This window comes from Staurois parvus, unplaced genomic scaffold (genome assembly GCF_062004578.1).
Source record: "Staurois parvus isolate SC_StPar_1 unplaced genomic scaffold, SC_StPar_1.0 ptg001181l, whole genome shotgun sequence".
NCBI lineage: Eukaryota > Metazoa > Chordata > Amphibia > Anura > Ranidae > Staurois > Staurois parvus.
This window is the reverse complement of record NW_028318977.1, coordinates 2,454,657-2,516,517: the sequence shown is the minus strand read 5'-3', so window position 1 is coordinate 2,516,517 and position 61,861 is coordinate 2,454,657. Positions and strand designations below refer to the sequence as shown.

Genomic DNA, 61,861 nt, shown 5'->3' with positions numbered 1-61,861 from the left:
ATGTCCCAACAACACAGAGAGTGATATATCTATGATACAACACCTGCTTTAGGTTGGTTTATACGTACCCTGTCTAGAGGAATTGGCTCTTTCTCAACCTCAACAACAACTAAATGAAGAAAAAGGGAGATATTACACACCCATTTCCTGTAAAATGGCATTTCCTTTATTACAAACAAGCACAGGATAAATGCTAAAACTTTTTAAGTGGACACAGTAAATAATCTTTCCTTTTCTTCTCATTTGGATGTTGGTATAATACCCTGCTATAATGCAAGTTGTAAAGAGAAACACAGGATGGCAATGTCCTGCAATTCAGTGACACTCACACTCTGTAGAACAGCGTCATGGACCTTGTATGCTGAACCGCAGGACTTTGCTGGGGATTAATGTACCAGAGGACTACATTTCCCAGAGGAACTGGCATGTGGGTGGGAGCATATATAGACAGAGGCCCAGGAGACTGGAAAGGAAGTGAGAGGGGAGACAGCTGGAAAGCAGAATTGGAGAGACAGAGTTGTGTTGACTGCCGGAGTACCTGGTCAGGCTGCAGAGCTAAAAAGGGGAGAGGCAAGGAGGAGCCGCTGACCACTAGCCTTGTACCCTGTCAGGTGGGTGACCCGGTGTGTGGTACTCAGGCAGAATGCTGCAAGAGGGACTGGAGAACCTGTTGGGGCCCTCATCTACAAAGAGTGAGAGACTGCCGGGACCACAGTGATGCCACAGATCAGGTGAGAGAGTCCCATACACCAACCAAACAAGTGAACACTGACATTCTTCTCATATCTGCCACTTTTCTGCAGACAGTCACAGACATTGCATATACAGTAGTTAACACATGTTGCTGCCTAGTTCCCCAGCTGCTACTATTGAACACTAGTGATGGGCCAAACACCCCCCGGTTCGGTTTGAGGTAGAACATTCGAACAGACCTAAAGTTTTCAGCGAACATCGAACCTAATGTAAGTCTATGGGACTCAAACTTGCAAATTCAAAGTGGCTATTTTGATGGCTTATATGCAAGGTATTGGCCTCGGGTACTACCCTTGCCCCTAGGTAATCCTGCACCATATGATGCAGATGTTACCAATGAGTGCTTAAGCCTAACAGCCCTGGGTGCTGAGGACTAAAAACTGTTTAAAGGCATCTGTCAGCTGACCGCCTTGTCCACCGCTCTTCCTTTGACAGAACGAAGCCTCAGAAGGCTTGGCATGGCAGCTCATCATATGTCTCGTCAAGCATGTGGTGCCCAAGCAGCTGGTGTTTTGGCCATGCTTAATCTGCTTCAGACAAAGACTGCAAACAGCAATGCTGCAGTCTGTTGCACGTGTTAAAAAAAGCCCACAGCAAAGAACTTTTGGAAGTCCTCAGGGAGTCAGCAGTGCCTTGCATCTGTGAAGCTCTGTTGTGTGGTGCCATCAGTTGGCTGCCCTTATGCCTGCCCCTGGAGGACATCCTGACTTGTTGGAGTTCTGTCTCTTCCTCACTTTCCTACTCTGTTCTCTCAAACACCCAAGTACAGTCAGTGAACTCATCATCCCCTTCCTCCTCATCACTGGAGTCAACTTGGCAGTGTTCTGCAGCTGAGGTAACATGACTGTCAATTTCTTTTCCCTCACTGGCACCACCTCTCTCTAGGCTCACATCACTCCTTTCCTCATCCTGGGAACCAACATCGGAGCATTCAAATTGCTGCGCATCCTCCAGCAGCATGTAACTGACACTGTGATCAAATAATTCTGGTGACTCTTAAGGGCTATGGAAGGAGCAGCTGTGGTGGACCAGGAGCCTGTGGAATAGGCCGGTTTAGCAGCTACGGTGGAAGGCAATAGTATGAGCCTGGGTGACAGAGGATGAGGAGGATGAAGAAGGTTGACTTATCCACTCCACCACCTCTTCTGCATGTTATGGCTCAATAATACGTCCAGCACTGGGAAAAAAAGGACAAGCATGCCCTGCCTGCACTATGTCCACCACTTTTCACTGAGGCTGCTTGCCCTCTCTTAGCTGTCTGTGAGCATCTGTCTCTCCTTCTTGGCCTTTTGAACATGATGGAGATTTTTTTTTAGGGGATTTATATCACTTTATTTTCTGTGTGGGATGGGATTTTGGTGCTTGGGTACAATATGTTTGTGCTTGGTGCACTATAAACTGTTTTGTTTTTATTTGTTTTGTGCTCCTATAACACTGCAGAAGACTGCTCCTATAACAGTGCACAAGGCTGCTGCTATAAAACTGCACAAAGCTGCTCCTATAACAGTGCACAAAGCTGCTCCTATAACAGTGCACAAAGCTGCTCCTATAACAGTGCACAAAGCTGCTCCTATAACACACTACACAAGGCTGCTGTATAAGCAGCCTTATATAGTGTTAGTCATGGACTTAGCCCCTGAGCCATGTTTGGCCAAAGTCACCAAGACTCTGGCCAATCATGGCTCTTCCTGTAAACTCAAGCTGTGAATGGCCAAAGCATTGAATCTGACCTGTGGTCAGGTGCAATGCTCTGTCCAATCACAATGCACTGCCAGAACGCATTCCATTGTGGGGCAAACATCCCACTGAATGCCCCATATGTTCGTGTGTTCTGCAAACACACGAACAGCCAATGTTTGAGTCAAACTTATCTTCGACTCAAACATTCAGCCCTTCCCTATTGAATAAATTTGCAGCATAGTCCAATCATCAGAGCTGACTGCAGTGCAAGCTTAGTTCGGGCCAGACCACATAATTTTCCATCTACCATTGGCCTTCACTCTTAAAGGAACATTACTGCAGTACAAAGAGGAGTTGCCCTTTGCCAGCAAGTGCTATTGCCAACTTCTGACACTTTTTGCCTAGAATTTTCAACCTGATTAGTGTATTAAAGGGACGCTACCCAAGTCAGGTGCCAAGTAAAGCGATAGTACTTGTCCTTCCTTCTTCTTGTTCTTGTATTAATCATTTGAGGGACATATCTTCCCATTTAAAAGGTCTGGATCATTGTAGTGCACCAACTGGGCCCCAAAGAGCGTGCAGAAGATCCCTCACTGCATTTAAAGAGATGTTTACCACCCTCATTAAAGAGCTCTTTCCTATCTCAGATTTAAACCTGGCCATCAGATCCGGAGGGCCCAAGGTGAGTAAGTTTAACATTTGATAGTTTCCTTGCTCACTGGGGACTAGAAACACCTCAGGTGTGAGGTTTTGGGTTAACTTCTGAATAGCAGGCCTGCTAACACTGATTGTGATTTTTCTGTATGTTTTGTTTTCTTTGCTAAGAGTTTCTAAGAGTGATAATTGCCATTACACACATATATCACTTTATGCTGTTTGACCGAGCTTACAGTCAAGTTTAATAAAAATATCATATTGGTTCACTCTAATCTGTGTGTGAGTCTATTTTCTGGTGATAATTTACTCTGGTCAGAAGAGTACTGTGGTGTCAGCAGGGATTGGGCTTTCAGAGAGGGGTCCAAAGTGACAGGGAATCCAAAAATAACTCAGCGGCTCCTAAGAGGGTAATGTGACATTGGCATGTCTGACAATACATGAAGTGTGATATTTTCAGTTGGTGTAACCTGACACACATACACATTTAATGAAAGAAGAATGGCAAAGCACAATCACAGTACTGTACAACTAAGTAGGAGGCAAATTCTGCATATGTAATATCAGAGGTAGACTAAAGAATGGGAGCACCAATAACAAATACGTGTACTATTAATATCCCTGATGATGGGGGGAGTTCTGGGCCCCAAAACATGTTGACAGTACTTGAAGACCTTGTTGAAAATATTTAATGGAATAAACATTTCTTACACTCTTGGTGTGGTGCCCCTGTTCTTTGTTTTCCCTTTTAGTTCACTGTGATGTGGCTTTGGAAGCCCTTCGGCACATGATAGCTTCCTGCCCAACTTTAAAAAGATGCACTTTACCAACTCCACATCACCTATGGAGAATCTCTCTTGGCCTCCAGCACCATCAGTCCATCTCTCTAATAATGAAGCCTACATGTACATATACAAATGTGGAGATCCCTCTGAGGAGTCTATGGATTGTTTGGGTCCATCTGCCCTGCACCAGCGATGACCCAGTCTGCACTTGACCCAAATAACACTGACACACTGAAAAATGTTTTAATGGGCTTTATTAAACAGGAAATCGCTGCAAAAAAGAAGTTGGGTTAAAGAGGATCTTCAGTCAGATGTGACAACATAAAAAGTCAGCAGCTAAAAAAAAAACTATTGCTGTTGATGTGTAATAAACAGAAGCCCACTTGTCCAAGGACCCAGCGCTGTCCTCACCTGGACCAATTCTTCATTGGTCTTCTGGTCCCTGACACCGGCATCTTAACTGTGACAGCTTGCGGCTTAACAGCAGGCTGCCCACTGCACATGCGCAAGCCACTCTGTGCTTTATGGATGGTCCTGCAGCCTTCAGGGACCTGTGATGTGTCCCATAAGGCTGCAGGCGGGGGGAAGGGGGGAGAATGTCCTCTCGAATTGCTTAGATGATTCGAGTGGAAGTGGGAGTGGGTACCTGTCAAGACTAGGTACCAGATCCTCCCCCTAAAAAATGTAAATGTGGCAGAAAAAGGGGAAAGAGTGAAGGAGTGGAACTTCCCCTTTTGGGTGACATTCCACTTTAAGCAAAGTAGAAAAATTAGTATATATAGAATGGACATAAGCAATTTAAAAAAATGGTACCATATACAGAAGAATGTCCTAAGACTCTCAATCCCTGTCACTGGACAGTGAAATATACCGCTAAAGTCCTGCTGTCGTTGGGACCCTTGTTTCATGATGGATCACTCATTCCCAACTCCCAACAGTATTTGTAATCCCTGGATGACCAAGTAATCAAGTTCTCTATGGCAGATCCCCTCAACAGACAACAGCAAAAATAACCACAGTCAAATAAACGCATTAATTTAGCCCACAGGCCTCACCACTCCAGTAGCTCTGGTGAGGCCCTCTCAAACACAATCCATTCCTTGATGACCACTCCTACACTCAGAATGGTTATTCATAGGTACAAAGCTGCAGTTCCTGAGTGGAGTCAGGCAAACGATAGCCCATCTGACCTTGGGTTTACCTCTCCAGTCTGCATCTCTGTAGAGATCTATCTCCTGGTCTCACATGGCAGTATGACACTGGAACAACAGAATACTATAACAGCAAGACCCAGCAGCAGCAACCTTATGGTCTTCCAGCTCAGCAGCTTACCTCCCTGCAGTTCAAAGCCATAGCAACACTGCAAACACATGGCCCTAGGCTCTTGGCACTTTGGTTCAGGCACAACAATGGCAGCTCTCTTTTGAACCCTGTTCTTGGCGGAGATACAGCAGAGATACAGTCACAGACGTAGCTTGGCGAACCCTCATATCTCAGGCTCCAGAATGCTCATTCCACAGGGTGATGGGTAGGGCTAACTCATGGGCCATGTGTTGGCCATTCAGATTCCTCCTAAATCCCATTACTGGGAGCAGGATCAGTCCTAGACTGCCAATCTCAGTCCATCTTCAGCTCCCCTTTCCCTGTGCCATCCATCACCAAGAGGGAGCAATGAGCTTTGTGGATGGAGGAAGAACACTCTGCCAGGAGGCTTAAAGGGGCTATCAGCAGACGCTACACAAACTCCTGTATAGTATAATGATCACTTAACATTTAACACGGCATTGATGAAAACAGTAGATATTGCAAGAGAGCACACATATTACAATAATTTAAAAAACTAGTACTTAAAGTTGATTAGCAGAACATAGCAATGACAAGAAATCAGGAGAAAGGACCACATGAGCCAACAATCTAAAGGAACAAATCAGATGTAACGAGGGAATGTGAGCATTGTCGGATGAAGATGCTTTCATGAAGCAGTGACTGAAGACAAAAGCAGAGTTCAGATGATATGGTTATCTAAAAAAATAGCTTTTGGAGTTCTTTAGAAGGGTTGGAGAGTGCTGAATGGTGCCTGGATAGGAATTGTGGAGAAGGAAAAAAGAAGTGTAAGAAGTCCTGGAAGAGGAAATGTGTTGAGGTAAATCGAGGAGAGGAAAAGCTCCCGTAGTAAAGCTTGGGACACTATCTTGACATTAGCAATGAAATTGTGTGGAGAGGGCACGCTATTCCCAGCTATGTGAATTGAAGACATGGAATAGTATCAGCATTCAATATTACTTTATAGCATTCAATAATACTTTTATCAGGTAACATGTTGTAATAATATTTATAATTTTTATTTTGTTAGATATATGAAATTATCATTAAAAAAGCATAGCAAGAAAGCACTTTTTGTAACTCTTTATTATTTCTTTTATTGCTCTAGGATATTTTAGTTATTCAGGAACAATTTTTAGACATTTTTGCATGTTGGTTATGCCAGGGTTGTTTGTTATAGAAAGATGTTGGTGAGTGGAGCTACAGGGGTTGATTTAGCAAAACGTTTGAGTGAAAAATCTGGTGTAGCTGTGCCTGGTAGCCAATCAGCTTCTAACCTCATCAAAAGTGGAAGCTCCTCTTATCTGCCCCCCCCCCCTCCCTCCGCTGCCACATTTGGCACCTTTTGGGGGGAGCGGGTACCGGGTTTTGACCAGGGGCGGACTGACCATTTGGAAACTCAGGCACTGCCCGAGGGCCCAAGGTCAGTAGGGGGCCCCATGAGATGCCCCTGGTACCTTTTTCATAGGCTTTTTTGAGTTTGGGCAAGGACACAGGGGCCCCATGATCTCCTATTACCCGAGGGCCCCATGAGTTGTCAGTCCGCCCCTGCAATGATCCCCTATTGCCCGAGGGCCCCATGAGTTGTCAGTCCGCCCCTGGTTTTGACAGGTACCTGCTCCCACTTCTGGCTCAGTTCGCCACAGCGAACTGAGCCAGAAGTTCGCCCCCCCCTCCTTCTCCTTGCAGCCCTTTGAGACATTTCACAGGTCCCAGAGTACTGCAGCCCATTCACAAAGTGCAGCCCGATTCATGCATGCGCAGTAGGAAACCAGATGTGAAGCCACAAGGCTTCACTGCCGGTTTCCCTTAGTGAAGATTGCAGCCCCAGCAACCGACAGTCTATTGAAGAATCGGCTTGGGATGAGGACACCGCTGGATCCCTGAACAGGTAAATGCCCTAATATTAAAAGTCAACAGCTACAGGATTTTTAGCTGCTGACTTTTAATTTTTGAGAGCGCGGGCCAGAACTCCTCTTTAAATTAAGCATTGACAATGAAACCTGAAAGCTAATTGGTTTCTATGCAGAGCTGCACCAGATTTTTCACTCTCCAGTTTTATTAAATCAAACCCCAGGGTCCATAGCTGGGGGGGGAAATGATGGTGTAGGGAGCACCACTGTTTCAGGGTCAGTGAAAATATACATATTGAGAATAGGCATCAGGGAGGAGGGTGGAATGGTTGATTTTGGCACAGAAGCAAAGGAAAGGAGGGGAGATAACAGCAGGTAATGATCATATAGTTGTAAGAGAGAGTTAGAAAATATCAGTGAGGAATCCTGAAGATCAGGTCCAGGGTGTGACCATTATGGATGACCTTGTGCTTGGTCTGAAACTTGAATTTAGCTATCTTCTCTGGGTGAGAGATTCCCTGCCCCTCAGCTGCATGTATACAAAGGGATGGGGATGCTCTGGACATCATTGACCTAAGATGGCCACATGGCCATCGTGGCTCAATAATGATGACCTAATATGGCCACATGGCCATAGTAGGTCAATGACATTCACCTAATATGGCTATGGTATGTCAATGACATTGATATATTTTGGTCATGTGTCCATTTTAGGTCCATGATGTCTCGTGTATGTCTCAGCTGCAGGATGGCGAATCTTCAGCTTCCAGCTTATATTGGCCCAGCCATGGGCAAAAGTCAAGACAAAATCCAAGTTTGTCACAAGGATGTGAGAGGTAGCAGAGGACCATTGTGATAACACAAATTTGAGGATAGTCTGGTAGCAGCAGTTGTTGGTTTCAGTGGTACTATGGGAGTTTTTTAACCTCTTGCCACCTGCCTGTAGGCAGGTGGCCTACTGTATTGAATGTTAGTTACTTGGATGCCAAGGTTGGGGGAAGGAGTTAATATATTTGGAGCCTTTGCTGCAAATGTTCATGGGCTTTTCTCAGGGGTCCAGCTTCCCTCCCATGCATTATAAAGGGAAGAGGTTCATGTCCCACTAGAAAAAAAGGGGGGAAGAGAGCGAGAAAGGGGTGAAGGGCTGAGTCCCGTTGCCATCTGTTGAGAACCTATGGAGTGCCGCATTATCAGAACACCTATAGACAAGGGCATCTCCATTCGAGTTTCTCCATTTACAAGTTCTTCCCCTAAGGATTACTCCTGTACAGGTACTCTGGGGGCAGCTACAGATAGGTGTAGTTAGGGAGAGGATGTTTGTTCAGGTTGTGCAAAATTTCCACTAAAAGTCATTTTAACCGCTTTGAGCCGGGTCTGAAATTATTCAAGGGGTGTATGTTGATTCTTGGCGTATTCCCAAAGAAGCTGGGTCTGTAGCAGCTCTATGGGGTACATGTAACACCACTACAGAAGGTTATACCACAAGGCTAAAAAGACGAAGTAGTTGCCATGGGTAACCGCAAAGAAGAACAGCTACAACAAGCGTGGTACCTGGCTATGTGATAGGTCGGCTCCCTGATTCCATCATTAGTCATGTCTCTCCTCCAGTCACCAGGAGCAGACTAACATTATGGAGATCTAAGGTCTAATCACTAGGTATGGAGAAGGGAAGAGTTAATGCAGGACATGTCTGGGACCCGTGTTATGGTCTGTTGGGGTTTCATTCCGTTTCTGGGAGTGAGGTAGCAGAGGTACGCTGGACTGATGGAGTGGGCAGTTGTTCTGCATGTCCCTTCAAATGCAATACACACATCAGTGCAATTGTGTAGGTATTAAGGATGACACATCTCATGGAGGAACTCTGTACATTGATACCACACACAAGTGGCTCATCTCTGAGTCGGAGGCTGTCCTAATAATTGACTCTTCACATGACCACATGATCTTTGCTTGGTCCAGGGTATTGTTGAGCATGTCTTCTGGCAAGATGTTACCCCACAAGTACAACCACAGCTAGACCCTGCCCACACACCCACAATACATCTGCTATAGGTGGGCAAGTGGCATAGCCAGGCTAGGAGACATACTCGCAGGTCACGGCCCTTCTTCAGGGTTTGGGTATCCCCCCTGATGTGTGCTGTGTTTGTACACAGCACGCATTTTTCAGCAAGGTTCAGCCAATGGGTTTGACCCTCTGGAATCTCTAGAGGTTTCAAATGACTGGAAACAAAATTATCACAGAGAGAGTGACTTTTCTGAAATATTTTTTCAGGACATTCATTAACAAACTTGGCAATATTTTCATCCTCAGTTAAAAAAATGCCAGTTCCGAGACAAAATTTGGTGAAATTGATCCTGGTGTGCACTAAATATAGTAATAACTTTGGTGGTATTAGTATTTGTTTTAGATTTTACCAAGAAGATAAGTTCCTCCCCTTTTATTAGCTTTGACTCTTTGATAGGACTTTTTAAGAAATTTCTTACTATAACCTCTAGCCAATAGTCTTGTATGGAGTGCTTTCACCTCCATTTCAAAATCACTGTCTACGTAGTCTGAGATATTGACTGTAAAGTATGCTTCTTATCAAAGGAGTAAAATGAGAGCTAGAAGCATGTAAAATTGTATTGCCAGCTGTATCTTGACCCTTGATCCAAGCAGAGACCTGGCAGGAATTGACGGGGGGGACTATTGAGTGCCCCCCTCCCTGGGCCATACCAAGCCATGTGCCCTTGGCATTGGGATTGTGCCCCCATGCCGATGAGGACAAGGGCCTCTTCCCCACAACCCTGGGCTGTGGTTGTGGGGGTCTGCGGGTGGGGGGCTTAGAGTAATCTGGAAGCCCCCTTTAACAATGGGAACCCAAGATCCCGCTGCCCCCACCTCTATGTGAATGAGTATGTGGTATTGACAGCTGTATCTTGACCCTTGATTCGAGCTCAGGCCTGGCAGGCCTGGGCATGGGGGGACCGAATGAGCACCCCCCTCCCTGGACCTTACCAAGCCATATGTCCTCAGCATTGGGATGGTGTCCCCATGCCGATGAAAAAGAGGGCCTCTTCCCCACAATCCTGGGCTGTGGTTGTGAGGGTCTGCGGGTGGGGGGCTTATTGGAATCTGGAAGCCCCCTTTAACACAAGGGCCCCCAGATCCTGCTGCCCCCCACCCCTATGTGAATGAGTATGTGGTATTGCCAGCTGTATCTTGACCCTTGATCCGAGCACAGGCCTGGCAGGCCTTGACAGGGGAGGACAAATGAGTGCCCCCCTCCCTGGTCCTTACCAAGCCATGTGCCCTTGGCATTGGGATGGTGTCCCCATGCCGATGAGGACAAGGGTCTCTTCCTCACAACCCTGGGCTGTTGTTGTGGGGGTCTACAAGTGGGGGGCTTATTTTAATCTGGAAGCCCCCTTTAACAATGGGGCACCCAGATCCCGCAGACCCCCACCTCTATGTGAATGAGCATATGGTATTGCCAGTTGTATCTTGACCCTTGATCCAAGCACAGGTCTGGCAAGCCTGGACGGGGGGAATGAATGAGCGCCCCCCTCCCTGGGCCTTACCAAGCCATGTGCCCTTGGAATTGGGATGGTGTCCCCATGCCAATGAGGACAAGGGCCTCTTCCCCACGACCCTGGGCTGTGGTTGTGGGGGTCTGTGAGTGGGGGGATTATTTTAATCTTGAAGCCCCTTTTAACAAGGGGGTCCCAAGATCTCAAAACCCCCCCTTGTGAATGTGTATGGGGTACATGGTACTGCTACCCATTCTCAATAAAAAAAAGTGTAGTGTAAAAAAACCAGGAGACAGTCTTTGACAAGTCCTTTATTGAAGAAAAAAAAGTCCCACAAAGTAGATCCAATGTCAATCACGATGCCTGACCCAATAAAAAAAAAAAAAGCTGCTCCGGTCTCGAGACAGAGGATGACAGTTCTTAAACAGGGTGATGACATCGCAAGGGGGCAGAATCACCCCTGCCCCCTTGTGACAGCATCATGCCTTGTGATTGGTCAAAGCATAGCACCTGACCTGTACAGTGTTGCATGACCGCACAATTGTCATTCAAAGTGTGATACCGCCGAAAGCTAAAAATTGGCCTGGACTGGAAGGGGAGTGAAAGTGTCCGGACTTGAAGTCGTTAAATATGAATATTGTAATCCTAATTATGGTGAATAAAGGTCTGTAGAAAGCTACAACACATAGCTTCAGGTATCCAAAATTCGGGACGAGGCTGGCAATTTGTAGAATCCTCTGACGTGCTGAAACAACGACAATTGCGTGATATAATTTGTGAGCGAACGACATCAGCAGCTGACATTTCCACGACCGCCCTCGGGAAATCAGTTCAAGGCAAAGGTCTGTCATTAACATCCCTCAAGAGTCTTCTCCTGGCCTTCCCCTATAATTAACGAGACAAACCTGTTACATTCAGCCAGCAATTTTCCAATTTTGAACTCTTCGGATTCAGTCACAATTCTCAGAATCTTACAATTCCTATTATCATCGCAATTTCTCATTGCACAACAAACATTTAATTTGGCCGAAGGTGCACAACCTCCCCCCATGGAGGATCTCCAGAGAGGAACCAGAACCAGTAATTATGTCAGCAGAATGCATGTTCCTCACCTGCTCTTCACCTGCTCCCCACCGCCGGCTCCCATATCTATCTGTAGACCTTTTCTATTTATAGGAGGGAGTGCTGACAACAGGGGAACGCGCCGTACAGATTGCTAGCTCTATACATTATTTTTGCATTTTAAGGGCTGGAACGGAATTTTTTTTTTAAAATAATAATGATACAAATAATTAATCTGTTGCTATAACACAATGGATTTGGGGTCATGCTATGAGCACATGGTCTAAAATATTTCTTTTTTAAAAAAAGTTATTTAAAAAAATAAAATATTTGGAATTGTTAACCCATAGCCCTATACTTCTGATGACATCCTTCCTCCATCTATTATTTTCCTGCAACAAAATCATATTTTATCGGTAAGTACACCTAAAATAAGTTGCAGCTCCGGACTAATTGATTTTGTGAGTTTTTTCATCATTGTTTTTTCTAACAGTTATTTAATTCGCTTCGTAACTATAATTGCTAGAGAAAAAAAATTGGAGAGAGATTGACACGATGATTTCATGTAAATAAAAATATCCCCATTTTACCTTTTTAACTCTTTTAATTTTTTTTCTGGCTTTGGATATTAAAAACTGAACAAATGGACAAGACAGACAGTAGGTAATTTAAAAAAATCCCCATTTTACATTTTTAACTCTTTTTATTTTTATTTTTTTCGCTTTGGATATTAAAAAACTGAACAAATGGACAAGACAGACAGCAGGGAATTTAAAAATATCCCCAGTTTACCTTTTTAACTCTTTTTTTGGCTTTGGATGTTTAAAAACTGAACAAATGGACAAGACAGACAGTAGGAAATTTAAAAATATCCCCATTTTACCTTTTTAACTCTTTTTGTTTTTGGCTTTGGAAGTTTAAAAACTAAACAAATGGACAAGACAGACAGTAGGGAATTAGAAAATATCCCCAGTTTACCTTTTTAACTCTTTCTATTTTTTTTCTGGCTTTGGATATTAAAAACTGAACAAATGGACAAGACAGACAGTAGGGAATTGGAAAATATCCCCAGTTTACCTTTTTAACTCTTTTTTGGGGGGGGATTTGTTTTTTTAAAAAATAAACAAATGGACAAGACAGATGGTAAGAAATTTAAAAATATCCCCATTTTACCTTTTTAACTCTTTTTGTTTTTGGCTTTGGATCTTTAAAAACTGAACAAATGGACAAGACAGACAGTAAGAAATTTTAAAATATCCCCAGTTTACCTTTTTAACTCTTTTTGTTTTTGGCTTTGGATGTTTAAAAACTGAACAAATGGACAAGACAGACAGTTGGGAATTAGAAAATATCCCCAGTTTACCTTTTTAACTCTTTTTGTTTTTGGCTTTGGATGTTTAAAAACTGAACAAATGGACAAGACAGACAGTAGGGAATTAGAAAATATCCCGTTTACCTTTTTAACTCTTTTTTTTGGCTTTGGATTTTTAAAAACTGAACAAATGGACAAGAAAGACAGTAGGGAATTTAAAAATATCTCCAATTTACCTTTTTAACAATTTTTTTTGGTTTTGGCTGTTTAAAAACTGGACAAATGGACAAGACAGACAGTAGGGAATTAAAAAATATCCCCATTTTACATTTTTAACTCTTTTTGTTTTTGGCTTTGGATGTTTAAAAACTGAACAAATGCACAAGAAAGACAGTAAGGAATTTAAAAATATCCCCAGTTTACCTTCTTACTTCTTTGTTTTTTGGCTCTGGATTTTTAAACATTGAATAAATGGACAAGAAAGACAGTAGGGAATTTAAAAATAATCCCAGTTTACCTACTTACTTCTTTGTTTTTTGGCTCTGGATTTTTAAACATTGAATAAATGGACAAGAAAGACAGTAAGGAATTTAAAAATATTCCCAGTTTACTTTCTTACTTCTTTGTTTTTTGGCTCTGGATTTTTAAACATTGAATAAATGGACAAGAAAGACAGTAGGTAATTTAAAAATATGTCCAGTTTACCTTTTTAACTCTTTTTTTTACTTAGGCTTTTTTAAAAACTGAACAAATGGACAAAACAGATAGTAGGGAATTTAAAAATATCCCCAGTTTACCTTTTACCTTCTTTTTTTTTTGGCTTTGGATTATTATAAACTGAACAAATGGACCATATTTTTCATATTTTTTTTCTAATACTAATTTAATTCACTCCATAACTATTACTCCTAAAAGAGTAAAACTGGAGTTAGGGTGGGGTGCTGCGGGTGACCCATGACCCCTCCTGGGTAGGGAGTAGCTGAGATGTGGACCATACAGGAGGCTCCAGGGCCTGGTACTATCACGGTGTTCTGATCTTCCATCAATAGATCTCATCAGACAGATTCAGAGCAGCTGAACCATTATAGGGGAATTTCTGCCTGTGGGGGTTGGTGGTGAGGTGGTCTAGCTGCTTGATGCATGTTGGGCATCACCTGGGATCCCAAAGGGGGTTCAGACATCATGGAGCTTGGTCTGGGCATCTAACCACTACTTTGTCGATGGTCAGAAGACATTCCTGGTTGTGGTGGATGGGCAGGTGGCATCTAGTGGTGAGCACCATAGGGAGGCATCTGCTGTTGCTGTGGGTGACCCATGACCCTCCCTGGGTAGGGAGTAGCTGAGATGTGGACCATACCAGGGGCTCCAGAGCCTGGTACTATCACAGTGCATACTGGCAGCTCTACTACTACCTTTCCTTGATTAAAACATACTTTATGTGAAGATCAACAACACATTTTGTCACAGTTGACACTACCAACTGCTACAGAGAGCGCTAACTGGAGGGACCCCTCAAAATTTTGCTATAGGTCCTCACGATTCTTAGTTGCACCCCTAATCTGATTCCACATTTCCAATGACAAAAGCAGCAGAATGTTCTGATCTTCCATCAATAGATCCCATCAGACAGATTCAGTGCAGCTGAACTGGTGACTATCTAATTACTCTGTGTTCGAGGATAGTCTCCCTTTACAATGAAAAACTGGAAAAGTTCTTATTCTTTGTCACATACAATAGTGGTGGGCATCATATCATCATTAAACTACCAATGATAAAGTAGTAAAGCAGAATATCGTCTGACATTATAATAAAGTAGTTCAGTAGACTTTACAAGACCCACCGGAGACTAGATAGAGTCAGCAATGGTGGACATCCCTGAATACGATGATCCATGGCTAAAAAAGTTACTTGACTTTCTACTATATGTTGTTTCTGCATTGTTGGTTTTAATGAAAAAAAAAATCCTGTTGTTTGTACAGCTAAGTTGCAGAAGCTCAGATTTCAGAGGATACCCTGCTCTACATAGCTCAGTAAAGACTTTTAACTAGAGAAGGTCAGTCTGGAAGCAATAGCTATTGCTGTGCACCCTCTGTAGAGCACCCATACTTTGTGACAAGAGCGTCATGGGTGCTCTCAATGTTCATTTGTAGAATTATCCATATATACAATTACATTTTATAGAGATAGAAAAAACATAATAAACAATAAAAAAGAGGCTCCTCCAAGGTGTTCCATGGGTATGTTCCAAGCCTGTTTTGGGTTTTCTTGGCCCATGCAGCAGCCAACCATCAGTTGTTAGAGTTGCAGAAATGTCCTCTGTATAAAAGAGCAGCATATCATTGTTTCTTTTCTCTCTACCTCAATTTTTAATTTTGTGACGTTGTGCCTCATTTTCTCTTGCCAGTTCTTCTCTTGTCTTGAGCCAACTATACACTCAACAGCTACTTTATTAAGTACACCTTACTAGTGCCGGGTTGGACCCCGCTTTGCCTTCAGAACTGCCTAAGGATCCCGGTCACTTCGATCCAACATTGAAATCATGCGACTTCCAGCGAAGTTGCACGATTCCAAAGTCAGATGTCATTCCGAGTCACACCTGAAGCAGCGCATTCACTACTTTAGAAATTGGTGCGGCTCCAACCAAGTCGGAATCTTCATTCCGACTTGCGGTCCGTCTATCCAAGTCACACCCAAAACAGCGCATTCACTACTTTAGAAATAAATGCGGCTCCAAGTAAGTTGGAATCGCACCGATATGAACTCTTTAATTGCGGACAATAGGTTGCAATTTGCAACTCAGATGGAATGGTAAATCGCATGGCAAGATGCACCTGGTATTGACCAAGGTGTAATTCTTCATGACATAGATTCAACAAGGTGTTGGAAACATTCCTTAGAGATTTTGGTCCATATTGATACAAGTTACTGTTGCTTTTTTATCATCTCAAACCAGTCTGCCCATTCTCCTCTGACCACTGACGTCAACAAGGCATTTTCATGCACACAACTGCCGCTCACTGGATATTTTCTCATTTTGGACCACTCTCTGTAAACCCTAGAGATGGTTGTGTGTGAAAATTCCAGTAGATCAGCAGTTTTTAAAATACTCAGACCAGCCCGACTGGCACAACAATGCTACATTCAAAGTCACTTAAATCCCCGTTTTCCCCATTCTAATGTTCGGTTTGAACTTCAGCAAGTCGTCTTCACCAATTCTAGATGCCTAAATGCATTGAGTTGCTGCCATGTGATTGACTGATTAGCAATTTGTGTTTCTCAAGCAATTGAACAGGTGGACCTAATAAAGTGGCCGGTGAGTGTTTCTTCGACTGTTTTTCCGATTCGGCCTTTTTTATTCTCTGTGACGTATACTTTTATTAGAATAATAAAAATATTGAACAAGAAAAAAGAGCTGCATATCATGGCAGCTGTGATTTCATAGCTCTAAAAGCAGTAGGAAGACTGCGTCACTCCTTGATTTACTGTGAAAGCTCCGTAGATTGGTGAATAAAATTACAAGTTAATCGGTCAAGGCCAGATTTTCTCACATTTACTCTACACTGATAGATTGCTATTCTTCTAATAAAATCAGTGGGACAAAAGCAAACTCAGAACACATTATACCCATGGGTCCTCAACCTGTGGCCCTCAGGCTGTTGAAAAACTACAAGTCCCATCATGCCTTGGCCTTTGGGAGTCATGCTTGTAACTGTCAGCCTTGCAATGCCTCATGGAAGTTGTAGTCCTGCAACATCTAGAGGGCCACAGGTTGAGCACCCATGCTTTAACCACTGAGTCTGTTATATAATATGCTAACCTCGTACTCTGTTATCTTCCAGTAGGACTGGTTGGCTACACTCCATCTGGAAGGGTCCATCTCTAGATCACTAGGATCACCTTAGCGGTCATCATGAGTAAACTTCTGCAAGTCCTCCTCCTCCTGTCGTGGTTGGGTGAAGGTCAGTCTAGCCCTGCCTGCAGTCTCCAAGGTTGCTCAATGGATACCTTCTCACAACCCGGTGATATTCTTCTCGGTGGAGTTTTTGTGGTTCATTCTGGAATCATTTTCCAACAACCAACCTTTCGGGAGAGGCCAAAGCTGGTTTCTTGTACGGGGTAAGTTCTGGAGACAGTGTAAGTGACATTCATGAGGTCGTTTTCTGTTTGTGGTCAGCTTCTGATGTATACAGTCTTGGACAGGTTACCATGTGTTCTGCTTGTTGCTCTGGACACTACAATATACAGTAAATACTTTACTCCAAGATGTAATTACTGAACCTTTTGGTAGCTCAAAAAAAGTGCTGGATACGTCTTTCTTGTTCAGGAAGGTCATTGTAAATTTTTTAGTCAGAATTGAAAAAGGCCCTTATTCAAAGTCTCAATTACACTTCTTCTATCCACCCCCTACCCACCTCTGAGCACAGTCCCACTACCGCTCCTTATGGAGAATACACAGCAAAGTATAATTTTGTGGTTCTAAGTAATTTGTTAATAATAACAAAAAAGCAGTAAAATAGATACCCTGCACCTAGCAGCAATAGACCCCACAAGTAACAAAATACCAACCCAGCAACAACAGACCCTCAGGAGCAACAACAGATTTCCCAGCAGCCAGCATCAATACACTCTCCAGCAGCCAGCATCCATACACTCTCCAACAATAGACCCTTTTTGAAAACTAGATCTCTTCCAGCAACAATAGATCCCCCACCAGCCACAATAAACCTCCCCAGCAACAATAGTCCACCATGCAAAAAAAGATCGCCTCCAGTGACAATAGATCCCCCTTCAAACAATTGTAAAAACACACACAGGAGGGTGCAAACGCCTAGTGAATTACCACCATACAACTTTAGTAAATGCTAAAAATACAAATGGATACTCACAAACATAAACGACAACAGGCTTTTTATATATATATACTCCAGCCATAGATGATGCTAACAATACGGTAGAAAATCTGGCACGTTTCGGGACATACCACCATCAGATACTACATATGGAGTATATACACTCACTGGCCACTTTATTAGATACTCCTGTTCAATTGCTCGGTAACACAAATTGCCAATCAGCCAATCACATGGCAGCAACTCAATGCATTCAAGCATCTAGGCGTAGTGAAGATAACTTGCTGAAGTTAAACCTGAGCATCATAATGGGGAAGAAAGGGGATTAAAGCGACTTTGAACATGGCATAGTTGTTGGTGTCAGACGGGCTGGTCTGAGTATTTCAAAAACTGGTGTGATGAAGATCAGAAATATTATTTTATTTTTGTGTTGTTTTGTTGAAATCATCAAGTGTGTCCAACAGTCAGCTTGTCTGCTTAATTAAATCATGTAATTCCTCTGCCCTGCAGGGGTTGGGAGATGAGGTTGATCTCAGCAGGAGGCACAGACAGCACTGTGTCCTGTGGCTGTGAAAAGCCAGACATGCTGGCACCAGGGGCTTGAGGCTTGGTCAAATTGAAAGGACCATATAATGTCCCTATGGTGGGAGAAAACTCTCAGAATGTGCAGAGCTTGAGTCAGGATGGACAGAGCAGGCCTCACTAGGAGATGCATTGAACTGTACTTTGCTGGGACTTCTGGTTCTACATTGTCTGTGTTGCTTTCTGGACACTGGGACTTTGTTCTACTTTCTGCTCTTCCATCAACTGTTCCCTGTGTGGTCTTAAAGCTGCGGCCAGGACACACAGCCCTCCGAAGACCCGTGAAGAGTTGGTGCCTATCTGCCTAGACTTCCTCTGCTGAGGCCACTGCTGGCTGGTGAGTCCCTGAATTGCTACCCTGTGCCAAGGGCTTTGCCCTGTGTGTTGGACTTAACCCTATTCTGATCAGAACCCTTTGCCTTGTGTGCTGGACTTAATCCTGCTATGTCCTGTTTGCCCTGTTGACTACCTGCCCTCTGCTCCCCCATTTTGCCACTCTGAGGATCATTATTCATTGCTGTGTCTTGTGTTGTTCTGTGGACTAGCTGTCCTATTGTCTGCACCCCAATAAACTCCCCAATAAATGCCCGCACGTTGGGTTTCATGTGATCTGTCTCCATGTGTTCTCTCTCTGTGCTCCTAGTTCATCACACTAGGGTTTACAGAGAATGGTCCAAAAAAGAGAAAATATCCAGTGATCGGCAGCTGTATGGACGAAAATTCCTTGTTGATGTCAGAGGAGAATGGGCAAACTGGTTTGAGATGATGGAAAGGCAACAGAAACTCAAATAACCACTCGTTACAACCAAGGTATGCAGAATACCATCTCTGAACTCACAACTCCAACCTTGAAGCAGATGGGCTACAGCAGCAGAAGACCACACCGGCTGCCACTCCTGTCAGCTAAGAACAGGAAACAGAGGCTACAATTCGCACAGGCTCACCAGAATTGGACAATAGTAGATAGGAAAAAATGTTGCCTGGGTTTGATGAGTCTCCATTTCAGCTGCGACATTCAGATGGTAGGGTCAGAATTTGGAGTAAACAACATTAAAGCATGGATCCATCCTGCTTTGTACCAATGGTTCATGGATGTGCAGCCAACAAATCTGCAGCAACTGTGTGATGCTGTCATGTCAATATGGACCAAAATCTCTGAGGAATGTTTCCAACACCTTGTTGAATCTACGCCACGAAGAATGTAGGCAGGTCTGAAGGCAAAAGGGGTCCAACCTGGTACTAGCAAGGAGGACTTAATAAAGTGGCCAGTGAGTGTATATGCAAAGCCTGTTGTCGTTTATGTTTTTGAGTATCTATTTGTGTTTTTAGTATTTATTAAAGTTGTATGGCGCTAATGCACAAGGAGTTTGCACCCTCCTGCGTGAGTTTTTAAAGGCCCTTAATACATAATAATTACAGAGAGGAAACATTTCACAAGAATTGAACTCTGGGTATGACAACAGAAACTGCAAAGCCTACAGGAGTTGTTATCAATATTTTGGAGCAGGGTGGTGCTGTGGACATGGCATATCTTGATTTCAGCAAGGCATTTGATACAGTACCACATTATGATTTAATACAAAAGTTGTACAAGCTAGGACTTTGCCTTTGGGTGGCTCAGTGGATATGCAGCTGGCTAAAGGATAGATACCAGAGTGTGGTTGTAAATGGCGTCCACTCTGAACAGAGACCAGTCACTAGTGGTGTACCACAAGGCTCTGTACTGGGTCCTGTTCTATTTAATCTATATGTAAGTGATAGAACTAAAGGGTGGTTGGCTAAGGTATGTCTTTTTGCTGATGACTTGGGATGGGCTTCATGTTCGAGTCAAACCTAAGTTTGACTCAAACATGGGCCGTTCGTGTGTTAGCTGAACACAGTACAGGCGTTCGGCGAGCTATTCGCCCACCACGCCCCACAATGCACTACACCCGACAGTGCATTGTGAATGGTCAAAGCAATGCACCAGACCACAGGTCAGGTGCAATGCTTTGGCCAATCACAGTGTGATGATGATGTCATAAGGGGGGCGGCTGAAGCCCGCCCCCTTGTGATGTGGTCACAATATATAAGAACTGTCATTGCGGCACAGCTGTCAGATGGCATCGTGAGCGTCTTTTTACTTTTTTTTTTTTTCGGGTAATGGCAGGCATCGCAATTGATGTTGGATCTACTTCGGGGGGCATTTTTTTAATTTTTATTTTTAATAAAGAACTTGTCAAAGACTGTCTCCTGTCTTTTTTTACACTACACTTTTTTTCGTGAATGGGTAGCGGTACGGATATTCATTCACATACAGTAGGGGGGGGTGGGACCCTGGGGCTTTCAGATTCCACCCCCCCCCCCCCCCCGGGGCTTTCAGATTCCAATAAGCCCTCCACCTGCAGACCCCCACAACCACAGCCCAGGGTTGTGGGGAAGAGGCCCTTGTCCCCATCAACATGGGGACAATGTACTTTGGAGGGGTTAGCCCCCGTGCCCAAAAGCACCCCCCCATGTTGAAGGCATGTGGCCTGGTATGGTTCAGGATGGGGGCGCTCGCTTGTCCCCCCACCCTTTCTTGACCTGCTGGGCTGCATGCTCAGAAAAGGGTCTGGTATGGATTTTGGGGGGGACCCGCATGCCATTTGTTTTTAAATTTTAGCGTGTGGCTTCCCCTCAAAATCAATACCAGACCCAAAGGGCTTGGTATGGATGGGAAGGGGGAGTTTTTTTCCTTTTAACTTGCTTAATTGCCAGGCAATGTCGGCAATTCTTTTTGCATTCAGCTGTCAGTGGGGAACCTCACTGACAGCTGAAACATGAATGAATGTCTCACTACTAAAATACCTATTGCTATTCTGTCTCTCAGTGTTACAATATACCTACCATTCGATTTTTAGACTGATCATTTCTTTGTGAGCGGACAAACATTCAAAATCAGCAGGGGATCAAATACTTATTTCCTTCACTGTATATTGAACATTTACATCAGTCCCTAACCCTGATTCCTCTATATAGATCTTTATATCACTAGAGGGGTCGCTGACAGGAGGGAGGAGGTCCCGATTCCTCTATATAGATCTTTATATTACTAGAGGGGTCACCAGCAGGAGGAAGGAGGTCCTGATTCCTCTATATAGATCTTTATATCACTAGAGGGGTCACTAGAAGGAGGAAGGAGGTCCAGATTCCTCTATATAGATCTTTATATCACTAGAGGGGTCACCAGTGGGAGGAAGGAGGTCCTGATTCTTCTATGTAGATCTTTATATCACTAGAGGGGTCACCAGCAGGAAAAGGAGGTCCTGATTCCTCTAAATAGATCTTTATATCACTAGACGGGTCACCAGGAGGAGGAAGGAGGTCCTGATTCCTCTATATAGATCTTTATATCACTAGAGGGGTCACCAGCAGGAAAAGGAGGTCCTGATTCCTCTAAATAGATCTTTATATCACTAGAGGTGTCACCAGCAGGAGGAAGGAGGTCCTGATTCCTCTATGTCGATCTTTATATCACTAGAAGGGTCACCAGCAGGAGGAAGGAGGTCCTGATTCCTCTATATAGATATTTATATCACTAGAGGGGTCACCAGCAGGAGGAAGGAGGTCCCGATTCCTCTTTATAGATATTTATATCACTAGAGGGGTCACCAGCAGGAGGAAGGAGGTCTTGATTCCTCTATATAGATCTTTATATCACTAGAGGGGTCACCAGCAGGAGGAAGGAGGTCCTGATTCTTCTATATTTTATTTATACATTATTTATTTGTTACAGGTACTTATATAGCACCGTCAATTTACGCAGCACTTTACATATACAGTATATTGTACATTCACATCAGTCCCTAACCTTCAAGGGGCATACAATCTAAGGTAGATCTTCATATCACTAGAGGGATCACCAGCAGGAGGTAGGAGGTCCTGATTCCTCTATATAGATCTTTAGATCACTAGAGGGGTCACCAGCAGGAGGAAGGAGGTCCTGACTCCTCTATATAGATCTTTAGATCACTAGAGGGGTCACCAGCAGGAGGAAGGAGGTCCTGATTCCTCTATATAGATCTTTATATTACTAGAGGGGTCACCAGCAGGAGGAAGGAGGTTCTAATTCCTCTATATAGATCTTTATATCACTAGAGGGGTCATCAGCAGGAGGAAGGAGGTTCTAATTCCTCTATATAGATCTTCATATCACTAGAGGGGTCACCAGCAGGAGGAAGGAGGGCCTGATTCCTCTATATAGATCTTCAGATCACTACAGGGGTCACCGGCAGGAGGAAGGAGGTACTGATTCCTCTATATAGATCATTATATCACTAGAGGGATCACCGGCTGGAGGAAGGAGGTCCTGATTCCTCTATATAGATCTTTATATCACTAGAGGGGTCACCAGCAGGAGGAAGGAGGTCCTGATTCCTCTATATAGATCTTTATATCACTAGAGGGGTCACCAGCAGGAGGAAGGAGGTCCTGATTCCTCTATATAGATCTTTATATCACTAGAGGGATCACCAGCAGGAGGAAGGAGGTCCTGATTCCTCTATATAGATATTTAGTTAGACCTCATTTAGAATACTGTGTCCAGTTCTGGAGATCTCACTTACAAAAAAATATTGATAAGATAGAATGAGTCCAGAGACGGGGAACAAAAATGGTGAAAGTTCTTGGGAGATAAAACATATCAGTGGAGACTTCTGGAACTTAACATGTCCAGTATGGAGGAAAGAAGGGAAAGGGGAGACATGACTGAAACCTTTAAATACATCAATATACTTTTTACTGGACCTCTTTATCCTTGCCTTGTAATTCTACAACAAAATAATGAAAGATAATTCTGTTTGAGACAGAAGATGATGGACTCGGTATTGACTGTAGTCTTTAAATCACCATCAGATACTCTTATGGTCATTCTCATTTCTATGGCTCTACCCACTTCCATTTCATAGCCCGCTCTTTACTCATTTTTTAACCCCCTGCTAATGGTGGTGTTGGTTGTTCACACATTGGTATCCTAATAGTTAAATAGTTAATAGCATGTAGCACTGCCTTCAAAGGGACTGACGGCTGAATGGGGCCACTTGGCCAAGTCACAAGTAGATTTTCTAAATTTTGTTAAAAGTCCGAGAATCAACACTGCTGAATCAGTACTATATCAGTGGTGTCACTGAAAAGAAAAAATGCTCCTGTGTTGGTGGTGTCACTGAAAGTAAAAAATGTCCCTGTGTTCATGGTTTCACTTGAAGGAAAATACTGTATCTGTGATGTTACTAGAAGGAAAAATGTCATTACTTTCCTGGTGTCACTTGAAGGAAAAACTATCCCTGTGTTTGTGGTGCCATTGGCAAGCCATTGGTCAAGCATTGGCAGCCTCAATCTCTGCCTGACATCTTTCATGGGTTCTGGTGCCTCCATCAGCTGCTTGTTCCAGTCTGTTCCTCTGGGGCTTCTTCACCTGGTTCTTCAGTGGTCTCCTCAGCAGTCTACAAAAGCACCTCCCTGGCTCATTACCAACCTAGAGTAGTCACCTATGGACTGGACTCTCAGGCTCCCATGCCACTTTGTGCCCTTTCACTCCTCATCACCATTTTGAGGGGTGTTTGGACAACAGCTGTAAGGGAAGCCCTCTAATCACTTCTACCTCTAACCAGAAACATGACACTAGCATACTCCATTATATTCCTTGATCTCACATGTTCTCTCATCTTGTGTAGGTTCCATATTCGATATTATCGAGATATTCTGGGCCTCATGTTTGCAATAGATGAAATTAACAATTCTCCAGACATCCTGCCTAATATTACCCTTGGCTTCAGTGTGCTGGATTCCTGTATGTCGGAGGTCCGGGCTGTGGCTGGAATTTTGTCCCTGCTGTCAGGACTTGGAAACCCCTTTCCTGGATATGGTTGTCGAACACATTCAGCCATGGTCGGGATTGTAGGTGACAATTATTCCTTTTTATCTATTCCAATTGCCCAGATAACTGGCGTCTTCCAGTTCCCACAGGTATATAAAAATTATAGATGTTGTATATGGGTGTATTTATGTGAACACGCTGTGCCTTAAGCTGAATTCCAGACAAACAGCTAAATATGGAGGTAAGATATATAGTGGACTTTTTTACCTGACAAAGTGATTGTAATTCTATTCAGCCAGAGTTTTGAACCAGCCACCCTTCCTAGACAGCATTGCCATGTCAGTGACTTCCTATCTCTCTGCTGATGTTAATAAATACAGCTTGGTCACCAACCTCCCCACTGAATGCTGATTGGGTTCAGGAGCACCCCCTCTCTCTGATGAGGTCATAACTCTTTTCCTAGTAGCAAGTTACCAGCATTAAAATGACATCACTGCACAATAGGGATTGGCTGTATGTTCGAGTCGAATGTTAGTTCAACTCGAACATCACTCATTTGTGTATTCACCCGCCACGCCCCACAATGCACTGCGCACTGCCAGTGCATTGGGATTGGCCAAAGCAATGCACCCGGCCTTATCAGGTGCAATGCTTTGGCCAATCACAGTGCATGATGACATCACCCCGCCCCTTTGTGATGTCATCACACTATTTAAGAACTGTCATCGTGGCCCAGCTGTCAGACGGCCGGGAGCCAACATCAAGAGCAGAGTGGGGTTTTTTTTCCTCTTTTTGGATTGGCAGTGGCGGTGGGCATCATGATTGATGTCGGATCTACTTTGGGGGACATTTTTTAAATTTTTGTTTTTAATAAAGGACTTGCCAAACGCTTTCTCCTGTCATTTTTGCACTACACTTTTTTTTTGTGAATGAGTTGCAGTACCGCATACTCATTCACATAGGGGGGGCTTGGATCTGGGGGACCCCTTATTAAACAGGGCTTCCAGATTCCAATGAGCACCCTGAATGCAGACCTCGACAACCATGGCTGGAGGTTGTGGGGAAGAGGCCCTTGTCCACATCAACATCTGGACAAGGTGCTTTGGGGGGGTGTCCCCTGTCCCAAATCACTCCCCTGTGTTCAGGGCATGTGGCCTGGTATTGCTCAGAAGGGGCGCTCACTCATCCCTCCCCTTTCCTCCTTTCCTAACCTGCTGGGCTGCATACTCAGATAAGGGTCTGGTATTGGGTGGGACCCCACTCTATTCTTTTTTTAATGTGGTGTAGGGGTTCCCCTTATAATCCATACCAGACCCGAAGGTCTTGGTATGGATGGGGGGACCTCACGTGTTTTTATTTTTTAATTTTTTTAATTGCTGCAACTCTTTATACATTCAATCTCATTAAGAATGTGGTTAGTAGCTGTGCGGTATCTTACTGCATACTCAGATGTGAATTAGTGAATTGTACCCTCTGTTGGAAGTTCACGGTTCAACTTTTGTTATGTTCGAATGTTCAACTACAAACTGAACAGGGGGGTGTTCGGCCCATCACTACTGCACAATGCCCATAGCAAATCCCCCCTTTCTCCCCGTCTCAATCCTAGGTTGCAAAGGAGACTGATATAAAGACAGGTCTGGACACTTGTGCTTGATGTATTGATTAGTTAATTATATTAGTTTTAGGGAATACATGCCTGGATTGAGTGGTGGTCTTTTCTATATGGCTGGAGCTCAGCTTTAAGCACTTGAGCTCCTGAGGATTTACCCCCCTTAATGACCAGGCCTCTTTTTGCTACTCGGCGCTGCACTAATTCAACTGATAATTGCGCGGTCATGCAATGCTACACCCAAACAAAATTTATGTCCTTTTTTTCACACAAATAGAGCTTTCTTTCGGTGGTATTTGATCATCTGTGCGCTTTTTATTTTTCACGCTATAAACAAAAAAAGACCAAAAATTTTGAAGAAAAACAATATTTTTTACTTTTCAGCTATAAAAAATATATAGTAAACTCAAAGTTGGTTATAAATTTAGGACAAATGTATTCTGCTCCATGTTTTTGGTAAAAAAAATCCCAATGAGTGTATATTGATTGCTTTGTGTGGAAGTTATAGCGTCTACAAACTATGGTATAGATACTGCAATTTACGCCATTTTTCTGCTATACAGCACTGCGCTAGTTTAACTGACAATTGCGCGGTCATGCAATACGGTACATAAATGAAATTTACATCCTTTTTTCCCCACAAATTGAGCTTTCTTTCGGTGGTATTTGATCGCCTGTGCGGTTTTTATTTTTTGCGCTATAAAAAAAAAGGCTGACAATTTTGAGGAAAAAAAAACAATATTTTGGACTTTTTGCTATAAAACATGTCCAGTAAAAAAAAATGCAAAAATCAAATTTAGTCATAAATTTCTGCCAAAATACATTCTGTGACATGTCTTTGGTAAAAAAAAATCCCAATACGTGTAAATTAATTGGTTTACGTGAAAGTTATAGCGTTTACAAATGACGGGAAAGATACTGGGATTTTTAATTTTTTTTATACTAATAATGGCGCCGATCAGCGACTTATGGTGGCGATCAGGGACTTATGGCGGGACTGCGGGACAGCGGCGGACATTTTGACACTGGGGGGGAACTGACTTGGGGTCACTGACATCCCCAGTGACACCAATACAGTGATCAGTGAAAAAAACCCCACTGATACTGTACTAATGGCAATGGGGAGGAAGGGGTTAACATTAGTGTTCACTGTGTAAGGGGAGTGTTTTACTAGGGGGCGGGGGTGTGTGCTGGATGGGGGAGGGAGGGGGGAGCTGATCGAGGGAAAGAAATTCTTTTCTCTCTCTTCAGCTTGTTGGGGAACTATCACAGAGCAGGCTGTGTGTAAACAATGCAGCTCTGCTCTGTGTCAGTGATAACAGCTCATCGCGGGAAAACGGCCGGTAAAAACCGTCCGTGACCCGGCGGCTGACACCTGCTGCGGACACCCGCGGGACAGGCAGGGTGGGCGCGCGCCTCACGCGCGCCCCCTACCTGTTTTGCGGAGGTCCGTTTTAAAACGTTGTTTTCCCTACGAGCACCGCCCTGCCGCCGTTTATAGGCAGTGGCTGGGCGGCATGTGGTTAAAGCAATTTAACCCCTTCAATATTTAACGCTTTCGCCCCCCTTCTTGCCCAGGCCACTTTTCAGCTTTCAGCGCTGTAGCAATTTGAATTACAATTGCTCAGTCATGCAACACTGTACCCAGATGAAAATTTTCATCCTTTTTGAGACAGATAGAGATTTCTTTTGGTGGTATTTATTCATCACTGGGTTTTTTATTTTTTGCTATATAAAATATATATATATTTTTTAATTTCTGTTTAAAATTTTGCAAATAATTGATCTTTCTTCATAAATTTAGGCCAAAATGTATTCTGCTAATTTTGGGGTAAAAAAAACCCAAATCAGTCTTTATTATTTAGTCTTTGTGAAAGTTACAGAGACTACAAACTATAGTATATACCGTATTTTTCGCTCTATAAGACGCACCTGACCATAAGATGCACCTAGGTTTTAGAGGAGAAAAACAAGAAAAAAAATATTCTGAACCAATGGATTGCAGAAATAGTACAGGAAATGACCAGAGACTGTGGACACAGTACAGGAGATGACCAGAGACTGCGGATGTACTACAGGAGATGACCAGAGACTGCGGATGTACTACAGAAGATGACCAGAGACTGCGGATGTACTACAGGAGATGACCAGAGACTGCGGATGTACTACAGGAGATGACCAGAGACTGCGGATGTACTACAGGAGATGACCAGAGACTGCGGACACGGTACAGGGGATGACCAGAGACTGCGGACACGGTACAGGAGATGACCAGAGACAGCGGACATGGTACAGGAGATGACCAGAGATTGCGGACATGGTACAGGAGATGACCAGAGACTGCGGACACGGTACAGGAGATGACCAGAGACTGCGGACACGGTACAGGAGATGACCAGAGACTGCGGACACAGTACAGGGGATGACCAGAGACTGCGGACAGTACAGGAGATGACCAGAGACTGCGGACACGGAACAGGAGATGACCAGAGACTGCAGACACGGTACAGGAGATGACCAGAGACTGCGGACACGGTACAGCAGATGACCAGAGACTGCGGACACAGTACAGGGGATGACCAGAGACTGCGGACACAGTACAGGAGATGACCAGAGACTGTGGACACAGTACAGGAGATGACCAGAGACTGTGGACACAGTACAGGAGATGACCAGAGACTGCAGACACAGTACAGGGGATGACCAGAGACTGCAGACACAGTACAGGAGATGACCAGAGACTGCAGACACAGTACAAGAGATGACCAGAGACTACATACATAGTACAGGGAATGACCAGAGACGGCAGACAGTACAAGAGATGACCAGAGACTGCAGACATAGTACAGGAGATGACCAGAGACTGCAGACAGTACAGGGGATGACCAGAGACTAAAGACAGTACAGGAGATGACCAGAGACTGCGGACACAGTACAGGGGATGACCAGAGACTGCGGACACAGTACAGTAAATGACCAGAGACTGCAGACAGTACAGGGGATGACCAGAGACTAAAGACAGTACAGGAGATGACCAGAGACTGCGGACACAGTACAGGGAATGACCAGAGACTGCGGACACAGTACAGTAAATGACCAGAGACTGCAGACAGTACAGGGGATGACCAGAGACTGCAGACAGTACAGGGGATGACCAGAGACTGCGGACACAGTACAGGAGATGACCAGAGACTGCGGACACAGTACAGGAGATGACCAGAGACTGCGGACACAGTACAGGAGATGACCAGAGACTGCGGACACAGTACAAGAGATGACCAGAGACTGCGGACACAGTACAGGAGATGACCAGAGACTGAAGACAGTACAGGAGATTACCAGAGACTACAGACAGTACAGGGGATGACCAAGAGACTGAAGACAGTACAGGGGATGACCAGAGACTGAAGACAGTACAGGAGATGACCAGAGACTGCAGACAGTACAGGGGATGACCAGAGACTGCAGACAGTACAGGGAATGACCAGAGACTGCGGACACAGTACAGGAGATGACCAGAGACTGCAGACAGTACAGGGGATGACCAGAGACTGCAGACAGTACAGGGGATGACCAGAGACTGCGGACACAGTACAGGAGATGACCAGAGACTCAAGACAGTACAGGAGATTACCAGAGACTACAGACAGTACAGGGGATGACCAAGAGACTGAAGACAGTACAGGGGATGACCAGAGACTGAAGACAGTACAGGAGATGACCAGAGACTGCAGACAGTACAGGGGATGACCAGAGACTGCAGACAGTACAGGGGATGACCAGAGACTGCAGACAGTACAGGGGATGACCAGAGACTGCAGACAGTACAGGGGATGACCAGAGACTGCAGACAGTACAGGGGATGACCAGAGACTGCAGACAGTACAGGGGATGACCAGAGACTGCAGACAGTACAGGGGATGACCAGAGACTGAAGACAGTACAGGGGATGACCAGAGACTGAAGACAGTACAGGGGATGACCAGAGACTGCAGACAGTACAGGGGATGACCAGAGACTGAAGACAGTACAGGAGATGACCAGAGACTGCAGACAGTACAGGGGATGACCAGAGACTGCAGACAGTACAGGGGATGACCAGAGACTGAAGACAGTACAGGGGATGACCAGAGACTGAAGACAGTACAGGGGATGACCAGAGACTGCAGACAGTACAAGGGATGACCAGAGACTCAAGACAGTACAGGGGATGACCAGAGACTGAAGACAGTACAGGGGATGACCAGAGACTGCAGACAGTACAAGGGATGACCAGAGACTGAAGACAGTACAGGGGATGACCAGAGACTGAAGACAGTACAGGGGATGACCAGAGACTGAAGACAGTACAGGAGATGACCAGACACTGCGGACCTTTAGGGAAGGAAGGGGAGCGGGTACCTGAATATGACAGGGAGCTTCTCCCACTTCCAAGGAGTTGTCCTCGCTTTACTGTGGGCACCCGACTGTGACATCCGGGTGCCCACTGCGCATGCGCGAGAAGCGCTGCACTTTGTGAATGGCCTGGCATCTCCTGGGACCTGTCATGTGTCCCAGAAGATGCTGGACCATTCACAAAGTGCAGCACTTCTCGCGCATGTGCAGTGGGCACCCGGCTGTCACAGATGCCGGCGCGGGAAGACTGCGCAGCGCTGGACCGAGGTAAGGTCCTGCATCAGAGAACAGCCGAGCGGCCAGCCCGGTATTCTGACATGGTGGCAGCGGAATACCGGACCGGCCACTTTATATTCGCTCCATAAGACGCACTGACATTTCCCCCCTTTTTTTGGGGGAAAAAAGTGCGTCTGATGGAGCGAAAAATACGGTATATTTGAAAATCAATCAGCTCTGTTCCTTTAATACATGAAATAATCATTTTGTATTTACTTGGGTTATGTTTGTGTAATATTAAAGATTGTTTGATGATCTTAATTATTTAATTATTTAAATGTGACAAATATGCAAAAAAAAAATCAGGAAGGAGGACATCATATGAAGTTGAAGGAATAACTTCACTCCCGCTTGGCCTTCATGTGTCTATAGGCCAGGCGGGAGGATTAATGTCTTATATAAAGTCCTATTTTTAATTTCTGATAAAAACACCCAATAAAGATTTATTATAGACAGAGTCTATAATGATATTTTGGTGACTGACATGGGGCACCCATTTCTGCTAGCACAGTGATTGTGCTTTTTCTACTCTTTTCAAAGAAGTGATAATTTACAGAGAGAGTTGGTCTGTAGTCTTCCTGTGGGAACATCTCATTCTTTATGTGGCTCAACCTATAATTGATTGCTGTGCCATCTAGCAAGGACATTGACTGTCCCTTGGCCTACAGATAACATCCATCTGTAAAACTAAAAATATGGCACAATGTTTCTGTCTTTGACTTCATTGGGGAGATCTTCCTTAATTTCCAGTCCCCGTGACACCAGGATAATACATGAGGAGGTATGGTTGTAACCAGGAAAGGAAGGCATGAACATCAATAAAAAAATGTCACAAATTCTAATTCTTCCCCTCTCCGCTTAATAATGTCATACTCTTTACAGATAAGTTATGGGTCTACCTTTTCAACTCTCAGCAATAAAATACTGTTCCCGACATTTTTTCGCACGGTACCCAGCATATTTCAGCAAATAGCTCTTGCTGACCTCGCCAGGAAGTTTGGTTGGACGTGGGTCGGTATTTTGGTGGCAGACGACGATATTGGGTATCAGGGTGGACAGATTATAGAAGCTAGGATAAAAAGCAATGGAGGCTGTGTTGCCTTTCTGGAGAAGATCCATGTCAGTTATTCAGACAAACAGATCAAGAGAGTGGTAGACGTAATTAAAAAAAGCTCTGTCAATGTGATTCTTATGCACTGCCCAGATGTCCATATTAAAGCCCTGCTAGAAGCTTTATTTGATGAGGGGGCTATTGGGAAAATTTTACTTGCTTCAGATTACTTTGGACTTTCACCTGGAGATTTCTCCAAGAAAACCTGGAAGGTTCTAAATGGGACAATTGGACTGATTCCCCGTACTGGCACCATGCCAGGGTTTGAGGAATTCCTTCTGAACCTTTACCCAACCGGCAACTCAAGTTACCCATTTATTAGGTCATTCTGGGAGAAAGCTTTCAGCTGCCACTGGACTAATGGAGATAGTGAGAATTCAAATACTGATACAAAGACAGATGTGACCTGCACCGGGGAAGAAGAACTGGGCAGTAAGGTTTCCCAGTTATTTGAAATCAATGATCTCAGCTACACTTTTCATGCCTACCTGGCTGTTTATGCCTATGTACATGCTCTGCATTCACTCCTTGGCTGCCCTACTGGATTAAATGGATTTTTTAATGGGACGTGTGGAAATGTTAAAGACGCTCAACACTGGAAGGTGAGTTGTTGACTGGCTGGTTCAGAATATTATTAATATTATTATTATTACTACGAGTTTATATAGCGCCAAAGGGTTTGCTCAGCGCTGTACAATAGGGGGGACAATACATGGCACAGTACAACAACAACAAACAATGTACGAGGGGTAAGAGGGCCCTACTCTTACGAGCTTACAATCTAGGAGGGAGGGGGTAAAAGGTACAGTAGGAAGTGGCTGAGGGGGATGAAGTGGTGGGAGGAATGAGGGAGGATGGCCGTTAGGTGAGGGTGGGGTAGGCTTCCCTGAAGAGATGGGTTTTGAGGGAGCGCCTGAATGTGAATAGGGAAGGCGACAGTCTGATGGATTGGGGCAGTGAGTTCCAGAGGATGGGGGAGGACCTGGAGAAGTCCTGCAGTTGTGCATGGGAGGAGGAGACCAGGGAGCAGGATAGAAGGAGGTCCTGTGAGGAGCGAAGGGTACGGGTAGGGTGGTACTTGGTGATAAGGTTGGTGAGGTAGTCAGGGGCAGTGTTGTGAACGGCTTTGTAGGTCAGGGTTAGGAGTTTAAATTTGATGCGTTGGGCAATCGGGATTATTAATCATTTGAATTCTAAAAAAGCACTGAAAATAAAATAACAGGTTGAAAACACTAACATAACCCATACAGTGCACATAAATAAGTAACTGTGCCAGTTCTGTGTATACATTAACAAATGTGGACCTGCAGCAGGTCCTTAAACTGCCAATTTTGATCAAAGTTTTTAGAAGCCAGCCATCTCAAAGAAGATGATATGTAAGAGTATCTTTCGAAAGAGACCCTCCAGTTGTAGCTTGTTGAGTTAGTATGGATAAGATATTAGACTTTACTGTCTAAGCTATCAAGAAAATAATTCTTCACCACAGCTGACTGGTAACCTGAAGAATCTTGAATTTGTCAAAACATTATTCCATATGTAGTGCAGACCCCGAAGCTGGTCCTGCTGTTTTTGTCCTGGGTTCTATTCCTTATTGGGTGCCCAACATCCAGGCACACAGTGGTTTTCCAGTCTCTCAACACAATAACCAGACAGCAAGTATCTTTTTTTTAAGTTTTATGCTAGTTAAACTTGGTTGGGATGTAGGGTGAGCCTTGGGATATCCAAATGTAGTGCAAGCTGTAACAGAGGACACTCTCTAGTAGTAGCTAACTCCTCAGGATGGATCTCTTTTGATAAGAGATAGCAGACATACAAGTTCCCGCTTTGGCAGCAGCCCAGAGTCTGAAACTCTGGAACAGTCTCTCCCGGGGTTAAGCAACAATAGTCACTAAGATTTCTCTCTCTCTCTAACCTTTACTCACTGTGTATATGGTTGCCTCCTTCTGGTACCAGCCAGACCCTGTACCACGAACTTCCAGGACAGATCCTCTGCAGACTTTCTCCAAACAGTTCTCCTCAGCTCTAGAAACAGGACCCCCCAGCTCGCCCTGAGCTGGTACCTCAATGAAATTCCTGTAGTCTTCAGCTAATCTTCCCAGAAGGGCAGCAGCTCTTCAGGCTGGGTCTTCTCCTCCTGGACAAGGCCCTGCTGTTTCAGGCCCTAGACTATTTATACACATCTCAGCCCCCTGCTGGTCACCCCCTTGACTAGGGATTGGCTAAGGCTGTATGAATATTCAGCCCAGGGTCTGTAAATAGGGGGAAGTAGTTGAGGCTGCAACCAGCAGGGCTTACTATTGTTTGATAATAGCTTGGTTATAAACCCTACAGAAGATCAGATTGGATAACAGGATCCTCCCCCAGCTTTTAAATCGAACCGTGGCCTGTTTAATCTCTATTAATATCCACTAGGAATAAATACTGTATATCAATGTTAAGTTTAGATGGTGATTAAATGGTTTAATTTATCAAGTTTACCTTTACATTATCTAATTACCTCCATGGTTTACTTAATTACCTCCTCCATGGTCCCATGGTAGCCAGGGGTTTGTTCTACTCCAGTGCAGGAATGTTGGTGCACACTTTGTTGTCATTACCTACAATGCTGGACCATAAGTGGTCACAGGTATTGAACTCTACATGATAACACTGGTGGGGGAAGTCATAGACCAGCAAGAAGAAATGCTTTGGTTGACTGGTTTTGTTAGAGCTGGAAACAGTGTAGAGCCTTCAGGACCATAGATCAAAGTAAGTTTTACTCTATGTTAGATCATGCCCTCAACAAAATGAAAATTAGAACTCTCAACAGCTATGGAAAGAAGGGACATTATTTAGGAGTTGGGCTTTCAATATGGCTGCAAATAAACTTCCAATATATTTTTGATATTCAAAAAATGACACAGGTGTTCCGTTACCTCAAGAAAACAAGTTTCCACTCAAAGTCTGGGGAGATAATGAAGTTTAATGCCAAGGGGGACCTTCCAGCTTCCTCTGATGTCTTGAATATGCAGATCCTCAAAGACAACTTCAACTTGGTGAAAGTAGGAATGATTGACCCTGAAGCTAAACTGGGAGAGAAGATCAGTGTGAACATCAGTGCTATACTCTGGAATGATCACTTTTCACAGGTAATTGATGCTGACCCTGTGCCACTGGTTCTGTCATTTTGTTAGATTATGGTGGCTTCAAATAAGGTTTTTTAATGTTTCATGGATGAAGAAATCTGAGCCTGCATCTGTACATTGTGATTAAATGGGAAATCCACTACGGGAACAGTATGGGGAAGTCTCTTTTCTATTCCAGCTTGATTGTGCCCCTGTGCACAAAACTCATTTCATAAAGAAATGGTTGGGTCAGTTTTGTGTGGAGAAACTTTTATTGAAGGTCCCAAAACAAAACCAACATAATGACCACTTATGTATCTTAACTATTTCTTGAGATGATAGGTGGGAAGTGACTTGCAATTGTAATAGACAAGCTGTCCATGATATTAATATTGACCAAAGTTGACCATATATAGGTGACAGTCTCCTGGCCTTTTTGGCCAGATTGGGTAACAATCCCATATTTGGTGTGGAGGAACGTTTACTGAGGATCCCAAAACATAAACAGCACAATGACCACTTTATGGCCAGATTGGGTAACAATCCTATATTTCCGGGCACAGCATGACAGCCCAAATGAGAATTCACAGGAAAAAATCAATCAAGTAGAAGCTTACTCAACTGCTGTTGCCTTCTCTGCCACAAATACACTTCCATTCTCTGTTGCCCTCATGAATGTGACTAGAATAATCCTGTTTTGGGGAGACACTGGCCTAAAGGGGTCATACCATAAGGGTGGAATGGATATGAGTGAACTCTTGTCCCTTTTCATTTTAATGAAAAGAAGAATGGAACTGAAAATCTAATTCCAGTCTTCTGCTTTCTTCATGCTCCGTCATGATAGTTTTGTCTCCTTGGCAGGTCCCGATCTCTGTCTGCAGTAACAGCTGTCGACCTGGGTACAGGAAAGCCCCTCTGGAAGGAAGACCCAACTGCTGCTATGATTGTGTCCCCTGCTCTGAAGGAGAGATGTCAAATTACACAGGTGTCTGATAGAGAAATGGCTGAACATTTGATATTAGTGTTGGCTGGTTAACTGGTTTTAGTATCTCATCTAGACACTGTTTCAGGCCTGTCCATCTGGGAGAAAGCCCTAGGAAGAACTGAAAGGATTATGGGTTTGTTTATAAAGGTTAACATAGTAATCAGTCTTTGTTATCAGTGATGTAGAGCAGGGGTCTCCAAACTTTATAAACAAAGGGTCAGTTTCCTGTCCATTGAAATTTAGGGGGGCCAGACTCTGGCCAGTAGGTTAAGCAAATGTCCTGGTGCCAATGGGAGTAAACAATGCTCCATCATTTTTTTTGGGGGGGGGGACATATAGTGCCCCATCATTAGTGTCAGTGGGAGGAATAGTGACCCATCATTGTTTTTTTGGGACAAACAGTGCCCTATCATTAGTGTCAGTGGGAGGAATAGTGCCCCATCAGTGGTTTTAGTGGGATAAATAGTGCCCCATCATTGGTGTCAGTAGGAGGAATAGTGCCCCATCAATGGTGTCAGTGGGGGGAATAGTGTCTCATCATTGGTATCAGTGGGAGTAACAATGCCTCATAATTGGTAACAGTGGGAGTAATAGTCCTCATTAATATCAATGTGAGGAATAGTGTTCCATCACTGCTGTCAGTAATAGTGCCCCATCATTGGTGTCAGTAGGAGGAATAGTGCCCCATCAATGGTGTCAGTGGGGGGAATAGTGTCTCATCATTGGTATCAGTGGGAGGAATAGTGTCCCATCATTGGTGTCAGTAGGAGGAATAGTGCCCCATCAATGGTGTCAGTGGGGGGAATAGTGTCTCATCATTGGTATCAGTGGGAGTAACAATGCCTCATAATTGGTAACAGTGGGAGTAATAGTCCTCATTAATATCAATGTGAGGAATAGTGTTCCATCACTGCTGTCAGTAATAGTGCCCCATCATTGGTATCAGTAGGAGAAATAGTGCCCATCATTGGAGTAAGTGGGAGCAATAATGCCCATCATTGGTATCAGTGGGAAATATAGTGCCCCATCATTGGTGTCAGTGGGAGGAATGGTGTCCCATCACTAGTTTCAGTACTAGTGCCTCATCATTGGTATCAGTGGAGGAATAGTGCCCTATCATTGGTGTAAGTGGGAGGAATAGTGCCCCATCATTGGTATCAGTGGAGGAATAGTGCCCCATCATTGGTGTCAGTGGGAGGAATAGTGTCCCATCATTGGTATCAGTGGGAGGAATAGTGCCCCATCATTGGTGTCAGTGGGAGGAATAGTGCCCCATCATTGGTGTCATTGGGAAGAATAGTGCTCCATTGTCGATGTTATTGGCAGGAAATATGCCCCACTGTTGCTGATGGTGGTTAAGGGCCAGACAAAAGCAAGGGCCACATCCAGCCCCTGGGCCTCAGTTTGGAGACTACTGACATAGACTGATAAAAATGGTAAACAAATTTAAAATAAAAATCTTACCACCACCTTAATAAATGTTTTTTATACTTAAAATCCACTGCAACATTGTCCTTCACCTGTAGTCACCTTTTACATATGTTTTTTATGCATGATCCAATTGGAAGCCACCAAAAACTTATAAATTCTGAGCAGATTGTGCCACAAAATTACACTCACTGGTCACTTTATTAGGTACACTTTGCTAGTACCAGGTTGGATCCCCGTTTGTCTTCAGAACTGCTTTAATTTTTCATGGCGTAGATTCAACAAGGTGTTGAAAACATTCCTCAGAGATTTTGGTCCATACTGACATGAGTTATTGTTACCTTTCTATCATCTGGAACCAGTCTGCCCATTCTCCTCTGACCTCTGACATCAACAAGGCATTTTCCACCACATAACTGCCGCTCACTACATATTTTCTCTTTTTCTGACCATTCTTTGAAAAACCCTAGAGATGGTTGTGCACGAAAATCCCAGTAGATCAGTTTTTTAAATACTCAGACCAGTTCGTCTGGCACCAACAACCATGCCATGTTCAAAGTCCCTTAAATGCCCTTTCTTCCCCATTCTGATTCTTGGTTTGAACTTCAGCAAGTTGGCTTCACCACATATACATGCCATTGAGTTGCTGCCATGTGATTTGCTGATAAGCAATTTGTGTTACCAAGCAATTGAAAGGTGTACCTGATAAAGTGGCCGGTGAGTGTATTTTTTTGATTGCATGATTGCATTTAGTGTGCAAGGATGCTGATAGGTGGTACAGGCAGTGATTTCATTAGCAGGAGGGTACTGGTCCAGCAGGAACTGCCTGTGCCCAAGTGGCGTTCCTAGGGAGAGGTGTTCCTCACCAAGTGCCCTGATGACGAATTGCAGAGTGTTCCAGGTGCTAGAATGCAGAGAGTGAAAAGAAAGAAGCCATAACAGTCAGATGGAGTGATCTCCATCCTATGGTAGAAGTACTCTGTAGTCCAAGTCAACAGGGAGAGAGGCGCTGGTGTAGTGTGTGCTGACGTAAGTAAATACACTGAACACCAACGCCGGGTTTTTTTCTATTATGGTCTAAGCCTGCTATTGAAGAAATGCTAGTGTGACAGAAGAACTAGGGCACAATGGTGTCACAGGAATATATTGGATACAAAGTGGTCACAAAGGGACACTGGATACTATAGAGAAACAGAAAGTATGAGATGGATGTCCTATGCTGCCTGCATGTATAGTGAAGGTGTCCTAGGAGTCCTAGAAAGGACCAAGGAACAAGGGATGATGGCCTTTGCTTCAGAATAGCTGTCAGATTGCAGCCTTCAGATGTACCCATGCAGGTGGCAGCAGAACTGAATAAACCGAATACTCTGGTATCACAGGTGACACCAGATACACAGGGGGTCACTGGAGACACAGCATGTATTGGGGTCACTGGAGACACAATATGCACATGGGTCACTGGAGATACAAGTTGCGTGGGGGTTACTGGAGACTTAGGATGCACTAGTGTCCCTGGAGACACAGGATGCGCTTGACTCACTGGACACACAGGATTCACAGCAATCACTGGAGATTCAGGCTGCAAAGGGGGCATATGAGTGCACAGGGGGCACAGTGTATGGAGCACATGAGCACTGGAGACACAGGAGAGTATAGAGGAGCAAGGAACACTGAAGACACTGAGGGTGGACAAAGGTGCAGCAAGGCAGAAGACATTGGGATCACAGGATTGCTAAGGATGCTTGGATCCATAGGTGGTTTGGCAGCTAACAACAACATGCTGCTCGATAGTCATGCAATGCATTTTCCAGCATGTACTACACAGTTCTTTAAGGAAGTTGCCAGGATCCGATCAGCTGGGGAATCACCGAGATCCAAATTCTGTTGCAGTGGGAAGCAGATGAGTTTGACACCATCTACAGAATATCATGACCAAGAACCCACCACCCCTTTCTATTCATGAATGAGTACCTTTGGATTAACTGGAACACAGGTCTTCTCAATAGCTGACCTCACAAACGCAAACAATAGTTTAATTGTAACTTTTATGCTATTAAAATGGGTATAGAGCATTCGCACCTACTGATAAGATTATTATTTCCAATGCCTTTATAAAATACTGCAACCAAAGACATGATTTATTCTGGTCACTAATATAACATTTCCATATTCTTGTTTAGATGCGGATGGGTGTATCATGTGTCCTTCAAATCAGTGGTCCAATGAGGAGAGGGACAGGTGTGTCCCGAAGGTTTTAGAGTTCCTATCATATGATGAACCCTTGGGAATCATGCTGGTGACAACAGCTGCCATGTTGTCAACCCTCACACTCTGCATCCTAGTTATCTTCATTCAATATAAGGAAACGCCCATTATCAAAGCCACCAATAGGGAGCTGAGCTACATCCTGTTGGTGTCTCTCGTTTTCTGCTTCCTCTGTAGCCTAGTTTTCATTGGGCAACCTTCCACTTTTAGCTGTCTCCTGAGACAAACCTTCTTCAGTGTGGTCTTCTCCATCTGTATCTCCTCAGTCTTGGCCAAGACTATCATGGTGATCATTGCCTTTAAAGCCACCAATCTGAACAGTCCTTTAAGGAAATGGGTGGGCCCCACCATCCCTCGTAGTGTTGTTGCGATTTGTTCTGTTTTGCAGATCAGCATTTGCTCATTTTGGCTAATCAAGTCTCCTCCTTTTCCCATGCTGAACACCAAGAGCTATAAAATAATATTTGAGTGTAATGAAGGACAGAAGGTATTTTTCTACATGACTCTGGGGTTTATGGGATTTCTTGCCATGGCAAGTTTTCTAGTGGCCTTCCTAGCAAGAGACCTTCCTGGAAGCTTCAACGAGGCCAAACTGATCACCTTCAGCATGCTGGTCTTCTGTTGTGTCTGGATCTCCTTCATCCCGGCCTATCTGAGCACCAGTGGCAAATACACTGTGGCTGTTCAAATATTTGCCATCTTGGCCTCCAGTGCAGGACTGCTAAGCTGTATATTCCTACCAAAATGTTATATTATCCTGGTAAAACCGGAGAAGAACAATCGGGATTACTTATCAGGCAATAAAAAAAAAAGAAATACGATTAAATAAAACTTTCTCACCTTGTAGAAATTTTATGCTAAAAGGGAAGCTTTTTTTATTTCATTTTTAGATATTCATCAACTTGAAGAAAACTTTGGGTACAAGTAAATGTTGGATAGTCAACAAAAAAGCATTGTATCTTTTTTTAACTTCACATGGACAACTACAATCTATAGAACTCTTGAAACAATATATGTTACTTAACTTTTTATGGTTTACACAATCAGAGAAACACAGATTTACTTAATTATTTATCTTCTCGGAAGTACAAAGTGTATTACGGACAGACAATAGGTAACATTACAAGTTTTTTGGTCAATGTATCACCTTTTTTAAGACCCAAGTAATTTTTTGACATATTTGTTAAAAATAAATTCTAAGAACAAATATAATGTGTGTGAGGATTGTATTTTCAATTTAAATTCTCATTAGCACATCTATCAGATCTAGCCTCACTTGCATGTGCTAACATACAGAACTGCATGGTAGAGGAGACCTCTGAGTCCTCATACACACTTGATGTTTTTACATCTGCTGTTTTTGACTTTTGATGTTTTTTTATACAGCTAGTAAACCCCCCAGCATGTTATCCTATGTGTCCATGCACACATAGATTGTAATTAATGTTTTTTGGTTGGGAAGTTTTTTGGCTGGAAAAAACCCAGGACTAGTGGGTTTCTAGAGGAGTTTTTTAGATGTAAAAACACTATAACGCTGAAAAACGCAGTAAAATGCGGTAAAACGCAGAAACCCAGGATTTTGGGACTTTTTTTTTACCATATACAGTACTATACTAAACATGCAATGTCTGCTACCCATCTCTACAAATCCCACTGGCAACTCAATAAACAAATACAATTCAAAATGCTAAAAACAAAATACAAAGCCACCCACAACTTTGCCATCACCAACCTTATCTCCACACATTGCCAAAAACCATCCACTCTGCTCCTCTCAAAACTTCCATCTCTCTAGTTCCATCACAACCTCTTGCCATGATCGTCTCCTACAAGACTTCTCCAGAGCTTCTCTGATTCTTGGGAACTCTCTACCCCAGTCTGTCAAACTATCTACTAATCTATTCACCATTAGGTGATCCATGAAAACTCATCTCTCAAAGGAAGCCTATCCCACCTCTGCCTAAACGTTTCTTTTTTTTATAAGCTACTCCTTCACAGAATTAGCTTTTGTACCACTTCCCCTTTCCTATTAGATTGTAAGCTTTTATGAGCAGGGTCTTCCTAACTGTTTTCTCTTGATTTACAAAGTAACTGTACTGTCTTCCTTTGTTTTATTAATAGCTGTTGGTGCTACAGTTGCAAGAAAAAGTATGTGAACCCCTTGGGATTACGTGGAGTTTTGCATAAATTGGGCATAAAATGTGCTCTGAACGTCATCTAAGTCACAATAGAAGAACACAGTCTGCTGAACATAATACTACACAAACATTAGATGTTGCCATGGTTTAATTGCACATAACATGTAAACATTCACAGTACAGGGAGGAAAAAGTATGTGAACCTTTGGACTTAATAACTGGTTGACCCTCCTTTGGCAGCAATAACCTCAACCAAAAGTTTCCTGTAGTTGCAGATCAGACCTGCACAACGATCTGGAGTCATTTTGGACCATTCCTCTTCACAAAACTGTTTCAGTGTAGCAATATTCTTGGGATGTCTGGTGTGAATCGCTCTCTTAAGGTCATGCCACAGCATTTCAATCGGGTTGAGGTCAGGACTCTGACTGGGCCACTCCAGAAGGCGTATTCTGTGCTGTTGCAGCCATTGTTTTGTTGAATGACTTGTATGCTTTGGGTCATTGTCCTGTTGCATTACCCATCCTCTGCGGAGCTTCAGTTGGCGGACAGATGGTCGTACGTTTTCCTGCAAAATGTCTTGATAAACTCTGGAATTCATTTTCCCATCAATGATAACAATCCGTCCAGGCCCTGAGGCAGCAAAGCAGCCCCAAACCATGATGCTCCCTCCGCCATGTTTTACAGTGGGGATGAGGTTTTGATGTTGGTGTGCTGTGCCTTTTTTTCTCCACACATAGTGTTGTGTGTTCTTCCCAAACAACTCAATCTTGGTTTCATCTGTCCACAGTATATTTTGCCAGTAGTGCTGTGGAACATCCAGGTGCTCTTTTGCAAACTTTGTTGGCTGTAACCACTTGTACATAGTTCAGGAAGTTGTCCTCGGTTTCTCAGCTCCATTGGGAATCCTGTACACCCCCCCACCCCATCCAAGTTCTAAATCCCCAAATAAAACTTCAAAACAAGCTCAAGGACTGATTACTGACTCTTGAACACAAGTCTATGTGCAGAAGTGTGTTGCCTGGCTGTTTCGGACTATAGAGAGGACCCAAAACTTCAGCGACTCCTAAGGGGATAGTGCTACACACTTTTCCTCCATTCTACCTGTATGGAAGCTGCCCTAACAGTGCCATCTGTGCAGGGAGGCTACATACCAACACTTGCTAACTATGGAACTCAATCCAACCTGTCTAGCATAATCGACCTATAGATAATTCCAGAGAACTGGGATAGCAGCACATGTTAAACACTTGCCCTCCAGGCATCCAGTTTATGGACACCCACCCAGTTGTGGTAGATGGCATTCTTGTTAATCATTTAGCAGATGTTGCAGTCTGAGATCACTCCTCATGACATTTTTCTGATCACAGGAACCAAGAAGGTGAGTAGGTGCAGCACCCAGCAAAGCTCCCTTTGACTTTTAGCCGTGTGGGGAACATACGGCTTGTCTGCAACCATTGTTATGTAGCAATGCAAGTTTTTAGATTATGTTTTAGGCTGCAGGGCACCTTGATGACATTGAGTCCCCCATTACAGAACGGAACTAAAACAGTCATTGGGAATTTCAGCAAACAAACCTGTTTTAGGTAAGCCTTTCATGTTTCAGCTGACCTAAATCTGATCTCTAGATCCCCCTTCAGTTTTGAACAGTTGTACAGTTTCCAGCACTGGAATGGCTTACTCTGATTTCATGTGATTAGAAGCTGCAACAAGTCAGATAGAGCTCTGCCTCATTTCCTGGCTGGAGGACATTTAGAATTACCTAGCCCTTTCCTCCCCATCCTGATTGTACCTAGCCTGCTCTTTTAATTCATTGGATTTTAGTTCTAACAATCATGGAGGTTCACATGTGGGCATTACCTAGTGTGGTCTGCATAGCCTGCCCAGGAAAGCCCACTCCTCCAGGCTGACATTCATCCATCAATGCATTTTTGCATAATTCTTTGCATCAGGGCTGAGGGCTCTTGAGAGGAGTGCTGAGGCAATGTGCTGTGATGTTATCAGGAAGCTATGCACAGCACTCTGGCAGAATTTCTCACCAGCTATGATCTGCCTGCATTGCACAGAAAAGAAAAGAGACCCAGTGATGACATCACTAGGGCTAAATTAAGGTATGTAATGAAAATGGAAAGGTTTTATCCAAAAATGTAATTATTCTGTTGATAAGTGGGAAGGAGGAACCAGGGAATGCAAAAAAAAAGCAGATTAAACTTCAGCTTTAAAGGAGGGAGATGCCTGGATGTATATTACTGTATATAGCTCTCTAAGCTAAGCCCAGATAGGAAATGGATAACTTCCAGATCTCCATTAGACCTCTATCAGAGCTCTATCATACCTCCATTAGCTCCTCTGAAATTCCTCAGTGTAATAAGACATGCCTCATTAACCAAAAAATGGGCAGACCTGTGGGAGGGCTCCAGACCTCCATCAGACCTCTATCAGATCTCTGTCAGACCTCTAACATACCTCCATCATACCTCCATTAGCTCCTCTGAATTTATCAGTGTATTACGACAAGCTTCATTAATCAAAAGTGGGGCAGATCTGTGTGAGGGCTCCAAAGACCTGTCAGACCTCAATCAACCCCTTCTGAGTACACCAATTTAATACAACAAGCCTCAATAACTAAGAGTGGCTGACCTGTGTACAGGTTTCAAGCCTCCATCAGTCCTTTATAAGACTTCCATCAGTCCTCTGTTAGCTCCTCCTGAATTCCTTAGTGAAATATGACAAACCTCATTAGCCAAAAGAGGGTGGCAAATCTGAGTGAGAGTTCCAGACCTCCATCAGACTTCAATCAGCTCCTCCTAAATTCCTCTGTGTAATACGAGAAGCCTCAACAACCAAGAAAGAGGCAGAGCTGTGTGAAGGTTCAGACTTCCATCAGACCTCTATCAGACCTTCATTAGATCTCCATTAGCCCCCTTTGAGTTTCTCAGCGTGATACAAGGCTCAATAACCAAACAAGTGGCAGATTTGTGTGAGGGTTCAAGAATGCCATCATACCTCTACCAGACATCCATCAGAACTCTAACAGTGTCAAGTACCTGACAGTGGAGCCCAGGATGATGAGGGTGGCCTCTTGCACAATTCCAAGCACCCCTGATAGTGGAGACAGGGTCTGCTAGGGCAGTGGAAGGGCACAGGTGCCAGAAAGCTGTTGTAGTGAACTGAAGCTTGGCAGCACAGGAGTCCTTCCAATGGTAGTATGGAGGCTGGTCAGAAGCCTTGTTCAGCAACAGCTAGGCACACAGGTGCAGAGTCAGGATCAAGTTCAAGGTCAGGAACAAGCAGAAGTCAATAACATGCTGGCAGTGAGGATGTATAGTCGTAGTCAGGAATCCAAGCCAAGATCAGTAACACAAGTGGGCAGCAGACATAACAGGTAGGGGTGATCCAAGAAAGGTGTCAGACGAAGCCGGGTCAGGAACAAATTCAGGATGTAGAGATGTAGTCAGGAATCCAAGCAAAAAACAGTAACACAAGTGGGCAGCAGACATAACAGGTAGGGGTGATCCAAGAGAGGTATCAGGAACAAAGTTAGCAGACTTTCAAGAACCAGAAACGCAAGAACTAAAGGTGATGACAATCCAGCACTGAAGTCAGGCAGACTCTCAGTTTAAACAGGCTGCTGGGTGTCACAATCTGTGGATGCATGCGCACGCCTATGTGTGCATGAACGTGCTCACACATATTTGCCAATGCTCGTCCGTGTGCGCATTCAAGTACTCTTCCATAGTTAGTCAATTTATAAAAAGACACCATACATGTCCATTTAATTTTAACCTTTAAATGGGTTTGGATCTTTCAGGAGTCAGAGATCATTTTAAGACTGAAAATGTCTTACCTGACAATTGCCTGAGCTCATATGCTATTACCCAGCTCCTGTGTATGCAGTGTGTGAGCACAGGCAGCCATCAAGACTTGAGCTGTCAGACTTCAAATGACCTCTGACCCCTGGCACTCTAGATATGGAGTCAAAACAAGGGAAGTAAAGCTAAATTGAGGAGGAAAATAGCATTCTCTGCATGGGCACAAGCCTGCCAGCCATGTCACAGTGATCCCTCTATGGCCAGTCTTACTCTATCTGATTTGCTATAACAGATACTCTTGGGATTATGGCCATATGATGCTAATATGGAGAAAACATAGCTGGAGGTGAAAATATCTCTGGAAAAAAAACATCTCTGGAATAAAAATTATATATATATATATAGTGGCAAGAAAAAGTATGTGAACCCCTTGGGATTACGTGGAACGTCATCTAAGTCACAACAATAGAAGAACACAGTCTGCTGAACATAATACTACACAAACATTAGATGCTGCCATGGTTTAATTGCACATAACATGTAAACATTCACAGTGCAGGGAGGAAAAAGTATGTGAACCTTTGGACTTAATAACTGGTTGACCCTCCTTTGGCAGCAATAACCTCAACCAAACGTTTCCTGTAGTTGCAGATCAGACCTGCACAACGATCTGGAGTAATTTTGGACCACTCCTCTTCACAAAACTGTTTCAGTGTAGCAATATTCTTGGGATGTCTGGTGTGAATCGCTCTCTTAAAGTCATGCCACAGCATTTCAATCGGGTTGAGGTCAGGACTCTGACTGGGCCACTCCAGAAGGCGTATTCTGTGCTGTTGCAGCCATTGTTTTGTTGAATGACTTGTATGCTTTGGGTCATTGTCCTGTTGCATCACCCATCCTCTGCGGAGCTTCAGTTGGCGGACAGATGGTTGTACGTTTTCCTGCAAAATGTCTTGATAAACTCTGGAATTCATTTCCCATCAATGACAACAATCCGTCCAGGCCCTGAGGCAGCAAAGCAGCCCCAAACCATGATGTCCCTCCGCCATGTTTTACAGTGGGGATGAGGTTTTGATGTTGGTGTGCTGTGCCTTTTTTTCTCCACACATAGTGTTGTGTGTTCTTCCCAAACAACTCAATCTTGGTTTCATCTGTCCACAGTATATTTTGCCAGTAGTGCTGTGGAACATCCAGGTGCTCTTTTGCAAACTTCAAACGTGCTGCAATATTCTTTTTGGACAGCAATGGCTTCCTCCGTGGTGTCCTCCCATGTACTCCATTCTTGTTTAATGTTTTCCTTATTGTAGATGTGTCAACAAAAATGTTAGCATGTGCCAGAGATTTCTGTAGGTCTTTAGCTGACACTCTGGGATTCTTCTTTACCTCATGCAGCATTCTGCGCTGTGCTCTTGCAGTCATTTTTACAGGACGACCACGCCTAGGGAGAGTAGCAACAGTGCTAAACTTTCTCCATTTTTAGACAGTCTGTCTTACCGTGGACACATGAACATCAAGGCTTTTGGAGATACTTTTGTAACCCTTTCCAGCTTCATGCAAGTCAACAATTCTTGATCGTAGGTCTTCTGAGAGCTCTTTTCTGCGAGGCATGGTTCACATCAGACAGTGCTTCTTGAAACCAGTAAACCCAAAACAGGTGTGTGTTTTTTAAGGGCAGGACAGCTGTCAGCAACACATCCAATATCATCACACTGACTGGAGTCAAGGTTGGCTCACTCCTGGCTCCAATTAGCTCTGGGAGAAGTCATTAAGCTAGGGCCTCACATACTTTTTCCTCCCTGCACTGGGAATGTTTACATGTTATGTGCAATTAAACCACGGCAACATCTAATATTTGTGTAGTATTATGTTCAGCAGACTGTGTTCTTCTATTGTTGTGACTTAGATGACGTTCAGAGCACATTTTATGCCCAATTCATGCAAAACTCCACGTAATCCCAAGGGGTTCACATACTTTTTCTTGCAACTGTATATACATATAGCCCTGGCCAAACATTTTGAATATGATACAAATATTAATTTTCACAAAGTCTGCTGCCTCAGTTTTTATGATGGCAATTTGCATATACTCCAGAATGTTATGAAGATTGATCAGATGAATTGCAAACTCCCTCTTTGCCATGAAAATAAACTTTACCCCCCCCAAAAAAAAACATTTCCACTGCATTTCAGCCCTGCCATAAAAAGACCAGCTGACATCATATCAGTGATTCTCTCATTAACACAGGTGTCGGTGTTGATGAGGACAAGGCTGGAGATCGTTCTGTCATGCTGATTGAGTTAGAATAACAGACTGGAAGCTTTAAAAGGAGGGTGGTGCTTAAAATCATTGTTCTTCCTCTGTTAACTATGGTTACCTACAAGGAAACATGTGCAGTCATCAACTACTTTGCACAAAAAAGGATTTGCAGGATATTGCTGCTATTAAGATTGCACCTAAATCAACCATTTATTGGATCATCAATAACTTCAAGGAGAGAGGATCAATTGTTGTGAAGAATGCTTCAGGGCGCTCAAGAAAGTCCAGCAAGTGCCAGAACCATCTCCTAAAGGTGATCAGGGCACCACCAGCTTGCTCAGGAATTGTAGCAGGCAGGTGTGAGTGCATTTGCATGCACAGTGGGGTGAAAGTTTTTGGAGGATAGCCTGGTGTCAAGAAGAGCAGCAAAGAAGCCACTTCTCTCCAGGAAAATCATCAGGGACAGACAGATATTCTGCAAAAGGTACAGAAATTGGACAGGTGAGGACTGGGGTAAAGTCATTATCTCTGATGAATCCCCTTTCTGATTGTTTGGGGCATCTGAAAAAAACCTTGTTCGGAGAAGAAAAAGTGAGCGCTACCATCAGTCCTGTGTCCTGCCAACAGTAAAGCATCCTGAGACCATTCATGTGTGGGGTCGCTTCTCAGCCAAGGGAGTGGGCTCACTCACAATTCTGCAATGACACAAACATGAATAAAGAATTGTCCAAAAGTATCCTCCGAGAACAACTTCTCCCAACCATCCCAGAACAGTTTGGTGAGGAACAATGCCTTTTCCAGCATGATGGAGCACCTTGCCATAAGGCAAAAGTCATAACTAAGTGGCTTGGGGAACAAAACATCAAAATTTTGGGTCCATGGCCAGGGAAATCCCCAGACCTTAATCTTGCTGAGAACCTGTGGTCAATCTTCAAGAGGTGGGTGAACAAAAAACCTCCACAAATTCTGACAAACTCTAAACATTGATTATGCAAGAATAGGCTACCATCAGTCAGGACGTGACCCAGAAGCTGATTGACAGCATGCCGGGAGAATTGCAGAGGTCTTGAAAAACAAGGGTCAACACTGCAAATATTGACTCTTTGCCTAAACTTCATGTCATTGTCAATAAAAGCCTTTGACACTTATGAAATACTTGTAATTCTAGTTCAGTATACCACGGTAACAGGGGCGGACTGACCATTTAGAAATACGGGCACTGCCCGAGGGCCTGGGGTCAGTAGGGGGCCCCATGAGATGCCCCTGGTACCTTTTTCATAGGCTTTTTTGAGTTTGGGCAAGGACACAGGGGCCCCATGATCCCCTATTGCCCGGGGGCCCCATGAGTTGTCAGTCCACCCCTGCACGGTAACATCTGACAAAAAGATCTAAAAATACTGAAGCAGCAGATTTTGTGTAATTCTCAAACTTTTGGCAAGGGCTGTATTTATTCACCTACTGCATACATGTAAGAGCAGCCTAGCATATTGATGCATGTTGGCATCAAAAAAATATTTAGTAATTATTTTGTGCAGATGGGAGCAGCTGGTTTTTTTTGAGTCTCCATCCTAAAAGTGATGTAGAGTGCCTGTCTTTTACAGTTCCTCTTTATCAATGTAAGTCTACCCATCAGCAATTGACGCCATCAGGATTTATTGAACCTTGCAGAATACAACAGCCTGGGATTCAGGGCTGCCCGACTGTACAAGACAGCTAGTTAAAGCGTGTGAAGGCTCCGCTTGGTGCTTACATTGCAAGTGCTCAAGCCCGTTCTATGTCCTTAGGGTGACATCAGGTGTACTTAAACCTGAGTCTTGAAATTAGCTGATGACATGCAGACTGTGAATGGAGGATATCATTATTTATTGCTGGAGGGCATCAGAAGTTGAGCCTCTACTGATCATTGTTCATACACAGGAACTAATTACAGGGTAAAGATATATCATTAACAGCTCACAAGGGGCTTCTGCTTATAATGACATCAGAGCAGTCACGGGACATATGGAGCTGTGTAGTTGATAGTTCTATTCCCCCAGTTCCTGATCTCTTCTTATCCTGAACCATCTTCCCATATTCAGGGTCATTGAGGTGGACATGTAATTCTATATAATGGAAAATAGTGGCAATCTATAACTATAAACTGTATAGCCATACCATATAAAACCATGTAACTTGTTCATTAAATAAAATCCACAATCTTAAAAAAAATTTAACTTACAAGGTCCAAAAACAATCCAATCCGATGGAATAGTCTCCTCCATTGCAGTGTATCCATCTCCAACCAAGATCATACTGTGCAGTTTACCAGTTTATATAACCTTACAAATAATGAGGTCATACAGAGAATGGGTTACAACCATCATAGGTCATCCATCCTCCTCCCCGAAGAACTCTTATTTACAGTGGGGTCTTGTCAAGGTCCTACCTTTTCCCCAGAGGTTGTGCTGCTTCATGTGCTGGCGTCCATCTTGGGTTTCTGCAGAGCATGGTGGGAGTCTTTTATGCCTTCAGACCTCTGAGGTCCATCCCCCAGAGGGGTGTGGCTGATTACATATAAGCCTGTGGCCCACACATGCCCTTTGCACTTGTGTCTTGTGTGTTTGTGTTGCTACAGCTCCGTTCTTACTCTCGTGACTCTCCTGGAATCTGACTCGGCTTGTGACTAGACCATTCTCTGTGTTTTCCTCTGATCTGACCTTCCGTTGCTGAACCCGGCCCGTGACCTGTGATTCCTGTCCACTGTTCTGTACCGTTTTGTCCCGTTGTTGTCGACCCGGCCTGTCTGACTACGCTTTGTCATTCCGACCAGCTACACGCCATTGGTGGCGGCCATTACCGCAGCTGGGGTGTCTCGGGGGCCGCGACCTGGTTCCTGGCTGCATCAAGTCCATCCCCACCATCAGGGGCCCTGGTGAAGGGCAGCCTGGGACTTAGAATCCGCGCCCTGAGGGACTTTGGTCTGTGGGTGGTTGTTGTCAGTCAGCGCGTTACCCTGCCACTAGGCCTGCCTGTCCATTCCACAGCTCCTGCCCTGACAGGTCTGTAGGCCAAGGAGTTGGAGAGCAGCTCCATGTAGTGTTAATGCAGTTCACAATGGCTTTTCCCCTTCTGAAAAAAAGTAATAGCCAGAAGATCTCTAATGGTAGAAAATAATGTCTAGATCCCTTGGCCACCTGACACCTACTAGCGGAATTCAACCATGACCTTTTAACCCTTTAAGATTGAGTGTGCCCATAGAACACAGCCATCCTGTCTCCAGGGCAACACGGCATCCATAGCCCTGAAGGTCTCCTCCTTTTATAATGGTTGGTGAGGTCTGTAGGCCAGGGAGTTGGAGAGCAGTCTAACTCCTGCAGCCAAATTACACAATAGACATATATAACTAGTAAAAAGCCATAAAGTGATAACCAAAATGAGGTAAAATATAGGCAAATATTCACCCCAAGTAGGCACCTGCCTACACATGCATGCGCTGCTCTCCAATTCCCTGGCCTAAAATCCCCATCTTCCCCTAAAGAAGTAAGAGACCATCAGGGAGATGGATGGGTGCTCTGTTGTGGTTGCAACCCTTGTGCTGTATCACCTCTGTGGGCTTATACAATCCAGTAAGCTGCACAGTGCCACCTTTAAAGGTGGAGGAGGAAGGTATTCCATCTGAATTGGATTGTGCTTAGACTTAGTTGAAGAACTTTGAGGATTAGAAACCACAATAGAGTAAAATAAATATTGTTCAGCAGTATCAAAGCTAATAAAAAAAAAATAAGGGTACATGTATGATGACCAGATGCGTTATGGTGCCAAATGTGTAACAAAGTAGAATACAGCATAACGTTTTCAATAAAATCACAATGATAAGTTTTCTTGCATGGAATGGGGAGAGAAAACTACCATAAAGGTTGGATGCCTGTCATCAAAATAAAGATGTGTAAAACAAAAACACCAAGTTATAATAGTTGTAAGCTAATGTGTGCACATATCCAAGGTCTTGAACCTGACATTTCTAGAAATATCAAATAGTGCGTGGGGGTGGGGGATAGAAGAAAGAAGAGAGCATGGTTTGCCCTCAGTAGGAGTCCAGGTCAAAAAAAGGTAGGAAGATTTGGCAGCTAAGTTAACAAACAAATGAGATACAGTAGTAAATGTCAAAGGGCAGGGACTTTCAATTTACCCAGGGAATTGGTCAAGTTCACCTTGAGGTACGTATATTGGAAAGACTGCATTAAAGATTGAGTTTTCATAGGGGTGAAGGGGTGTTCAATGTAGGAACGCCATCTGGAAAATAACCTTTTTGAGGGGCCATAGTTCTATAGTTCGGTTGTCGAGTTTTTCTTGGTAGAGAAGTTTTGTGAGGTCCTTATTAACTGCACTAACTGTAGGTGGACAGGAGGATATCCTCACTTTCAGTATGTTCTTATGGGCTGCTATGAGGCATAAATGTGTCCATTGGGAAACAAAAGGAATAAACGTCACCAGAACACCAAAGTTCTCCAATATGAGTCCAAGGCTTTAATAAGCAATCAGATAGCTACAGCAAGAGCAACGTTTCAGAGTTTTGCAGGCCCCCTTTATCAGGCATGTCCCTTGTTCCAGCTGATGGTCACTGCAGCACCCACAAACACCTATACCCACACTTTGGTGCAGGAACGTGTACATTGGGGTTTTGGAATTGTGCATTGGGAAACAAAAACACATTGTTCACCAGGATGTATGTGACAAGGCTTATCAATAAGAAGGAAGGTGTCTTGGGAAGCAGCTGCCTGGTTATGCCATGAATGAAAGTGATAGCTTAGTCCCAGCAGGTTGATATTGGAGAGCACAGCTAAAAGCGATGGAACAGCGAGGGTTTAGAGATCCCACACTGCGGGCCTGTCGCTAGGTGAAGAGTAGCGTGTAAAGAAAGAAATTAAACATGTGCCCTGTGTATCAATTTATACTGAGTCTCTCTCCACAGTTCATTGGTAATACACTAGCAAAATTTCAGATAGCTCTCCAAAATCATGTCTCTCAGGTCATCTTCTGGAATGTCCTTGCGCCATTTCATAAAACGTGTTTCAGCCGTGGTTATATGGACAACCGATTGCAGTGAATTATATATCTTGGAGATGGAATAAGCAGGTTTGTTGAATAAACTATCAATCCAGGTGAGTCAGGATCTTTTTGAAGTATCAGAACAACATGACTTTATGTAAGAGAGCATCTGATGGTAGTATAAAAGATCAGTTGAAGATATTCGGAATTCAGTAATCACCTGGTTTCATAGTCTCTGGATGAAACAGGGACGTCGCATTTACCAGGCCATGTGTGTGCCAGAGGTCATATGCTTTACACTCACTAGATACACCCTGCTAGTACAGGGTTGGACCCAATTTTGCCTTCAGAACTGCCTTCATTCTTCATGGCGTAGATTGAACAAGGTGTTGGAAACATTCCTCAGAGATTTTGGTCCATATTGTCATGATAGCATCACACAATTGCTGAAGATTTATCAGCTGCACATCCATGAACCGTTGATACAAGGCAGGATGGATCCATGCTTTAATGCTGTTTACTCCAAGTTCTGACCCGACCATCTGAATGTCAAAGCTGAAATGAAGACTCATCAGGCAAGGCAACGTTTTTCCAATCTTCTATTGTCCAATATTGGTGAGCCTGTGCGAATTGTAGCCTCCGTTTCCTGTTCTTAGCTGACAAGAGGGGCACCCGGTGTGTTCTTCTGCTGCTGCAGCTCATCTGCTTCAAGGTTAGATGTGTTGTGAGTTCAGAGATGGTATTCTTCATACCTTGGTTGTAACAAGTAGTTATTTGAGTTACTGTTGCCTTTCTATCATTTGGAACCAGTCCGCCCATTCTCCTCTGATCTCTGACATTAAGAAGGCATTTTCGTCCACACAACTGCAGCTCACTGGATATGTTCTCTTTTTTGGACCCTTCTCTGTAAGCCCTAGAGATGGTTGTGCATAAAAATTCCAGTAGTTCAGAAGTTTTTTAAATACTCAGACCAGCCCTTCTGCATCAAGAAACATGATACATTCCAAGTCACTTATATCTCCTTTCTTCCTCATTCTGATGCTCGGTTTGAACTTCCACAAATCATCTTCACCACGTCTAGATGCCTAAATTAATATTATTATTATTATTATTATACAAGATTTATATAGCGCCAATAGTTTGCTCAGCACTGTACATTATAATGGGAGACAGTACACGAGACAGTACAGTAACAATACGATTCAATACACGAGGGGTTCGAGGGCCGTGCTCCTTGGAGCTTACAATTTAGGAGGGAGGGGATAGTGGTACAGGAGGAAATAGCTGTGGGGGATGGAGTGGTAGGAAGAGTGGAAGAGTTCAGTAATTAGCTCAGGGCGGGGTAGGCTTCCCTGAAGAGATAGGTTTTCAGGGTGCGCCTAAAGGTGAGCAGAGTAGGTGATAATCTGATTAATTGGGGTAGGTAGTTCTAGAGGATGGGGGAAGCCCTGGAGAAGTCCTGGAGATGGGCATGGGAGGAGGAGACCAGGGAACTAGAGAGTAGGAGGTCTTGTGAGGAGCAGAGAGTACGTTTTGGGTGGTATTTGGATGCCAGATCGGTGATGTAGTTTGGGGCAGTATTATGAACAGCTTTATATGTCAATGTTAGTGTTTTGAATTTTATCCATTGGGCATTTGGAAGCCAGTGGAGGGATTAGCAGAGGAGGGTGGCAGATATACGGAGCGGTTAGTAAGGTGGATGAGTCTGGCCGCAGCATTGAAGATAGACTGAAGCGGGGATAGCCTGTGGTGAGGTAAGTCGGTGAGGAGGGAGTTACAGTAGTCAAGTCGTGATATGATAAGGGAGTGAGTGAGTTGCTTAGTGATTTCCGGGGTTAGGAACGGTCGTATTTTGGAGATGTGCGGAGGTGAAGTCTACATGAGTTTGCATTGAGTTGCTGCCATGTGATTGGCTGATTTTTGTTACCAAGCAAATGAACAGGTGTATCGGCCTAGTACATTACCAAAAAAACATTTATTAAAGCAATAAGAATAGATATTGTACTCACAAACGACAATTTTGTCAAAGGCACATCATGAAAGAACAGCTCTGTCCAATCCACACTATGTGTCTGTCAGCAATGGGAACCCTGGACTTCCAAGAGGCCTGAGGAAGAGGCAAGTCCTTGAAACGCGTTAGCCTGTTGGAAGTCCAGGGTTCCCATTGCGGACAGACACGTAGTATGGTGCACCCTCTGTTTGTTTTCTTTCTATCCAGTACATTTGGACTTCTCCGGTCCTCTGAGGGCAGCAAGGAGTGCACATTCCAGGAAATCCCAGATGTGGCCATAGTCTTAATTAAGTCCATTCCCAAGCGCAGGAGTATTTGGGTCTGCTGTTTTTATACCTAATAAAGTGGCCTGTGAGTGTATATTCCGTGCCTTGAGGAAAAATTGAGTTAAGAACTTTTAGGCCTCATCTACACTGCAGCTGATAAACTGACGTTCACGAGCTGTTCAGCGATTTTTTCAGCAGCCCCTGAACTCCCCCTAATGTTTTCCTATGTGTCCATGTACACATTGTTGTTTACAGTCGTTTACAGGCATTTGAACACAAAAGTTGTGTTCAGGAGTAGATTTTACCAATGTTTCAAATGCCAAATGCTTGTAAATGTGTAGACGCATTTATTGACAGGTCCATATCTAGATACTGTCCAGAGCCTTTTTTCTTCATCAAAAAAGCATGCAAAGCATTTTCCATGTATTCAAATGGACTCGGTACACCAGCGCACTCAGTTCCAGGTTTCGCGTGATGGAAAAAATGGTAGAACATGCCGCATTATGCTCATTATGGGATCCATAGTGACTACAACCAGAAAAGACAGATCATCTCAACACATAGAGATAATAAAGGTGCAGCGCTGAGAATAGGAGCAATATTGTGCAAATGTCAACAAAAAATGAGATATACATTGTGCAAATTTGTTATATGGAGCACAATGTGAAATATAAAATAGGGCTGCACCCTATGAGTACGTGCTTAGCACGAAACGCATCAGGGGGATTACAGCATTTGGACATCTAGCCACCGCTGGTGGCCATCCTGAATTTCCGGTCAGTATTGTTTGTTTTCTACTTACCTACATTTGGAGTAAAGTTCATCTATACAGTATCACACTATGTGGTGTCCCTTATTGGGCTCTCTTAACGAGCGCCACCCTCCACAGTGCCTACCCTAAAGGGGGACCCCGGATGTTTGTGATTGTCTGATGAACCCTGGAGCCCTGTTATAACGGATGACCAAAGGATGATAGTGAATGCAGCTTGACCAGAATGCAGATGGCCTAGGTGTATCTGATGATAAAGGAAACTTCTTTCATGCGTATTTAATACGCACTTCTGGTGAGTGCGCATTCTACTTATTTATTTATCTTCACCTCTGGATCACATATTCTCACCATTAGACAGGACTCTGCAAGATCCCTATGTCACATTCCTTGTGATCTGGACACTGTATTGAATTGTGATCATTAACAATTTTATATTTCACATTGTGCTCCATATAACAAATTTGCACATTGTATATCTCATTTTTTGTTGACATTTGCACGATATTGCTCCTATTCTCAGCGCTGCACCTTTATTATCTCTATAGTTCTCTGGAAGGGTTTGTTGGTTGCCTTTTTGGTGTTCTAGCGGCTTTTATACATAATTTGAATACACTCTTGTTGTGAAGTAGCGCTCGCTATACAGTTTATACATAATCTCAACACATACTGCTCTCTCTGCTTCTGCTCTCTCTATTTCTTTCAAAATGTCTGAAATAGTTAATTATTTATTATTTTTCAGTGCATTTGGAAGGGTCTCCTGAGGTTATCTTTTAAAAACACTTCTAAACACAAAGGAGCATAAACGCGGCTAAACGCAGTATGCAAATGCAACTAAAATGACATTTTTTAACCTCCTTAGCGGTAATCCCGAGTTTTGCTCAGGGTAAAATTTCTATACCAAGAGCGGTAACCCCAAGCTCCACTCGGGCTTACCATGCGGCGTTGCTCAGGGGGTCCCTGCAGCACTTACCTTGTCCTTCGCTCCCGCGATGTGTCCCCTGCAGCGTCCCCGGCCATCTCCTCCGGCTGATGCCGGCATCCGGCTTCTGTGTTCCGGTCCCTGTGACGTCGGGACGTACGGGCGCCGGAACCGGCGGGAAATTTGAAATTTTTAAAAAATTTAATTTTTGCTGTCATTGCTGTTTCAATGCATTTCACATATATTTTGTCCCTACTGCTTTGTCCTGTGCCCTGCCTGCATTTTTAATGTTCTTTCTGCCTGGAAACTTAGAAAAGTCCATGGCGTCCAAAAAGCGTCCCTTTACGTCAAAAGCGGTTTTAGAACAGCGATAGTAAATCAGAACCACTTGCAGAATTGAGTGATAATGATTCGTGGGGGAAATTCGTCATCAGACACTGAAAACGATTTTGCGACTTTGCTCAGCAATGTGCGAATTTGCCTCTGTATTTCAAATTTCAGTGTTTTTGGTTTGATTATATTATTGAATTAAATTTATTATTATTATATTATTATTTTTTATGATTATTTATTAAATTATAATTTATGATTTTGTGTTTCAAATTTTATCCTACCTGGGATGTTTACTAGACTCTTGTTCGGACAGATTTCAGTGAGTTATTCCTAAAAATTACAGCCTACAATAAAAAACTACATATTTCTATGCAAAAAAATGGTACCGCTTTCAGCACAAAAAATCGGAAAGAATCATACTGCCGAGGAGGTTAACCTACATTTTTTAGCAGTCATTTTCTATCATTCAGAAGAGTTTTCCAAAAGCCCCGTGTACATGAGCCCTTAGAGTTTGTGGATTTTATTCAACGAACAGCTTTTAAAGTTTTTATGTGTTATGATGGCAGAGCGCCACCAATTTCCATTCTATCTGTGTGTTTGTGGGTGCATATACCACGGTAGTAAGGTGCTTTTTTGTCGTGTTTCACTAAAGGAACTCTGGGATTTCTTGAATATTTAGGACCTGTAATTATGACACCATTGTAATAATATAATCTCTTACTATACTGTTTAGCTCTGCAGGTCGTGGTGCGTGGTGACCCCATGGAGATCCTCGGAGGAGAAAACCAAACCAGTCATTATATCAGATTGGTGTCCTCAGAGTGCCGACTCCTCACCTGCTCCCCGCCCCTGGATTTGTCTCTATTTATAGGAATCGAGTGTTGTGCCATTCTATATGTAGTTGTCATTACACCTATACAACTTATACTGTATATATTATGTTTACATTCTAAAGGCGGACCAGAGCCTTCTGATAAAAGGCATGCATGCCAGTTAACAGTCTGGTGGTATGAGACACAAAGGATTGTGGGAGTTTCCGGCATCTTATCTAAACCTTTTACTAAGTAAATATAACAAATATTTGTAACATTTGAAATGTCTTGTGGATCTGCTCTGTTGTGCTCTATGTCGAGAGATACCCTGTAATGCTATATGAAGGTGAGCTTAATGGTTTTATATGATATAATATAAAATGATTTTCGTATGTTTTACCTGCGATACCAAAGGAGGGAACTATCCATAAGCTTTTATTTATCTACTGTTTGCAGAATTGCACATCCTGGACATGTCAGGACAAAGATGTTATGAATCAAACATTGCCTACTGGGGATTCCCCATAAGCACATTTTGATCTTCCCATATTTAGGGGTCAAATAAAAAAAAAGGAAAATGGGACCTTCATTGCCAACCAAAAATGCAAGGGTGAATTCATGAAATTCATGATGCATAATTAAAATCATTATTTCATATACAAACAGCTTTTCACAATTGTAGTAAAAGATGTTTAGTGAGCGCTACCTTAAAACAAAAGTGAAAAAAAAGTGTATAAATATGTATACACAACAAAGTTAATAAGCAGCTGATACACCGAAAAGGTAACCAAAAGAAAACCTCCAATAATACATGTATATCCAGATAAGATGGTGCAGCGCTAAATAATAATACACGATTAATACACACAATATACTAGTGCAAACTTATGCGCATGCGTGATGTCACTCAGATGGTGATCGATAAATATTAAAAAGTTCAATATGATGGTGCGGATCATAGAGAGATCCTAATTCCAGGTGAGTGGACGTCCTGATCCAAGGTGTGATAATAGGTGCAAACCACACAAATAGGTGAAAAACGCACTCACCAGATGTGCGTTTAAAATACGCAATATATAATCCCGCGTCACCAGGCCATAGATCGGTCATCAAATCTCGGATCGGGTTACCCACAGATCACCATCCCGGTTCCACAGAGGCAAGGTCACCAGAAACTGCTACCAGGTATCACCACCAAGGTCATGGTTCCTCCAGATGGGCACTGCGAATGATAGCACTCACACAGAGTGCCCAATGAGAGACCACATAGCGTGATACTGCTTAAGGTACCTTTATTCAGGGTTGGTTGATGTGGGGTACATAAAAAGATTTGCAAAGAAGTTACTGACCATACATTCCAGGGTGTCCACCAGCGGTGGTTAGATGTCCTGTTGTCACAATTATACCTAAGATGCTAGGTTAGTTGGCTCCTGTCTAAATTGGCCTTAGTATGTGTATGTATGAATGTGAATTAGGGACCTTAGATTGTACACCCCTTGCGGGTTAGGGACCTAAAATTGTACACCCCTTGAGGGTTAGGGACCTTAGATTGTACACCCTTTGAGGGTTAGGGACTGATGTGGATGTACAATATATATGTAAAAGCACTGCGTAAATTGATGGCGCTATATAAGTACCATAAATAAACAAAATAAATATAACAAACCAACAATTGCATGATGACCATATAGAGACAATATAGACTTACAATGCATATCATTTGTCTGATATACTGTACAGTTTAGATTTTCAACCTTCGATGGCTTCCTGAAGAAGTGGACCATTGGTCCAAAAATCTCATCTGTGCTGCCGTGCTCGAATAATCAGCTGTGCAACACCTGTACTTTTTTAAATCTTTTGTTGAAATCTCTGACTCTGTGTGGGACTGCAATATTTTTCTTTGATTCTAAAGTTTTTTGTTTTTTTTTAATAATAAACATGTCTATACTTACCTGCTGTGTGCAGTGGTTTTGCACAGAGCAGCCCGCATCCTCCTCTTCTCGGGTCTCCCTCAGGCTCTCCTGGCCCTTCCCTTCTTTCGGTTGCCCCCACAGCAAGCAGCTTGCTATGGGGGCTCCCACTGCTCTGTGTGTCAATTCATGGCTTTGTCCTGCTCCCTCTTTTTTTTCATTGGCTCACTGGTTGTGATTGACAGCAGTGGGAGCCAATGGCTCCTGCTGCTGTCTCAGCCAATGAGGAGAGGGAGTGTCACGTACCTGATGGGATACTGAATTGATGAGGTTGGCCTCACTTGAGTCACTAGCCCTGACCCTGCTGACGTTGGAACAGAGGGAGTCTAGGAACCAGGGGGACAAGAGCGCCAGTGGTTGTTGTTTGCAGCTCTTGCAGATGATGACCTTGGAAGGCTGATGATCCTCTGATTTTGGCACAGCAGTAGTAGGCAGAGCAGGTTTTGTAGACTGCCAGGTGCGCAGCAGAGCAAGGCAGGTAGTAAGGACAAGAGACAGGAGCAGAGTCATGGAATAGATAGGGTCATCAACAGTAGGGTAGCACGGTACAGAATCAGAAGGAAAAGCCAAAGTCAGGAGCAGAGCCGAAGTCAGGAACCAGTATCAATCAGGAGAGCAATCAGAGTCAGGTCAGAAACAAGCCGGGTCGGTAACGGAGGAATCACACAGGAACAAGCAGGACACGGGGGGGAGCTGAAGACCAGTCAGCACTAAACATGAGCAAAGACCAGGGGTGGACTGTCCATTTGGAAACTTGGGCACTGCCCGAGGGCCCAGGGTCAGTAGGGGGCCCCATGCGATGCCCCTGGTACCTTTTTCATAGGCTTTTTTGAGTTTTGGCAAGGACACAGGTGCCCCATGATCCCCTATTGCCCGGGGGCCCCATGAGTTGTCAGTCCACCCCTGGCAGAGACACTCCTTAAATAGGACGTCTGGCGCCAATCTTCGCCGCGTGTGTGTGCGATTGCGCATTCCTGCGTGCATGCGCACAACCGGCAATCACCTATGCGCATTTCCAATCGTGATTCTTCTTGCCGGAAATCCCTTACAGGGAGTCCTGGAATAGCCGAGACTGGAGTGCTCATCACTGGATCAAGAGGGGGCTTAGGTGAGTATTAGGGGGGCTGGGGGCATGCTGCACACAGAAGGTTTTTTTACCTTCATGCATAGAATGCCTGAAGGTAAAAAACCGTGAGCCTTTACAACCACTTTAAGGGTTTTTTCTTTATTTTCTCTGCCTGTTCCTGGCAGTAACACATTTCCTGTCCTAAAGTGACAACGTCTACACTCTATGCTATGTTTATGGAGGAGCAGTGCTGTCACCCTAGGACAAGAAGTGAGCTGGGTCTACAGACCACCCACAAAGATAACTGGGAACATTGCTATCTCTTAAGACTTCAGCACCGGCAACAGATATTTTTTTACATTTATCAATGGTATATTTTGTGGAGAAATAGGACCAAATGATAGTGGTTGAAGCGTTCAGCAAGTTTATTTTTAGGGTTTACGTATATTTTAAAGCGTAAGTTCATCTTTTTTTTTTTTAATAAGCACAAGGAGCAGTACTTGCTGTCAATGACACGTGTCTTTTGTGCTGGTGGATAATGTCTCAATCCAAATCCAAAGTCCCGTGAACCAGCCTCCCATATGCCCACACTGATAATATTCCATAGCTGTGGATATTTAATATAAGCACTGGACCTGCCAGAGGCCCTCATCCAGAGTTTCAACTAAGCCTGCCCTTTCCGCATCCCCCTCTACTCATGCAAACTGTACCATAACTCCCATCAATGGAAAGCGCTCTATGAATGGAAGAGGAGGAACATTCATTTATCTACCCATACTCCTTTCATGGAGTGCTTTTCATTGCTGGAAGTTATAGTACAGCTTCTATGAATGGAGGTGGGTTTGAAAGGGCAGGCATAGTTGGAACTTTTGATAGGTGCTTATACAGGGGTGGACTGACCATTTGGAAACTCGGGCACTGCTCGAGGGCCCTAGGTCAGTAGGGGGTCCCATGAGATGCACCTGGTACCTTTTTCATAGGCTTTGTTGCGTTTGGGCAAGGACACAGGGGCCCCATGATCCCCTATTGCCCGGGGGCCCCATGAGTTGTCAGTCCCCCCCTGTGCTTACAAAAGGTTGTATTAACTCCCACAGCACCAGTAAATTA

The 61,861-nt window shown here is 43.8% G+C and overlaps 1 protein-coding gene across 1 annotated transcript; it reads left to right on the top strand.

Annotated features, from left to right (window-relative positions):
* The first annotated feature begins 16,829 nt into the window (after positions 1 to 16,829).
* On the top strand, positions 16,830 to 40,579 carry LOC149438570 (extracellular calcium-sensing receptor-like). The gene is made up of 6 exons (XM_089659713.1): positions 16,830 to 17,048; positions 24,058 to 24,349; positions 31,363 to 32,193; positions 34,495 to 34,719; positions 35,557 to 35,680; positions 39,289 to 40,579. Exons 1-6 carry the CDS (start codon positions 16,843 to 16,845, stop codon positions 40,200 to 40,202), a joined length of 2,592 nt encoding a protein of 863 aa, XP_089515839.1. The 5' UTR covers positions 16,830 to 16,842; the 3' UTR covers positions 40,203 to 40,579.
* The last annotated feature ends 21,282 nt before the right edge of the window (positions 40,580 to 61,861 follow it).

Coding starts and splice junctions, on each gene's coding strand:
- LOC149438570 (XM_089659713.1), top strand. CDS start 16,843: ATGAGTAAACTTCTGCAAGTCCTCCTCCTCCTGTCGTGGTTGGGTGAA. Junction 34,720..35,556: donor GGAATGATCACTTTTCACAG/GTAATTGATGCT, acceptor TCTCCTTGGCAG/GTCCCGATCTCTGTCTGCAG. Junction 35,681..39,288: donor AGAGATGTCAAATTACACAG/GTGTCTGATAGA, acceptor ATTCTTGTTTAG/ATGCGGATGGGTGTATCATG.